Below are 72,089 nucleotides of genomic sequence, written 5' to 3'. Positions count from 1 at the left end.
TGTTGGAGGAGATGGTGGAGCTCAGACCCTGAATAGAGCCACGATGAGCACCTCTGATATCATCATCATCATAAGCAGTCCCTCGAAAGAGGATGACTTACTTCCACATGAGTTCACAGATGTTTCAATGAAGGACCCAATATTCCAGTTCTGAACTCCAGTTGAAGGGGTGGAAGATGCCTGTGCGTGGATTCTTTTAACGTGTGATGACTGTTACACATGAGCCACCACACGGGCTTGACAGAGCTAGACCTTTATCCAATGGCAAGGATTAACCAGGACGACTGGAGACCAGCTCTGCTGATATATACTACTACTGGTGACTCCTGTAGGGATGGCCCAGTTACACCATCCATTGAGGTCACCACATGCTCATGGTTGACTGAACTCCATACAAGTTGATAGTGGATTCCTCCACAATTTTTGACATATAGGGCGTGAGTTTGCCCTCCAATGGGTTGTTTCCTGGGCTGTCCTTTCCACTGCAGATGATCCTGTCCCTGAATCAATAAATCACCCAGTTCAGATCCTTCGAACTCGCTATCTATTCTGATATATGTGCTGGTGCTTGGAAGGGTCAGAGAAAGTTCTCTCTCTCAGTCTGCATGGCTGCAAAGTCCAAGTCATCTGAATGAACTAGAAAAAGGGGAGCGGGACAAGGGTTAGCAAATAAGGACAAAGGCAAGGAGTAGCAGATAAGTGGCCATGCAATGCACCAACATGCTATCATACTACGTGCGTGAGTAAGTGAATGAAATAATTAAGTTGAAAGAGAAAAGGATGGTAAGATGCCCGAACACACCACTGTGTGTGTCCGGGGGACGGGGGAGAGGGGGTGTCCCCTTACGGCTAAAGGGATCAAGGGGTATGGAGAGAAAGCAGGAAAGGGGTACTAAGGTGAATGATCTGCCATGATTTTATTGAATGGTGGTGCAGACTCGAAGGGCTGAAAGGCCTACTCCTGCATCTATTTTCTATGTTTTCTATGACACACATCCTGCCCCCTCACCCCGGACACTCTCCTCATCCTTCCCTCCTCCCCTCCCGCCACCCCCCTCTCCACCCCCGCACCAGCACTCACACATCCCCCCCAAACACTCGCACGCCCCCCTCCCCCCAGATACACTCCTCCTCCTATTCCCCCCCCCAGTACTCCCCCTGCCCCTGAACCCTCACATTCCCTCCCCCCCCCAATACTCTCCTCCTCTTATTCCCTCCGCCCTCCCACCCCCACACCGCACTCACTTTCCCCCGAACAGTCACACATCACCTCCCACTCCGGACACATCCCTCCAGACACTCGCTCCGCCCCTGAACGCCCCCCTCCCCCCCGGACACTCTCACCACCCCGCTCCCCCCAAACACTAGCCCCGCCCCGCCTCAGGACACTCACCCGCCCGCCTTGCCTCCAGACACTCACCCTTGCTATTTGAACACAGGTAGACCATCTTCAGAAATTACTTCTCTTCCCATCGAGATACCATTATCCCTTTGAGTTAGTCAAGCATCTATCCCTATCCCTATCCCACTCTTCTTCTCCATCTAATTCCTACTCCTCTGTAACATAATGTGCATACATGGGCCAGCTTCCATACGTATGCTGATGAAATCCAACTCTCTCTTCCATTGATCACACAATCTCTTCCATTCTGTTAGACTGCCTGTCAAATCTGAAGTCATAGATGATTCAAAAGTTCCTCCAATTGACCATTGAGAAGGCCACAGCCATTATCTTCAGTGCCCACCATGAATTATTCTCCCTTGCAATTGACTCCATTCTATTTCTCATATAGCCTGAACCAGGCTATGTGAAACCTTAGCATCCTGCTTGACCCAGTGCTGAACTTCAAACTTCACATTTCTTTCCTTTACTAAGACCACTTAATTCCATCCCTGCAACATTGCCCATCTCTGCCCCTAACCCAGCCCGTCTACTGTTGAAATCCTCATTTGTATTTTTGTTACCTCTAGATTTGTTTTCTCTATTGTCCTCTTTGCTGGCCTCCCATCCTCCACCCTCTATAAACTTCAACTTGTCCAAAACACAGGCACTCATATCCTATCTCACAATAAGTCCGACATGGCCACCCCCCCATTCTCACTGATCTACACTGGCCCTCTGTTCGGAATCATCATAAATTTAAGATCTTGACCTTACCTTCAAATCCCTCCATGGCCTCACTCCACTGCCCGCTGCAACTTCTTCCAGCCTTAAATCACCTCCTGAACCTTTTGGTCTTGTAATGCGGGACTTTTATGAATCCTTTCCTCCCTTCTCCAATTTAAGGTGGCAGCAACTTCCTGGTGGCACAGCAGATAAATTGGATGTTTTCTCCGCCAACTATTGTCAGAATGTTCATCTGTAGTGATTTCTTACCAAAGCATTCTCTTGTGACTTCATTGTGGCTCACGATTTCATTGTGGCTTCAACTTTACATATTGAAGGCTTGTAAGGAATGATTCAGTCTGGTGATGCTACAAGGAAAGGTGTCCAGAATTTTTGGGACACTGACTTACAGATCCTCCTGGACAAGACCTGTCAGAGGGGAGATCGCCTACTGGGCTCGCAGGGAAGGAGGCTATCAAAACAGCACAGATTCAGCAGAATGATACCAGGGTTTAAAGATTAAATTCTGAGGATAGGTTGCATAAACTTGGTTTGTATTCACTTGAGTTTAGAGGATTGAGGGGTGAACTAGTCGAGGTGTTTCAAATGATAAAGGGATTCGCCAGAATACCTGCAGAGAAACGATTTCCTCTGGTGAAGAATCCAGAAAAAGAATGCATGATTTAAAAATATTAGAGCCATTTAGGGGTGAAATCAGGAAGCACCTTTTTGCACAAAGTTTACTGGAAATCTGGAACTTGCTCCCCCAAAAGGCTATGAATGCTGGGTCCAATGAACCTTTCAACAATGAGATTGATTGATGTTTGTTAGGTAAGGGTACAAGGTATATGCAGTAAAGATGGGTAAGCCAGATTGAGGTACAGATCAGCCATGATCTAATTGAATAGGCTGCATAGCCTACTCCTGTTCCTAAGTTCCTAATTCTGTTGAGTTGTATTTTGTGTCTTTTAATGCCCTCGTTACAATTTTTAAATTTTTAACTTTAACTCAACTCTCTCAAAAGCTTGATCCTTTTTACAGGCCTGTAACTCTGTGACCTGAATTTAAATTGTACAATCTAAGCATGAGCAATGTATCTAATTTTCCAAGATACATCAGTATCATTTAGTCAGCTATACTGATACAATATTTTTCCTCAGGTCCTAGCATTTTTTGTCTGCTAACTTTTCTTTAAATAATCTTGAAAAATGAAGATAATTTTGAAAAGCTTTACTGGGGTAAAATTTATATTTAGGGGCCAAAATTGTCCCTCCCGATAAGGCCTCTGGCCGCCTGAAAGCAGTGGCCAATGGGCGGTGTGGAATGGCCGCCGATTTGTGGCGGACTGGCCGACGTACCTAGAATTTCCCTCAGTGCTTTTTGCTCCACTTCCGCCCCACTCCTGCAGATGCATCCTTAACGACGTCATCAGAGCGCCAACGGCAGCAGCTCCACCCCGGAAGGAAAATTCTTCTGGCATCCTGTCGGTGCCTCTGACAGTTTTTTGGGCGGGTGCACAGTTCCGGCTCAAGACCGCCAGCGGCCTTTAAAGGCGTGTTGCGCGTATCTCCATTTTTTTTGGCCAAGAATTTTTCGGACTTCTCACAAGTTTGTCAGTTGCCCTTTTCAGAGCAGCATTGAGTGCTAGTGGGCTAGGGTCCTCAATCTGTACTACACAGAGGTCTCATTGTGGAGGTTGTGCTTGCGGAGGCAATGGGCTCAGTGCTGGCAGCAGAACGCCTCCTGCACATTGTGCGCGACAGGGAGGCACGCAGGGGAAGGCGGCGCCATCGTTAATGACTCCAGGGGCAGCGGGCAAGTGACGCAGCAGTCATGGCTGCCGAACATGTAGAAGGCCATGGAAATGGTGGCAGACCTCAACTCAGAGGTGGCCCAGGAAGGACCTGCCGTCTGACCCCCCCGCACCAGCTTGTGGGTAAAATCAAAAGAAGGCAGGATGCACATGAGGCAGATGCTTGCCAGTAGCAGGCTGCAGAGGGCGAGGAGCAGCAAGAGCATGAGGGAGAAAGCAATGATGCATCTGCCATCGGAAGACCCGACCATAGACGTGGGGGAGAGAAGGCCCTATCGTGCAAGGGTCGACAGGCAGTAGTTTTCATTCATGGACCTGACAGATGACCAATATCTCCATAGACTTCGATTCCGGAAGGACATCTTCAAGGAGCTGTGCAATCTCTTGCAGCCAAACCTCCAGCTTCAGACAAGGCTGAGCACAGCTCTGAGCATCGCAAGCAAAGTGACCATAGCACTCAATTTCTACGTCATTGGCTCGTTCAGATCTGCTACAGCAGACATAGCGAACATTTCTCAGTTCGCCGTGCATCGCTCCATCCATCAAGTGACAGATGCTCTCTATAAGAGAAGGAGTGACTACATTTCCTTCCTGATGAGCAGGGAGTACAGTTGGAATGGCAGACCGGATTCATCTGCGTTGCAGGCTTCCCCAGGGTTCAGGACACCACAGACTGCACCCATGTCGCATTGAGGACTCAACAAAACATCCTGAGATGTTCAGAAACCGAAAGGGATTCCACTCACTCAAGGTCCAGCTAGTGTGCGACCACCACCGCAAACTCATGGCAGTTGATGCCCGTTATCCTGACGGTAGCCACGATGCTTTCATCCTGCGCCAGACCAGTGTGCCCGGCATGTTTGCTGGGCCAAACTAAGATTGCGGCTGGCTCCATGGAGACAAGGGCTACCCACTGTGCACTTGGCTGCTGACTCCCCTTCGCAACCCCAGGACTGCTGTGCAGCAAGCCGGCAATGATTCACTCAGCCACCAGCTACTTAATTGAGCAGTGGATCAGCATCCTTAAGCAGAAGTTCCGTTGCCTGGATTGCTCTGGTGGAGTGTTGCAGTACTCTTCCAAGCGGATCTCCCTATTCATGGACATTTGCTGCATGCATCACAACCTGGCAATCATGAGGGCACAACCATTGGAAGACGAACTACCAGTACCACCTGAGGAGGAGGAGGCGGAGGTGCAGGAGGAAGACCAGATGTGAGTCGCCGGCCATGCAGGAGGCGGCGCCGCCATCCAAACCCTGCAAGGGAAGTGCAAAACTGGCTCATTGCTAATCATTTCTGATGAGTTCATGCCAACTTCACCCTTCATCTTTCCATCTCCATGGCCATCCCAAAGAGCCCTTTCACACATAGAAACATATAAAATAGGTGCAGGAGTAGGCCATTCAGCCATTCGAGCCTGCACCACCATTCAATAAGATCATGGCTGATCATTCACCTCAGTACCCCTTTCCTGCTTTCTCTCCATACCCCTTGATCCCTTTAGCTGTAAGGGCCATATCTAACTCCCTCTTGAATATATCCAATGAACTGGCATCAACAACTCTCTGCGGTACGGAATTCCACAGGTTAACAACTCTGAGTGAAGAATTTTCTCCTCATCTCAGTCCTAAATGGCTTACCCCTTATCCTTAGACTGTGTCCCCTGGTTCTGGACTTCCCCAATATTGGGAACATTCTTCCTGCATCTAACCTGTCCAGTCCCGTCAGAATTTTATATGTTTCTATGAGATCCCCTCATCCTTCTAAACTCCAGTGAATACAGGCCCAGTCGATCCAGTCTCTCCTCATATGTCAGTCCTGCCATCCCGGGAATCACTCTGGTAAACCTTTGCTGCACTCCCTCAATAGCAAAAATATCCTTCCTCAGATTAGGAGACTAAAACTAAACAGCATATTCCAGGTGAGGCCTCACTAAGGCCCTGTACAACTGCAGTAAGAACTCCCTGCTCCTATACTCAAATCCCCTAGCTATGAAGGCCAACATTCCATTTGCCTTCTTCACCTCTGCTGTACCTGCATGCCAACTTTCAATGACTGATGTACCATGACACCCAGGTCTCGTTGCACCTCCCCTTTTCCTAATCTGCCGCCATTCAGATAATATTCTACCTTCGTGTTTTTGCCACCAAAGTGGATAACCTCACATTTATCGACATTATACTGCATCTGCCATGCATTTGCCCACTCACCTAACCTGTCCAAGTCACCCTGCAGCCTCTTAGCGTCCTCCTCACAGCTCACATCGCCACCCAGCTTAGTGTCATCTGCAAACTTGGAGATATTACACTCAATTCCTTCATCTAAATCATTAATGTATATTGTAAATAGCTGGAGTCCCAGCATTGAGCCCTGCGGCACCCCACTAGTCACTGCCTGCCATTCTGAAAAGGACCCATTTATCCTGACTCTCTGCTTCCTGTCTGCCAACCAATTCTCAATCCACATCAGTACATGACCCCCAATAACATGTGCTTTAATTTTGCACACCAATCTTTTGTGTGGGACCTTGTTAAAAGCTTTTTGAAAGTCCAAATATACCACATCCACTGGTTCTCCCTTGTCCACTCTACTAGTTACATCCTCAAAAAATTCCAGAAGATTTGTCAAGCATGATTTCCTTTGCATAAATCCATGCTGAATTGGACTGATCCTGTCACTGCTTTCCAAATGCGCTGCTATTTCATCTTTAATAATTGATTCCAACATTTTTCCCTTTACTGATGTCAGGCTAACCAGTCTATAATTAGCCATTTTCTCTCCCTACTTTTTTAAAAAGTGGTGTTACATTAGCTACCCTCCAGTCTATAGGAACTGATCCAGAGTCGATAGACTGTTGGAAAATGATCACCAATGCATCCACTATTTCTAGGGCCACTCCCTTAAATACTCTGGGATGCAGACTATCAGGCCCGGGGATTTATCAGCCTTCAATCCCATCAATTTCCCTAACACAATGTCCCGCCTAATAAGGATTTCCTTCAGTTCCTCCTTCTCACTAGACCCTCGGTCCCATATTATTTCCGGAAGGTTATTTGTGTCTTCCTTCGTGAAGACAGAACCAAAGTATTTGTTCAACTGGTCTGCCATTTCTTTGTTCCCCATTATAAATTCACCTGATTCTGACTGCAAGGGACCTACGTTTCTCTTCATTAATCTTTTTCTCTTCACATATCTGTAGAAGCTTTTGCAATCTGATTTTATGTTCCCAGCAAGCTTCCTCTCATACTCTTATTTCCCCCCTCCTAATTAAACCCTTTGTCCTCCTCTGCTGAATTTTAAATTTCTCCGAGTCCTCAGGTTTGCTGCTTTTTCTGACCAATTTATATGTGTCTTCCTTGGATTTAACACTATCCTTAATTTCCATCATTAGCCACGGTTGAGCCACCTTTCCCATTTTATTTTTACTCCAGACAGGTATGTATAACTGTTGAAGTTCATCCATGTGATCTTTAAATGTTTGCCGTTGCCTATCCACCGTCAACCCTTTAAGTATCATTTGCCAGTCTATTCTAGTCTTATACCATCGAAGTTACCTTTCCTTAAGTTCAGGACCCTAGTCTCTGAATTAACTGTGTCACTCTCCATCTTAATAAAGAATTCTACCATATGATCACTCTTCCCCAAGGGGCCTCGCACAACAAGATTGCTTATTAGTCCTTTCTCATTACACATCACCCAGTCTAGGATGGCCAGCCCTCTAGTTGGTTCCTCGACATATTGGTCTAGAAAACTATCCTTAATATACTCCAGGAAATCCTCCTCCACCGTATTGCTACCATTTTGGTGAGCTCAATCTATATGTAGATTAAAGTCGCCCATGATAACTGTTGTACCTTTATTGCAGGAATCCCTAATTTCTTGTTTGATGCTGTCCCCAACCTCACTACTACTGTTTGGTGGTCTGTACACAACTCCCACTAGCATTTTCTGCCCTTTGGTATTCCTTAGCTCCACCCATACCGATTCCACATCTTCCAAGCTAATGACCTTCCTTACTATTGTGTTAATTTCCTCTTTAACCAGCAATGCTACCGCACCTCCTTTTCCTTTCTGTCTATCCTTCCTGAATATTGAATACACTTGGATGTTGAGTTCCCAGTCTTGGTCACCCTGGAGCCATGTCTCCGTGCTGCCAATTATATCATATTAATTCTTTGCTGCCTGTGCAGTTAATTCATCCACATCATTGCCCACAGTGAAATAGAAACATAGAAACATAGAAAATAGGTGCAGGAGCAGGCCATTCAGCCCTTCTAGCCTGCACCGCCATTCAATGAGTTCATGGCTGAACATGAAACTTCAGTACCCACTTCCTGCTTTCTCGCCATAACCCTTGATCCCCCGAGTAGTAAGGACTTCATCTAACTCCCTTTTGAATATATTTAGTGAATTGGCCTCAACTACTTTCTGTGGTAGAGAATTCCACAGGTTCACCACTCTCTGGGTGAAGAAGTTTCTCCTCATCTCGGTCCTAAATGGCTTACCCCTTATCCTCAGACTGTGACCCCTGGTTCTGGACTTCCCCAACATTGGGAACATTCTTTCTGCATCTAACCTGTCTAAACCCGTCAGAATTTTAAACGTTTCTATGAGGTCCCCTCTCATTCTTCTGAACTCCAGTGAATACAATCCCAATTGATCCAATCTTTCTTGATAGGTCAGTCCCGCCATCCCGGGAATCAGTCTGGTGAACCTTCGCTGCACTCCCTCAATAGCAAGAATGTCCTTCCTCAAGTTAGGAGACCAAAACTGTACACAATACTCCAGGTGTGGCCTCACCAAGGCCCTGTACAACTGTAGCAACACCTCCCTGCCCCTGTATTCAAATCCCCTCGCTATGAAGGCCAACATGCCATTTGCTTTCTTAACCGCCTGCTGTACCTGCATGCCAACCTTCAATGACTGATGTACCATGACACCCAGGTCTCGTTGCACCTTCCCTTTTCCTAATCTGTCACCATTCAGATAATAGTCTGTCTCTCTGTTTTTACCTCCAAAGTGGATAACCTCACATTTATCCACATTATACTTCATCTGCCATGCATTTGCCCACTCACCTAACCTATCCAAGTCACTCTGCAGCCTAATAGCATCCTCCTCGCAGCTCACACTGCCACCCAACTTAGTATCATCCGCAAATTTGGAGATACTGCATTTAATCCCCTCGTCTAAATCATTAATGTACAATGTAAACAGCTGGGGCCCCAGCACAGAACCTTGCGGCACTCCACTAGTCACTGCCTGCCATTCTGAAAAGTACCCGTTTACTCCTACTCTTTGCTTCCTGTCTGACAACCAGTTCTCAATCCACGTCAGCACACTACCCCCAATCCCATGTGCTTTAACTTTGCACATTAATCTCTTGTGTGGGACCTTGTCGAAAGCCTTCTGAAAGTCCAAATATACCACATCAACTGGTTCTCCCTTGTCCACTTTACTGGAAACATCCTCAAAAAATTCCAGAAGATTTGTCAAGCATGATTTCCCTTTCACAAATCCATGCTGACTTGGACCTATCATGTCACCATTTTCCAGATGCACTGCTATGACATCCTTAATAATTGATTCCATCACTTTACCCACTACTGAGGTCAGGCTGACCGGTCTATAATTCCCTGTTTTCTCTCTCCCTCCTTTTTTAAAAAGTGGGGTTACATTGGCTACCCTCCACTCCATAGGAACTGATCCAGAGTCAATGGAATGTTGGAAAATGACTGTCAATGCATCCGCTATTTCCAAGGCCACCTCCTTAAGTACTCTAGGATGCAGTCCATCAGGCCCTGGGGATTTATCGGCCTTCAATCCCATCAATTTCCCCAACACAATTTCCCGACTAATAAAGATTTCCCTCAGTTCCTCTTCCTTACTAGACCCTCTGACCCCTTTTATATCCGGAAGGTTGTTTGTATCCTCCTTAGTGAATACCGAACCAAAGTACTTGTTCAATTGATCCGCCATTTCTTTGTTCCCCGTTATGACTTCCCCTGATTCTGACTGCAGGGGACCTACGTTTGTCTTCACCAACCTTTTTCTCTTTACATACCTATAGAAACTTTTGCAATCCGCCTTAATGTTCCCTGCAAGCTTCTTCTCGTACTCCATTTTCCCTGTCCTAATCAAACCCTTTGTCCTCCTCTGCTGAGTTCTAAATTTCTCCCAGTCCCCAGGTTCGCTGCTATTTCTGGCAAATTTGTATGCCACTTCCTTGGCTTTAATACTATCCCTGATTTCCCTAGATAGCCACGGTTGAGCCACCTTCCCCTTTTTATTTTTACGCCAGACAGGAATGTACAATTGTTGTACTTCATCCATGCGGTCTCTAAATGTCTGCCATTGCCCATCCACAGTCAACCCCCTAAGTATCATTCGCCAATCTATCCGAGCCAATTCACGCCTCATACCTTCAAAGTTACCCTTCTTTAAGTTCTGGACCATGGTCTCTGAAATTACTGTTTCATTCTCCATCCTAATGCAGAATTCCACCATATTATGGTCACTCTTCCCCAAGGGGCCTCGCACAATGAGATTGCTAATTAATCCTCTCTCATTACTCAACACCCAGTCTAAGATGGCCTCCCCCCTAGTTGGTTCCTCAACATATTGGTCTAGAAAACCATCCCTTATGCACTCCAGGAAATCCTCCTCCACCGTATTGCTTCCAGTTTGGCTAGCCCAATCTATGTGCATATTAAAGTCACCCATTATAACTGCTGCACCTTTATTGCATGCACCCCTAATTTCCTGTTTGATGCCCTCCCCAACATCCCTATTACTGTTTGGAGGTCTGTACACAACTCCTACTAACGTTTTTTGCCCTTTGGTGTTCTGCAGCTCTACCCATATAGATTCCACATCATCCAAGCTAATGTCTTTCCTAACTATTGCATTAATCTCCTCTTTAACCAGCAATGCTACCCCACCTCCTTTTCCTTTTATTCTATCCTTCCTGAATGTTGAATACCCCTGAATGTTGAGTTCCCAGCCCTGATCATCCTGGAGCCACGTCTCCGTAATCCCAATCACATCATATTTGTTAACATCTATTTGCACAATTAATTCATCCACCTTATTGCGGATACTCCTTGCATTAAGACACAAAGCCTTCAGGCTTGTTTTATTAACACCCTTTGTCCTTTTAGAATTTTGCTGTACAGTGGCCCTTTTTGTTCTTTGCCTTGGGTTTCTCTGCCCTCCACTTTTCCTCATCTCCTTTCTGTCTTTTGCTTTTGGCTCCTTTTTGTTTCCCTCTGTCTCCCTGCATTGGTTCCCATCCCCCTGCCATATTAGTTTAAATCCTCCCCAACAGCACTAGCAAACACTCCCCCTAGGACATTGGTTCCAGTCCTGCCCAGGTGCAGACCGTCCGGTTTGTACTGGTCCCACCTCCCCCAGAACCGGTCCCAATGCCCCAGGAATTTGAATCCCTCCCTGCTGCACCACTGCTCAAGCCACGTATTCATCTGCGCTATCCTGCGATTCCTACTCTGACTATCACGTGGTACTGGTAGCAATCCCGAGATTACTACTTTTGAGGTCCTACTTTTTAATTTAGCTCCTAGCTCCTTAAATTCGTTTCGTAGGACCTCATCCCTTTTTTTGCCTATGTCGTTGGTACCAATGTGCACCACGACAACTGGCTGTTCTCCCTCCCATTTCAGAATGTCCTGCACCCGCTCCGAGACATCCTTGACCCTTGCACCAGGGAGGCAACATACCATCCTGGAGTCTCGGTTGCGGCCGCAGAAACGCCTATCTATTCCCCTCACAATTGAATCCCCTATCACTATCGCTCTCCCACTCTTTTTCTTGCTCTCCTGTGCAACAGAGCCAGCCACGGTGCCATGAACTTGGCTGCTGCTGCCCTCCCCTGATGAGTCATCTCCCACAACAGTACTCAAAGCAGTGTATCTGTTTTGCAGGGGGATGACCGCAGGGGACCCCTGCACTACCTTCCTTGCTCTACTCTTCCTGCTGGTCTTCCATTCCCTATCTGGCTGTGGACCCTTTCCCTGCGGTAAGACCAACTCGCTACACGTGCTACTCACGTCATTCTCAGCATCGTGGATGCTCCAGAGTAAATCCACCCTCAGCTCCAATTCCGTAACGCGGACCGTCAGGAGCTGGAGGCGGATACACTTCCCGCACACGTAGTCGTCAGGGACACCGGAAGTGTCCCCGAGTTCCCACATGGTACAGGAGGAGCATAACACCCGACCGAGCTGTCCTGCCATGTCTTAACCCTTAGATACACTTAAACTGGTAATAACAATGTTAAAAGTTACTGACCAATATAAGAAGAAAAAGAAAAACTACTCACCAATCACCAGCCAATCACTTACCCCCTAGGCTGTGACGTCACCTTTGTTTTTTTGCCTTCTCCCTGTAGCTGCACCGGTGCGCCTCTCGCCGACCCCGGACTCACGCTGCTCCGAGCTCCCGCCTCCTCGACTGACTGCTCGAACTGCCCGACTCCCGCTGGCCTTTATAGGCCTCTCGCCGACCCCGGACTCGCGCTGCTCCGAGCTCCCGCCTCCTCGACTGACTGCTCGACTCCCGCTGGCCTTTATAGGCCTCTCGCCGACCCCGGACTCGCGCTGCTCCGAGCTCCCGCCTCCTCGACTGACTGACCTGCGCAGATATGGGTACACAAAATAAAGATTTATTACACAAGAAATAAAGGTGTAAAAAAACATACACATAATAATTTATCACTGTTGTGCATCTCCTTATCACTCCTCTTGGCTGCATCATGAGTCTGGGAAGGCTGCTGTGTTTCACGTGTCAAAACTACAGATGTCCTTCTAGGACTTCCTTGACCAGCTTTAGCCTTGCAATGCAGCCGCCTGCAGACTGGGCAGCACCCACCTCAATGCGTTCAGTTGGCCTTGGCTCGGGTGAGTCCATGCTTGTCAGTAATGGTAGAGTGACAGGTCTTGGGTCAGGAACAGTGTGATGCTAAGGGAGCACATCATCACCCTGGTCCAAGGAGCCTGCACCACTCCCCGCGAGCAGCACCTCAACACCACCAACAATCTGAAGGAGCACAGATCGGTAGTGTGGTGCGACACTGGAAGGTCCCCCGTGAACATGATGGACCCAGTCGTGATGGCAACAGTCAGCTCTCGCGAGGGATCCAGCTGAGACTGCGTGACAGCAGACACAGTCTCGATGCCACCAGAGGACAGCAGTAAGACGCGCCGTGGCCCATTGGCCAGAGTGTATAAGAACATTCTGAGCTTCCAGGGTCGTGGCCATCCTATCCAATCCAGCACTGAGACATTCATTCCCTTGCACCTGTGCTGTAATGGCAGCTGCCACATTACCAACGAGTCATGGCATCACAGCTGGATCCGCACGGTCATGCTGGGAGTTCACCATCGTCTGCACACTGGCAATGATGGGCTCCATGGTGTACGCAGAACTAACCACAAGGCGGGAGGTGGATTCCTCCAAGCTCCTGACCACTTGCAACAGATTCTCCGGCACCCTTGCCATTGCCCCCAATATCTAGGAATGCATGGCCTCCATCCTTTCATAAGCCCCAACATCGATGGGCTCCTCTAAATCCCCTTCAGCAGAACTCATGTACGAGTGGAAAGAGCTTACAGTATGGTAGGGAAAGAAGCTTTGGCCTGTGTGTATGGGGACCAGCCATGATCCTATTTTATCGGTTGTGAAATGGTGTGTACTCAATGGTGATTGGTCTGCCATACCTATGGAGCTGCGTGAGGAGACTAAACCTTACAACCGTCGCAAGGATGAGCTGTCCATTCAGTCAGACTGTTTACTGTGGGGTAATTGTGTAATCATGTCTAAGAAAGGTCGAGAAAAATTTGTACATGAACTTCATAAAACTCATTCTCGTATTGTCATGATGAAGTCCATTGCTAGGTCTCATGTATGGTGACCTGGAATTGACTCTGATCTGAAATCATGTGTGCATCAGTGCAATACTTGCATGCAGCTAAGTAAAGAACCAGCGGAATCTCCGCTGAGTCTTTGTTCATGGCCATCCAAACCATGGTCGAGGATCTACATTGATTTTGCGGGCCCGTTCCTAGGAAAGATGTTTTTTGTTGTAGTAGATGCATATTCTAAGTGGATAGAATGTGTTATTATGTCATCCAGCACATCTACACCTAACATTGAGAACCTTCGTATCATGTTTGCTATTCATGGTTTGCCTGAGATTATTGTGAGCGACAACGGATCTTGCTTCATAAGTCTTGAGTTCCAGGAGTTCATGAAACTCAGTGGCATCAGACATGTGAGATCAGCTCCGTTCAAGCCTGCTTCTAATGGTCAAGCAGAGTGTGGCGTTCAAACGATTAAGCAAAGTATGAAACATGTAACTCAGGGCTCACTGCAGAGACGGTTGTCATGTATATTGCTCAGTTACAGGTCAAGACCTCATACGCTTACTGGGGTTCCTCCTGCTGAACTACTGATGAAGAGAAATCTCAAGACCAGGCTTTCTCTTGTTCATCCTGATTTGAATGATCATGTTGAAAACAGATGTCAAAGTCAACAATGGTGTCATGAGATCATGTTGCCATGTCACGTCACATCTCGGTCAATAATCCGGTTTATGTACTGAACTACGGTCAAAGTGGATCGCCAGTACTGTTACAGCCAAGGAGGGTAACAGAGTGTTTATTGTCGTGCTCAAGAATGGGCAAGCATGCAGGAAACACCTTGACCAGGTTAAACTGTGGAACACGGGTGAACTGGAACCGAGTGAGGAAGATGCAGTCAGTGACCAACCAACCATTGTTCACTCATCAGAGGACTCTGCTGACATTACTGATTCTGAACCTTCAGTCACTGATGTGGTCATGACCACTCCCATCAGATCGGCTACTCAGCCCTCAGTCTCAACGGACTCCGAATGCTTGCCCAGAGCCAAAGTTGAACTGAGACGATCAACTCGTGAGAGGAAAGCCCCAGACCGTCTTAATTTGTAAAAAGACTGTTGTTAAGATTTTAAAAGGAGGATTTTATGTATTAATGCTTGGGGTCACCAGACACCAGAGGGCGCCGTGGCCAGAGATCATCGGGCTGTAGGCATGTGGCATGTGTGCTTGGTCACCTGTATATAAGCTGGGTGTCTTTGTCACGCTGGCAATCTTGGGCTGGAATAAAGATGGATCAGGTTGCACCTGAGTGAGTTTATAGTAACCAGACTTTTGAGTCATTACAGAGAGCTATCTGCATTTCATTCTCTCTTGCCAGAGACAAGCAGGTTGAGTGAGCATGAGTGTTTGCTGGACTTCCCCATGGTGTAGGGTGCCATTGACTGCATGCACATTGCTCTGCAGACGCCACGTGTCAGCACTGTCATGTACCCGAACCAAAAGGGATTCCACCTGGTGTGTGACCACTGGCAGCTCATCATGCAAGCCAATGCCCGGTACCCTGGCAGCAGTCATGATGTCTTAATATGCAGCAGTATGCTGTGCCAGCTGCATTTTAACCACCACGGCAAAGAAAGATTGGCTACTGTACGACAAAGGTTATCCGCTGACGACATGGCTTATCACTCCGGTTCGCAAACCAAGCACATGTGCACGGCATGCATACAATGAAAGCCATGCTGCCACAAGAAATGTGATAAAGCAGACCATTGGTGTGCTGAAACAAAAATTCTGCTGCCTGGACTGGTCTGGAAGAGCCCTGCAGTACTCGGCTGAGCAATCGCAAGATTCATGATAGTCTACTGCATGCTGCACAACATCACCATCATGAGGGGACAGTCCTTGCTACCAGCTATCAGGCCAGTAGCTGAAGAGGAGGAGGAGCATGAGGAGGAGGAGGAAGAGAGTTGCCAAGCTAGACAGCCCCTTTCTGCTTAGGCTGTCCATGAACAACTAATTCAACTGTGATACCAGTAACCGTAACCCTAATTCCCCATTCACCAGCAATCCCACTGCCTTACCTTTCTTCTGTTACTGACCAATACATTGACCTCTTAGCCACAATGCAAAAATAAAAGCCACCACAAAATAAACATTGCAATTACATTTATAATTCAAATCACACCTTATTCCTTGCACAATTAAACTAATTACCCTTGTGCCTTCCCTTAGTGCCTGTACCTTTGCTTGATTTACTGTTCCTTCTTCTCTTAGGCAGTCACTCGAATCGAGGATGACTTGCTTCCACACCAAAAAGGGATACGTTCAATGAGTTCACAGGTGTTTCAATGAAGGACCTAATATTCTATGTCCAGAACTGCATATTTAAGGGTGGAAGATATCTGTGCGTGGATTTTTTTAACGTGGGGTGGCCGTTGCACACCAGCCACAACACTGGCTTGACAGAGCTTGGTCTTGGTCCAGTGGCAAGGGTTAACCAAGAAGACTGGAGACCAGCTCTGCTGCAAGGACCTAGTGTGCCTACATATCATAGTGTGGGCTGGCCCCTGCTGTCCCTGGGCCTATGCCACCTCTGGGCCCCGAACTCACACCTCTCTTGGGCCCTGATCACATCACTCTGCAATCTCTCACTACTCCTTCGCCCGACCTCGCCACTCCTGCTGTACCTGCCCACACTCTAATCACCGACCTGGGTTATAGTGACATCCACTCCAGTCGTCTGTTTCACAGCAGTCGCTCTCCTGCATCAGCTCGTGCTGTATCTTGCAGTGGTGCTTTTAAGGCCCCACCATAAAAAAAGCGGCAAGCAGCAACCTGGCAGCAGTGTGGTGGCTCTGACCTGCGTGGGAACAGCAGCGGCAGATCGGGGCCTTAAAAGGAGCAGCGAGTGGTGGCCTGGGAGCAGCATGGCGGCCCCAAACTGCATGGGAACATCAGCGGCAGGTCGGGGCCTTAAAAGCACCACTGCAGCGCACTGCTCCTATCCCAGTGGCTGTAGCATAGCTAGTGGAATGCTACTGACTTTCAGTGGAGGAGACTGCAGATATCCTTAGAGGACAGCGTCGAGCAGCTCTGGGCCTAGAAGATCCGGCTTTAGACTGCACCACATCGGCATGGGCAGCAGCAGTCTGGGCTGGCTGGCTGACAGGCAACAGCAAGGGCACTGGCAGAGTGGCAGGATGGGAGCACAAATTCTGTCTTCCGGAGAGAGGACAGCCAGTTTGTGCTCCATGGAGCCACTGCTACTCCCCCCCGGTCGGTCTCTCAGCAATCCTGGTAATCTGTTGGAGGACTGATTGCTGGATTGCTGCAACACACTACAAACCCATTTGAACACTGGTACCCGCAGCCGTGATGGCAGTAAGCTGACCTTGCATGACTGCAGTCTGAGCTGCCACTGCGGCATTCAGACTTTTGGTGGAGCTGCTTGAGCTGCTCACTGTGAAACTGAGATATCGGTCACTGTGTCAGGGTTGGGTCCACAAGTGTGCTTATGGAGTTCATCACTACTTCCATGCTGGAAAGAATGGACTCTAAGCTACAACAACAACTTATATTTATATTGCACCTTATATAGTATAATAAAACGGCCCAGGCGCTTCACAGGAGTTTTTTTTAAGACAAAACAAATAAATTTGACACCGAGCCATGTGAAATTACAGCAGATGAACAAAAGCTTGGTCAAAGAGATAGGTTTTAAGGAGTGTCTCAAAGGAGGAAAGAGAGGCGGAGAGGTTTAGGGACGGAGTTCCAGAGCTTGGGGCCTAGGCAGCTGAAGGCACAGCGACCAATAGTTGAGCAGTTTTAATCAGAGATGCTCAAGAGGGCAGAATTTGAGGAGCGCAAACATCTCGGGGGTTGTGAGGCTGAAGGAGATTACAGAGATGGGGAGAGGCATGGCCCTAGAGGGATTTGAAGTATAATGTGGATAAATGTGAGGTTATCCACTTTGGTGGTAAAAACAGAGAGACAGACTATTATCTGAATGGTGACAGATTAGGAAAAGGGAAGGTGCAACGAGACCTGGGTGTCATGGTACATCAGTCATTGAAGGTTGGCATGCAGGTACAGCAGGCGGTTAAGAAAGCAAATGGCATGTTGGCCTTCATAGCGAGGGGATTTGAATACAGGGGCAGGGAGGTGTTGCTACAGTTGTACAGGGCCTTGGTGAGGCCACACCTGGAGTATTGTGTACAGTTTTGGTCTCCTAACTTGAGGAAGGACATTCTTGCTATTGAGGGAGTGCAGCGAAGGTTCACCAGACTGATTCCCGGGATGGTGGGACTGACCTATCAAGAAAGATTGGATCAACTGGGCTTGTATTCACTGGAGTTCAGAAGAATGAGAGGGGACCTCATAGAAACGTTTAAAATTCTGACGGGTTTAGACAGGTTAGATGCAGAAAGAATGTTCCCAATGTTGGGGAAGTCCAGAACCAGGGGTCACAGTCTGAGGATAAGGGGTAAGCCATTTAGGACCGAGATGAGGAGAAACTTCTTCACCCAGAGAGTGGTGAACCTGTGGAATTCTCTACCACAGAAAGTAGTTGAGGCCAATTCACTAAATATATTCAAAAGGGAGTTAGATGAAGTCCTTACTACTCGGGGGATCAAGGGTTATGGCGAGAAAGCAGGAAGGGGGTACTGAAGTTTCATGTTCAGCCATGAACTCATTGAATGGCGGTGCAGGCTAGAAGGGCTGAATGGCCTGCTCCTGCACCTATTTTCTATGTTTCTATGATTTGTAAACAAGGATGAGAGTTTTGAAATTGAGGCATTGCTTAACCAATGTAGGTCGGCGAGCACAGGGGTGATGGGTGAGTGGGACTTGGTGCGAGTTAGGACACGGGCAGCCGAGGTTTGGATGACCTCAAGTTTACATAGGGTAGAATGTGGGAGGGCAGCCAGGAGTGCATTGGAGTTGTTAAGTCTAGAGGTAACAAAGGCATGGATGAGGGTTTCAGCAGCCGATGAGCTGAGGTAGGGGCGGAGGCAGGCAATGTTATAGAGGTTGAAATAGGCGATTTTAGTTATGCCGTAGCTATGTGGCCGGAAGCTCATTTCAGGGTCAAATATGACACCTAGGTGGCGAACATTCTGGATCAGCTTCAGACAGATGCTAGGGAGATGGATAGAGTTGGTGGCTAGGGAACGCAGTTTAATTTTTAATTGGAGAACATTTCTGCTCTTCCTGTACTGGGTGTCAGACAAGCAGACTGACAATTTGTTATGCGCAAAGTTGGTGCTGGACTCCTCCAGGCTCCTTGACATTGAATGCAGACTTTCTGGCAGCCTTCCCAATGCACCGAGCATTTCATTGTGTTTGCCCTTCAGCCTTCTTCTGTTGGCTACCTCATCAAAGTCCTCATCTGAGTCCTCTGCAGCATAGCGTATGTGCGACCTCTCCTTCCGGCGAGCTGGCACCTGTGATATCCTGCGCTTACACAATCTGCAGCTTGCAAGTCAGCAGCAATTATGGGATGAGAGGGAAGTGGGATGTGAGAAGGAGGATTAAGCATGGGGATACTGCATAGTGCAGCGTCAGAAAACCCTGGAACCTTCGCTCTCCCATATTGAGCCATTTTTCACGATTACCCAGGTCAGATTCTCCTCCTGCATGACTCCCAGCACTTGCTCCAACCACAATGCACCTTCCCTTTACGGGTGCAGGCTAGCTTTAAGAAATGTTCGGAAGTTATGATTTTGGGCCCACTGCTGATGCGATTTTTAAAATTTGTTTCTGGAATGTGGTCGTCGCTGGCAAGGCCAGCATTTATTGGCCGTCCCTAATTGCCCGTGAGCTGCCTTCTTAAACTGCTGCGGTTCTTGTGGTGAAGGTACTGCCACAGTGTCTTTAGGGAGGGAGTTCCAGGATTTTGACCCAGCGACGATAAAGGAACAGTGATACATTTCCAAGTCAGGATAGTGTGTAACCTGGAGGGGAACTCGGAGGTGATGGTGTTCCCATGCGCCTTGCTGCCCTTGTCGTTCTAGGTGGTAGAGGTCACGGGTTTGGGAGGTGCTGCCAAAGAAGCCTGGATGAGTTGCTGCAGTGCATCTTGTAGCTTGTACACACTGCAGCCATGGTGCATGGGTGGTGGAGGGAGTGAATGTTTAAGGTGGTGGATGGGGTGCCAACCGAGTGGGCTGCTTTGTCCTGGATGGTGTTCAGCTTCATGAGTGTTGTTGGAGCTGCCCTCATCCAGGCAAGTGGAGAGTATTCCAGTACAGCGTGCAGCCAATAAACAGCACCATGATGGCATGTAGCCTGCATTTCAAACAGCGGGCGTGAGTTAATTGTGCAAAACAATCCCTGCACCCGTTTTCCAGGGCTATATAATTTGGACCCCTTGAAGTTTTAACATCTCATCTGACCCCTACCCATCCGATTTTGGGAATTCAGCCCTTTGATTCTGCACCACTTGGCTTCCTGTTAATTTTTGTGTTAATTTTTTCAAATACATTTTCAGTATTTTTAATAAAAATTTTAACTTCCCCTTTTAATTTAAGACTTAAATTGCAATTATTCCCTAATCGTTTTATGAGCCTGCCTATCTCTGCTCATTGCTTTCTAATTTTCTGTCAATTCAGTGGCCCTTTAAGTAATAAAAAATGGAAATGCCTGCCACATAATGCAGTTGGAAATAGTACAGATTTTCACCGTCAGATCCCTGGTCTCAGTGCCCCAAGGTTAGGGCTTCTCGTGACCACATGCTTCCCCCTCAGTCGCAGCAATGTAATCTCAGTCGATGGAGATAAGTTGCATAAACATAGTGTAAACAGAAGATAAGTCTCGGCTACATGGTACTCATATGTCAAGCACTGTAGTCGTATTTAATGAAATGGAGGATGAGCATTTTGTTCCATTTAGCTTCTATAATAGAATGGAAAACTTCTTCGATAAAACAGCAGCTAATTCTTCCTTGCATACCAATCTGTAATTCCAGTAGTTGCCTCCAAAACCAGCTTCTCCCCTTCCCGCCAAGCTGTATTTCTAGTAAACTCAACCCTTTCCCGCTAGTCATTATTTCTAGTAAACCCCCCTCTCCTTTTAGCCTCATTTCTAGTGTTTCAACCCCCTCTGCACCAAGCATAATTTCCATTAGGCTGACACCTACTCCCCGCACTAAGCATCATTTCCAGAAACTGCCTTCCCAAAATAAGCATTGTTCCCAGGACCCGAACCCACCCTCAGTGAGTCCAACATCCTGCCCACATCCAGAACTCAAGTGATTGGGCTAAAGGTTTTCCAAATCTTTGCTGAAGGAAGGCATTGTAATGGTTTAATAGAGGAGCTACAGATGTTTAATGATTTTGAATATGTGACATGAATGCAGTTCCCCGGTGAGGGAAATGAAGAGAGGGAAAGGGGGAGGAAGGAGGATGGGGAGGGGAAGGAATGACAGGAGAGTTGTAAAGGAAGAGGGAAGAAGAGGTAAAAGGAGGAGAGGTGGGTAGAGAGGGGGAGCGAGCAGACGAAGGAGGAGTTTGAGGGAGGTGGGGTAGGAGCAGGCGAAGTGGTGGAGGAAATGGGGAAGGAGGAGGGAAGGGAGGGAGGAGTGGGAGTGGGAGTGGGGAATACTAAAATTACCCTATTTCTTGTTTCCCTTTGAACCACCCATTAAAACTGTATCTGTGGTATATTCTTTACGACATCACGAACAACACACTACACATGATGGCTCCAATACATTATGGGATAGAAATTCACCTCCGCCGGAAACAGATTGCACCTACCATTTATCCTGTGTTTTCACCACTGCGGCAGATGCAGTGGCCTAGAATAACTGTTATGTATGTTAACTGGTTTTTATCTGCCACCGGAGGGCGTGACTGTCGGAGTCCTAATGGTCACTGGCAGACACGTGCAAGCCGTGTATATAGTGTTGGTAGCCATGTTGAATCCTCACTTTGAGAATAAATAAACTGGAGTAAGGTCATGCCTGAACTAGCTCACCGTACTTAGCCTCGTGGAGTTATTCGATACTTAACAATAACCGCCGCACAGCCATGTCACATACATTTCGAACATAGTGCACCGACAGAAAAAGCTGTCAGGGGCACCGCGCGACAGCCCGAAGATTTTTCCAGGTGAATTTCGATGGAGGTGCGGGAGATCGGCGGTGCACACTTTGATGACATACTTAGAAGGGTTCGGCGACAGCGGGACGCAAGTGGGGACTGCTGGAAAAACCACCGAGGAGAATTTCGCGAGCAGAGGCCTTTCAACTAAAAGTCGGCAGCCAATCGACACTACCACGTGGCTGCCGCTTTCCGGCAGTAACAGGCCTTATCGGGAGGCTGAATTCCGGCCCCTTGTGTCTTTTATTGTATTTACAGCAGCAGTTGCATTACCACAGTAGTCCACTAGGTGGAGCAGTAGTCCACTAGGGACAGCTCTATATTTATTTCTTCATTAAGGAGAGAGAAGTGTATCATAAAAAAATAATCATCGTACATAACTTGCATGGTGTACATAACAAAAGATATGTGGGGCTAAAATTCAGGGTCCTGATAAGGACTGCTACTGCCAGTTCACAGCGGCCATACGTCGGAATCCAATGGCCGCTGCTTTGCCGTCAACAGGCCGCCGCGACCGAAATTTGCTGGAGGTTTGGCGGCGGTGTCCACTTCCACCCCGATCGGCTGATTTCCGTGGCGGTATGGGGCTTGCAGCAGTGATGACACAATCAAAGTACGCACCGCTATCGCTTCGCCCCCAGACCTATTTTCACCATAAAAAAGCCTGACTGGTTAGTGACTGTGCCCCCGCTAGCTTTTTGCGTCAATGCACTGTTGGAGATCGCCAGCTGCTGTGTTGCAATCAGGTTTTTCTTCATCAGAATCTTTTGGGGAACTTTTGAAAAACGGCAGCAGCCTTGTGATAACTTTTGCTGAGTGATCAAACCTTTTACCCCCTCTCTCATTAGTCGTGGCTGGTGGGAGTCATTCTCTGCTCCACAGAGGCCACCAAGTGAGAATTGAGCCTGTAGCCAGAATGGGCTCAGTTTTGGCAGGGGAACGCCTGCTGCACATTGCACAGGGAGGCACACAGGACGAGGCGTCGCCGTCACCAACGAGTCCTCAGACAACAGGCAAGGAGGCAGTAGTCATGGCTGCCCAACATGTAGAAGGGCCTGCAGATGTCCGCAGATGTCAAAGTCTAAAGTCTGGACAGCAGGGAACTGGCGTGAGAAGGGTGAGGTATGCTGATCCCCTCACCAGATAGTGGGCAAGGAGCCTTGGCAGCAGCAGCCTGCAGAAGCTCCACAACATGATGAGGAAGAGGGAGAAGGCACCCATGCAGCTGGTATGTGAGGGGCCCAACACATACCTCTGGCAAGGAGGCCCTACCGTCCAAGGATCTACCAGCGTCAGTTCTCCTTCCTACAGCTCAGCAACAAGCAATGTGGGTGGAGGCTGCGATCTACGAAGGCTCTGCAATGTCATGCGGCCAGATCTGGAGTCTCACACAAGGCTGAGGACAGCTCTCAATATTGAGACAAAAGTGACGATAGCTCTGAACTTTTACGCTACGGGCTCATTCCAGTCTGTAAGTGCAGACATCTCTAATATCTTCCAATTCTCCGCCCATCACTCCATCCAGCAGGTCACCAATGCGCTATACAAGGTAAGACTCCAATATATCTCCTTCCTCATGATCAGGGAGAAACAGGTGGAGCGCCAGGCCAGATTTGTCGGGATTGCAGGGTTCCCCAGGGTGAAGAGGGCCATTGGCTGTACACACGTCAGGATGAGGGTGCCACAACACCATCCAGAAATATTCATCAACAGAAAGGGGTACCACTCCCTGAATGTTCAGTTTGTGTACGACCACCAGCGAAGGATCCTGGAAGTTGATGACAGGTATCCAGGCAGCAGCCATGATGCCTTCATCCTGTGCCAGAGCAGTGTGCCTGCCATCTTCACAGGGCCAAACCAGGATTGTGGGTGGCTGCTTTGGGACAAGGGATATCCCCTGTCCACTTGGCTGCTCACTCCACTTCACAACCCCAGGACTGCAGCTGAACATGCCTATAATGACGCTCATTCTGGGACCGGGTACATCATTGAGCACTGCATTGACATGCTGAAACAAATGTTCCATTGCCTGGACCGCTCTGGTGGTGCATTGCGGTACTCGCCTCTTTGTGGTCATCTACTGCATGCTGCATAACCTGGCTGTCATGAGTGGACAGCAGCTAGAGGCCGATCCAGCAGTAGCACCACAGGAGGAGGAGGTGGAGGACCAGGATGCATATCCTGAGCCACCCAGGAGATGTCATCACCATCCCAACCCTGCAAGGGAAGTCCAGACACGTCTGATTGCTGCTCGATTCCGATAATTTCATCCCCACATGACCCCTCAGCTCCATGGCTATCCCAATGAGTGCCTTGATACATCATTGGCCACCGTCACATTATGCACCTGGCCAGATATAGCTGCAAAAAATAATGATTTAATACATCATCAATATCACTCCAAACAACTAACACAACAATAAGTGCAGAAAAGTAACAGGTATACATCATTTGCCGCACTTGTACATTTCCATATAACCCCTCTTACGTGTGCCTACCCTACTACTGCACCTCAATGTCTCCCCTGTGGCTGCCTCATGGATATGGAAGGCTGCTGTGTTCCCTGTGTGGAAGCTGTAGATGTCCTTCTAGGATGCCCTCAACCAGCTTTGGGCCTGGAAGGCCCGGCTGCAGACTGGTCAGCACCTCCTGGGAGGGTTCAGTCTGGCTTGGCTCGGGCAAGGCCATGTGTGGAGCCACTGGTGGAGTGACAGGTCTGGGGCCAGGAATGCTGCGATCCTGAGGGAGCACATTATTCTTATTCTAGTCTGAGGAGCCTGAGTCACTTGCCGGGGACGGCACGATACCACCACCACCAATCTGAGGGAGGTCAGGTCGGGGCTGTGGCGCCACACCAGAAGGTTCCCCGTGACCCATGGTGGACCCAGCCGCGAAGGCAACACTGAGGTGTCGAGTGGCATCAAGCTGAAACTGCATGAGAGCAGCCACATTCTCAAAGCCACCAGATATGACAGCACTTAGATGCTCTGCGGCCTGTTGCACAGAGTGCATAAGAGCATTCTGAGCTTCCAGGTCCGCAGCCATTCTCTCCAAACCAGCACCGATGAGCTCGTTCCCTTGCGCCTGTGCTGAAAGTGCAACTGCCACATCACCTGCGAGTTGCGGCCTCACAGCTGGATCCGTACGGTCTCTCTGGGAGTCCACCATCGCCTGCACACTGGCAATGATGGGCTCCATGGTGTGCGCAGAGCTGTCGAAGACGCTGGAGGTGGACTCCTCCACACTCCTGACCACTTCTGCCAACCTCTCTGGCACCCTTGCCAGTGTCCTCAACATCTGGGAATGCATGGCCTCCATCCTTCTTTCATATGCCGCAACATCAATGGGCTCGTCTGAGTCCTCCTCAGCAGAACTCCAGTGCGGACTCTCTCCCTGGAGAGATGACACCTTATGCTGCCTAGCACCATCACCATGCTGCAGCCTGCTACTCCCTGGTGCAACACCCAGTGCAGACCCATCTGCTATCTGAACTAGATCTGACCGCGTACTCCCAGTATCTGAGCTGGCGCATGTGGGTGGAAGCAGTGACACGATGCTGCCAGTGTCCTCATCTTCCTCTTCCTTATGGGACAGGTCCCCAAAAGATGGAGTGAGATCCAGGGTGTCAGCAAGGCTAGATCCCTCAATGTCCTCAATGGTGTCAGAATGCTCATCTGTCTCATTGTCATCAAGGATCTCCTCCAGGCCTCGCGACGCTATTTCTGGAGGATCGTCTCCCTTGCCTCGGCTGCCACTGCTCACTATGCTGTCCTCCAGGCCTGGCGACAGTGTTTCAGGAGGATCCTCTCCCTCGCCTCGGCTGACACTCGGCCTCTCATCTACAAGCATCAATGGGAGAAGGGCTGCCGTGAGGGGGAGGTAGGGGATTGACGCATGGAGCCTGCAAATAGCAGACTTTCAGAAGGAAAGGCCCAGTGTGTTCTGTCGCTTTCATGGAGAGATACCATTAAAGGAAGGCGTTCACTTACCCATGCTGCCCACATCGGCATCACCAGTACCGGAGTACCATGGGGGGCGGGGAGGTGGTTGCTCATCTGCAAGCTTAAATGGGAGAAAGGCTGCCGTGAGGGGGAGGTGGGGAATTAACACATGGAACCTGCAAGTAGCATACTTTTAGAGGCAAAGGCACAGTAGGTGCTGCAGCATTCAGGGAGAGATAGCATTAAAGAAGGGCCTTCACACTCTCATCAGCATTACCAGTGTCCTGGGCCACAAGAAAGGCACCATGTCTGCCGATGAGCGCCTCGACTCTCACCTCCAAGGGTGTGAGGATTTGAAAGTCGGTCTCGCCACCATCAGTCCTCCTTTGCTCCATGCGATTATGAGCAACATTGGCCTGGAAAACAAAGAATGTTTGGTTTGGAGCACTGTGATGATGCAAAAGAAATTAGAGCACAAATGTGTGTCCCTAACATGTAGCTGTAATTGTGAGATGAGAGGGAGCTTCCATTGCGAACACACACACACACACACACACACACACACACATCTATATAGAGGCCTCAGCAATGAAATGCTGCATTAGTGACTAAAGAGTGAAGGTGGGAAATAAGAGAAGGATGAAGGAGAGGCTTGCAGATGGAAGGTCAGCATTTGGTGGAACAGGTACTCACTTTCATCAAATGAATGATGTCGTTCAGCCTTTTCCTACTTTGGGTCTCCGTCCGATTATAGATGGAGGTCCCCGACACCTTTTCAGCTATCTCCCTCCAGGCATTACTGAAGACTTGGTGAGTTGGTTTCCCTGCATCTGGATACAGGGCTTGCCCCCTTCCCTCGACACCCTGCATGAGGGTCTCCAGCTCCCCGTCCGAAAATCAGGTTGCCCCCCACCTTCCCACAGCAGCACCAGCCATGACCTTCCCTACAAGGCCTTCCCTCAGGGCCTAGCTACAAACACTGGCCTTTAAGAAGATCAGGGAGCAGCTGGCTCATTGGCTGGAAATCACCAGTGTGAATAGTGCCCCAATCAACCCACCCACACCGCTGCAAAGTACCAATTCTGAAGGGCAATTAGCCTGGAGGACATTTTTCTTTTTAAGAAGGTGAAAATTGGTCCATTGCGACCCGTTTTGGATGGACCTGAATTTCTACCCCTCTGACTCATCAAAAATAATCAAATCATTCCAACTTTCAACTCCTTCCACATCTGTAGGTAAAATATGATCTGTGTGAACAAACCTAACCTTTCCATGATCAAACATCTTGACCAAATATGTGCGAGGGCCACATATCTTCATTATTCTTCCTGGTTACCACTTTAACCATTTATGGTGATGGTTCTTCACTCTCACCTTCTGATTTAATTTCACACTTCTCTCTCTTACTCTACCTCTATCATGATTCTCTTTCTGTCTTAATCGTTTCTCTTCTACTGACTGTGCCAAGTTTGGCTTTAACAATGAGAGTGTGGTTCATGGCTGTCACTTGAGAAACAACTCTGCTGGTTTTCTACCAGTCATTGTATGAGGAGTATTATGATAAGTAATTAGACAGTTTGTTAGTTTGTGATCCAATGACAACTGCCATTTCTTTGAATTTGGATCCAACATTTGTTTGATGAGGACACGTTTTACAATTTATACTCTGCTGCACCATTTGAAGCAGGGTGGTACGGTGGAACCTTGGTATGTTTCACACCATTTCTGTTCGTGAACTGTGCAAATTCTTCTGAACAAAATTGCGGCCCATTATCAGAAATAATTTCTCCTGGGTGGCCATATGAAGAAAACAATCTTCGCAAATTGTCGAATATTTTACTTGTTATTTTCCACATCGGAAACACCTCTACCCACTTCGAATGGCTATCAATCACAATGAACAATTGTTGTCCTTCTAACTCAGCAAAATCTGCATGTAACCTTTGCCATACCCTGGGAGGCCCTTTCCATGCCTGGTTTTGTGCTTACCGATTGACATGACTGTGGTTCTCATATTGGACTGTACAGCCACCTAAGAACTCATGTTAAGAGTGGAAGCTTGTCTTCCTCGATTCCGAGCGATTGCCTATGTTGATGTACACTGATGAATGATGTACTCTATATCTTTATCTAGACCTGACCACCATAAGTAACTGCATGCAAAACTCTTGGTTAAGCACATTCCCAGGTGATGGTCATGAAGATCTCCTAACAAGTTGGACCTGAACTTATTTGGAATAACTACTCTTGCACCCCACATGATACAGTCTTTATCCACTGATAATTCATTTCTATGAGCGAAGTATGGATGAATACCTTTCTCCGATACATGGTTTGGCCTGCCATTTGCTATGTAATCACACACCTTTGACATAACTGGATCACGTTTGGTTGCTCTACCAATCTCTTCAATGGTGACTGGCAGCTCATCAATGTATGAAAAATAGAACACTTCTTCTACCTTAGAGATAGTGTTCTCAGTCTCTAGTCTTTTGAGTTCTTGCTCTACCTTCTCCTTGAGTGCATATGGTATGGTACGTGGCTTGCAGTAAACTGGTCTAGCATCCTTCTGTACCCTGACACTCGCCTTGAAACCTTGGATCAGACTGCCTGTTTCGCGGAACAACTTGGGATACTGTTTGATGACGTCCTCTTTCGATGTAAATTTCATTTCAACACAAAAAAATCTCACTCCAATCCAACTTCAGTGATCCCAACCAATTTATACCTATTAAGGTAGGCTTGTCTCCAGCCACTACTAAGGGAGGCAAGCTCTGAAACTAATCCTTGTATTTTACCGGTATGATGATACATCCTACCACAGGGATTTGTTCTCCTCAGTAGCCTCGCAGCTCTATCTTCGACTTTTCCAGTGGAAAACCACTCAACTTGTCGAGATATAGTGATTCTGGTACTACGCTCATGGATGCACCAATGTCGATTTCCATGGGTATCCTGGTTCCTGCAATGTCTACTTGGATGACTTGGATACTTCACGAATCATTGTTAAATACCCTTGTGCTCCTGATGACGTGTATCTCCAGAACCTCTTCATCCTTCAATGCTATATAAACATAGAAACATAGAAAATAGGTGCAGGAGTAGGCCATTCGGCCCTTCTAGCCTGCACCCCATTCAATGAGTTCATGGCTGAACATGCAACTTCAGTATCCCATTCCTGCTTTCTCTCCATACCCCTTGATCCCCTTAGTAGTAAGGACTTCATCTAACTCCTTTTTGAATATATTTAGTGAATTGGCCTCAACAACTTTCTGTGGTAGAGAATTCCACAGGTTCACCACTCTCTGGGTGAAGAAGTTTCTCCTCATCTCGGTCCTAAATGGCTTACCCCTTATCCTTAGACTGTGACCCCTGGTTCTGGACTTCCCCAACATTGGGAACATTCTTCCTGCATCTAACCTGTCTAAACCCATCAGAATTTTAAATGTTTCTATGAGGTCCCCTCTCATTCTTCTGAACTCCAGTGAGTACAAGCCCAGTTGATCCAGTCTTTCTTGATAGGTCAGTCCCGCCATCCCGGGAATCAGTCTGGTGAACCTTCGCTGCACTCCCTCAATAGCAAGAATGTCCTTCCTTCGGTTAGGAGACCAAAACTGTTCACAATACTCCAGGTGTGGCCTCACCAAGGCCCTGTACAACTGTACAACTGTAGCAACACCTCCCTGCCCCTGCACTCAAATCTCTGGCGATTTCTACTTACAGCCTTGAAAGTTAGTTTACCCTTCAGTTGGCATGCCTTCGCAAGATGCCCAGTTTTCTTGCAGAAGAAACACTCTGCCTTCACATATGGACAGCTTTGAGCAATGTGTTGTCCCAGACACCGATAGCACGACTTCAATGCACTGTTTCCTTGGCCAGTTACTGAGGCCTTGGGGCCCAACTGTCTTTTACTTTTAACCTGCAGGCGATTCACCTTGGTTGTCTGATGACTGGAAATGGCACGAAACTCTCGGGTGTGTTGGTCGGCCATATCAATTGAGATAGCTGTCTGACAAGATAAATCATAACTCAAGTTAGGGGTTGTCAATAACTTTCTTCTGATTGCTTCATTTTTCATTCCACAAACAAAGTCGTCACGCAATGCTCGATACTGAAAATAACCTTGAATGGATAGCTTTTTTAAAGCTACAATATACTCACTGACACTCTCATCAAATGAATTGATCTCGTGTTCCAAAATGATAACTTCCAGCAATTTCCAGGGGCTCAGGATTGTAGTGCTGTTCTAACTTGGTTAGAATCTCCGTCATTAATGTGTCCTTTGGCTTGACAGGAACAAGCAAATTTTTTAGGATTACATACTTCTCGGGGCCTATTTCAGTCAAGAAAATAGCCCATTTTCTTTCTAAAACCACCCGGTTACCGTTTTCATCATCAGGGACTTCAACAATACTATTCGTGGTGAAAAACATTTCTAACTGCTCCACATACGCTCCAAAGGTCTCTCGATCACGATGGAACTCACCCAAGTGCCCTATTATTTCCATAGGCATGGCCATCTGGACTCCTGAGTTCAGCCAAGTGTGCTTGAAATTTACATCTCAAAATCTCTCTGTCGTTTGGCTGGTCTCTCTGTTTGGCTGGATCATCCACCAACAAAAATTTCAGCAAGGGAATCTGATTATCCTATCCTCATCGCCAATGTGATATATTCTTTATGACATCACTAACAACACACGACACAAGATGGCTCCAATACATCATGTGTCTTTTATTGTATTTGCAGCAACAGTTGCATTACCACAGTAGTCCACTAGATGGTGCAGTATTCCATTAGGTGAAGCTCTATATTACAGTATCCACATCCTCTCCACTTTCAGCTGCCCCTCCTTGCTTCCCTACATCCCTCCCCTTCACTTTTCCCCTCCTCTTTTTGTCTCCCCTTTTCCCTTCCTCTTTCCTCCTCCCTCTTCCTTCATCTCCACCCCAGCTCTCCCGATCTGTTATCAGCTCCCCGTCCTTCCTCTTCCTTCAGCTTCTTCCTTATACTGAACCCTGCACCGCTGCTCTCTCCACTCCTTCAGAACACGAGTGCCACTTCTTATTGGTCAAGCTTCTCTGCTTCCTTTTCCAACCCCCTTGCTGAGATAAGCTCCAATGTTACTCCTTATGAGCTGTATTTATTTTGATTTTCTAAGAAAATGCCTGACAAATAACTAAAATGTATAAAAATGAAAAAGAGCTAGGGGTTGAGTTTCTGCTAGATGTATCAGCGCAATCTGGCCAAAATCAGCCAATCAGCACAAACGTGAGTTACGAATTAGGCACCACTCACAAAACTGGCCACACCCCGGGTCAAAATTATGAGATTCCAATGATTATGCTGGTTAGGACAGGCTCTTCAAATTGTGCTCATTACCTAAGGTGTACAAGTTTTTTCATATCAAAAAATATTGAACTTACTAAGAAATTGACAAATGTATGCCAACCAAACTATTAAATGGTTCAACATAGTTTTTAAAGTCACCTTCAGTGATTTTAAAATTAGGTTACTCACAGTTGAAGGACTGGACACTCATATTAAAAATGCTTATTTTTTGGTGATAAACCTATTTCAGCTGTATTAATAAAACTGCCCCAGGTTACTAATTTTAAATACATCAATGAATACTTTTTACTGGAAGAAAAGAAATGATTACTTTTTCATTATGCTGCCCAATTGCACTGGTTCATTGAAGATTTTATGTTTGTGATTATGCAAATGAATTTTAGTGGAAACTTGAAGCCCTAACCTAACCAGCGCAATTTAAAGCAATTTCCCGATTACACCCAAAATGGAAACTCTATCCCATAATACTTAACAATCCAGAGCAGCAAGACAACTACAAGAGACTTTATACAATAACCTATGGTATATTTGGAATAATATCCAGTATACAAATCAAGGTTACTTCTGTCTGATTGCAAAAATTGTATTAATCTTCAAATTGCATTCTTAGCAGAATCATAAAGTATCATTTACATGCTGCTAGCCAGCCTCCCCCGCACTCCAGCTCGCCAGATGCAATTCTTTGTTAATTGTTTCTTTCTGACCACTTAAAAATGACTCTTTTGTTATTAGTTCCAAAGCTGAGGTAAACTGGATTGCCAGATAGGGCAAGAACACAATTTCTTTTCATTTTCTGAGTATTCAGAAAATAGTTACATTTTTAATACATCAATTTTATGCAATTAAAAAAAAAAGCACAAAGTAAAGTCTATAATACAACACATAGGTTTTGTGCATTTGTTCTACAAATATATGGAATAGATTACAGAAGGCAGAAGGGGTAATTTTAAAATTGGGTTATAGTGTAAAACGGGTGATATGAATTATGCCACCCATTATACATCTCTCCCGATTCTCATTTCCATTGAATTAAAGGTCATACCAAAATTAGGTCTCATCTACATCTTTGGGGCGAGCTGCTGGTCTCTGCTGTGCCTCCATAAGCAACTCACCCCATGAGAAAGATGAATAAAGGTGATACTAAGGCAGCAGAGAGGTCTAGCAATGAACATAGTAAGAGGAATTATAAGGAGAACCAAACTATTTTGGCTCATACAGCAACATGTGAATCAGTAAGTTATTTGCTTGATATATGACAGAAAACCTCACCACTTTTAAGAGATGGTTGGATGGGCACTTAAAGTGCAGTAACCTGCAGGGTTATGGACCTAGAGCTGGAAATTGGGATTAGACTGGATGACCTTTTGTTGGACGGTGCAGATATAATGGTAAGTACTGCAGGGAATAGAATAAGGCCAAGGTGATCTCCTGGACTAGTTTCGATCGCCTGGATGGGTCGGAGAGGAATTTTCCCAGATCTTTTCTCTTTAAATTGGCCTGGGTTTTTATCTGGTTTTTGCCTCTCCCCGGAGATCACATGACTCCAGTTGGGGTAGAGTGTATAATGTTTCAGTATAAGGGGTGTCGCAGTTGTGTGAGGCGGATTGGTTGGGCTGGGTGCTCTTTGCCTTTCCATCATTGTTCATAGGCTTATAGGTAACCTTTAGGGCTGCTGACCAAGGGCCATGCGGCTCTTTGTTGGCCGCCGTGGATACGATGGGCCGAAATGGCCTTCTTCTACGCTGTAAATTTCTATGTTTCTATGTTTTAATCCGCTGGGTCTGTACTCCATGGATGAGAGCATGGACTTCGAAGAACCTGCACGCCACGCTCCAGAAGCCATTCCACCCCAAGGTCATTTCTGTAGATTTCTATGTTTCTATGTTTACACCACTGTGAAACCCTACATGCTTAGTAATGAACATATAATAAAGAACATGCAATTGGCATGAACTCCGCAAGCAGTCGTTTGACATGCTGAAACAATGCAGATAATTTCAACCTCTCCCGTCCCCCATGGGAGGGAGTTCAAAATTTAAAACTCGCATAACGCGACTCCAACCTGCCGTGTATGCGTGCCTGCCATCATTTTTATGGCAGCGGGTTGCATGACATGTCTGTGTCCCACTCTCGAGGTGGGACACCTCATTATAATATTTAAATTAGGCTCCCACAGAGCAGTTGTGGGAGTTGCTAGGCTACCCCAGGAATTCCTCCACTACCATATGATAAAGTTGGGTTATATTTCCTAGCAATGTGGAAATTAAGGGATGATCTGGGTGAGATGTTTAAATAACGAATTGAATTGACAGGTATATAGATTAAGATTCTTCCCTTTAGTAGGGAAATCCAGAACAAGGAGATCTGATTTTAGGCTCCTTATTTCTAGGGGATGGAGAGCGGGCCAGAATTTGGGGTAAAACCCAGATGTGCCACGTTGCCAACTTTATCCCTGTATAACTAGTGCCCTGAATTCTGGCTGAGGCAGGAGTGGGTGTGTCAACTGCCTTCTCCCTCCTCCCCGCGCCCCCTTGTTAAAAAGTTGTATCTGGTGGAGTTGCTAGGCTACCCCAGGAATTCCTCCACTGACACCCCCATTAGGTCGAACATTACTCTTGCCAGCTAAGAGCTGGTGTGACTTCTATTCAGGGCTTAGTAAAGGTCTCAAAAATGATGAAGACATGAGAATTGATCCTGGACGGGACACTGATTCTTTTTAAAATAATGGCTCTGAGCTCTCTTACGAGATGAAGATAAATTTATTCAACATTCCCTTTGTACCTTCCTGAACGATAGCAGAGTAGCCGAGTTGCTCTGACTTATACTGACAGAACAGCGTTGGCGCATCTCAAGTGGCCTTACAAGTGAAGGCCATCCACCCCTAATTATTCAATTATCCTGTCCACATAATTTGGGAGGGATCCCATGAAGATCTTCATGGGCAGATGATAGTTGTACTCCACTGAATTCAAACAAAGTTTGTTAAAAGTGAATTCAGAAAACAATTCTTCACACAAATGGTTGAGAATCTGAATTACACAGCCCTGAAAATCATAGGTGCAGCACCAATGGAGATGTTTAAAAGGAGGATAGATAATTACTTGGGAATTAAGGTAAAGGCCTTGGTGAGGGTGCAGAGGAGATTGACCAGAATGGAAACAAGGAAGGGACTTCAGTTTTGTGGGGAGACTACAGCAGCAGAGATTGTTCTCCTTAGAGTACAGAAGATTAAGAGGAGATTTAATAGAGGTGTTCAAAATAATGAGAGGTTTTGATAGAGTTGAAGTAGGAGGGTCATTAAATAGAGGATACAAGATAATTAGCAAAAAATCCGGGGAGGATATGTGGAACATTTTTTTATGCACTGAGTTACTACAATATGGAATGCACCACCTGAAATGGTGGTGGAAGCAGATTTGATAGTAACTTTCAGAAGGGAATTGGATATATACTTGAAAAGGAGACATTTGCAGAGCTAAGGGTTAGGGTTATCTAGGAGGCCAGAGTTGGAGGACTGAATGGCCTGTGCTGAGTTCAGCAACTGAAAGATTTTTTAAATTTGGTGCTCTGGGGATAGGGAGCCAATGGAGATCGGCAAAACTGGGGATGATGGACAATACAGGATGAGATGTGAGTGGCAGAGTTTTGAATGAGTTGAAGTTTATGTAAAATGGAACTTAGAATGTCGGTGAGGAGGATGTTTAAAAAGTCATGTCTAGATGTAACAGCTATGTGGATAATTGGAATTGGCTAACAAAATAGTGGAACCAGCTCAATTGGCCAAATGGACTATTTATGTTCCTACATTTCACAGAAATGGAGATCAAGAGCAGAGGGGGAGGGCAATCAGGAGGGGGAGGGTGATCAGGAGGGGGCAGGCGATCAGGAGGGGGCGAATATAAGAGGTGGGCAATCGGGAGAGCAAGGGGATTGGGAGGGGCGTGGGGGGTGGGGGGTCAAGGTGACAATCGACGATTCTGTCCTTTATCATATCACTCTCCTCTGTTTAGTAACCTCATAAATTGCCTTAGAAGATACTATACATCTATATCAGAATTCTTTGTCATGGAGGAGTTTGTTTCAGCATAAGATTGTGTTTGTTTTGGTGGGTGTGAGTTAGAATCATAGAATCACAAACATTTATGACACGGAGGCCACTCAACCCATCGGCCGGAATCTTCCCAGCCCTGCGAGTGCGGGTATGGAGGTGGGCCCGCTGTCAAAATGTCTTTGATTGACAGCGGATCGGGATCCCACTCTGAAACCGTCCTCATGGGAGTTCCTCAGCTGTCAGGCCGGCGTTCGAATAGCCGACCTGACAACAAGAGGCAGAACAGATAATTAACATAATTAAAAAGTACTTAATTGCTAGTTAAGAGGCTTAAAGCAGGCACTTACAATTTTACCAACCTTTTGATGGCTTTGCCATCCCTGGGGTTTCATGCCAGGTAAGCGGAGTCGGGTTCTCAGTGACTCTCTATTGCTTTGACTAGTTGACAGCTGCAGAAGTGATATAACAGCTACCATTTCACAGCTGTTCACTTTCCAATGTCGGAAGCTGAAGCCTTCAGGTTTTGGAAAAGATTTGTGAGCTGTATGCAGGTTGGAAGTGTTCGCAGTGAACTCTCCATTCATTGTCACTTCCTTGGAGCAACCTCTCTCACCATTGACAGGGTGCATCTGTCATCTCAGCTTCACCTGCCATCTATTCCAGCATCATCGGTGCTCTTGAAAAAATCTCACCTAGGTCCTCAGAATCCCACCACGATCAGCCCCAACACCAACATCACTAAACACACCAACATCACTACCAACAACAACAACCTTCTCTGCAATCATCTCATGCTGCACAGTACACAGGGCATCAACACCCGACCAAAATGCTAACCGGGAGGCCAGTGATGGCTTCACCATGGCCACTTTTACTTCGCTTCATGCTGTACACTCTGACGCACATGTTGTGCCAGGTTGGCACCACCCCACACCAACTCCATAATGCATCCCTGCAATGTCCATTACACACTCATCACCATTGTGGGGGTACCATTATGTCTCACTAAGCCACTTCCAAAGGTGCTGACAAATCTGAATGATGATTAATACTGTTCGTCAGAATTTTTTCCAACAATTTACCACCACTGAGGTTAGGCTGACTGACCTCTACTTTACTCGTTCTATCCCTTTCTCCCTTTTTAAACAACGGTACAAAAATAGCAGTCCTCCAGCCCTCTGGCACCACACCTGTAGCCAGAGTTACTTATTTTTGCTGCCCAATATTCTACAAATATAACTCATTGCTGTTTTATTTCATATTTTGCCACTTCTTTATCAAAGATTGTGGTATTTATAAAGTCATCCCCATCTGCTGCATTAGGTTGAATCTAACATCACATCATTATGACATTTTGTCTTCTTTAGTTTTTGGTTGACTAAACCTCCATTTGATTGAAGCTACTTTGAAGATCCCCTTCAGTAATAAGAACATAAGAAATAGGAACAGGAATAGGCCATTTGGCCCCTCGAGCCTGCTCCGCCATTCAATAAGATCATGACTAATCTGATCATGGACTCAGCTCCACTTCCCCGCCCACTCCCCATAACCCCTTATCCCCTTATCGTCTAAAATAATGCCACAGATTTTTTTTAAATTAAAGATCGTACATAAGATACTAATTTTATTTATATATCACCTATTTCTGTCTTAAATTTATTCAATGTCCCAGCTTCCACAGCTCTCTGAGGCAGAGAATTCCACAGATTTACAATCCTCTGAGAGAAGAAATTTCTCTTCATCTCTGTTTTAAATGGGCGGCCCCTTATCCAAAGAATATGCCTTATAGTTCTAGTCTCTCCCATCAGTGAAAACATCCTCTCTGCATCCACCTTGTCAAGCCCCCTCATAATCTTATACGTTTCGATAAGATCACCTGAATTCCAATGAGTAGAGGCCCAGCCTACTCAACCTTTCCTCATAAGTTAACTCCCTCATACCCAGAATCAACCTAGTGAACCTTCTCTGAATTGCCTCCAAAGCAAGTCTATCCTTTCGTAAATATGGAAACCAAAACTGCACGCAGTATTCCAGGTGTGGTCTCACTAATATCTTATATAGCTGTAGCAAGACTTCATGCTTTTATACTCCATCCCCTTTGCAATAAAGGCCAAGTTACCATTGGCCTTCCTGATCAATTACTGTACCTGCATACTATCCTTTTGCTTTTCATGCACAAGTACCCCCAGGTCCTGCTGTACTGCAGCATTTTGCAATCTTTCTCCATTTAAATAATAACTTGCTCTTTGATTTTTTTCTGCCAAAGTGCATGACCTCACACTTTCCGACATTATACTCCATCTGCCAAATTCTTGCCCACTCACTTAGCCTGTCTATATCCTCTTGCAGAATTTTTGTGTCCTCCTCACACATTGCTTTTCCTCCCATCTTTGTATCATCAGCAAACTTGGCTACGTTACACTCAGTCCTTTCATATTTACATTTTTAAATAAGATTGAAATTGATAGAATGACTAACCACTTAACTTTTAAACTATTGGCAGCAGGAAATTCTATCACTTCTAACTTTAATGAAGTTGATCTCCCCAACAGTTCTCCTCAATTCTATTCTGAACAAGTACGAGTGGTGGACAGTATCAGTTTGGTGGGACAGACGATGAGTCGGGGTCAGAAGCAGACAGATTCCACAGCCTGTTGTGGATGTATTTGCTTGTTCAGAGCTAGCATAAAAAGCTCAGTAATTTGAAATGTGTAGGGTCACAGAATTAATGGAACTGAATAGGCCAATTTCTGTTTTAATTCATTAGAATTCAGGTATTTTACTGATGTATTTTATGGGGAACTTCATTTCATAATTTTAGATTAGGACCACTGGATTAAGAACATAAGAACATAAGAAATAGAAGCAGGAGCACCACTTAATAAGATCATGGCTGATCTGATCATGGACTCAGCTCCACTTCCCTCCCCATAACCCTTTACTCCCTTATAGCTCAAAAATCTGTTTATCTCCGCCTTAAATATATTCAATGCCCCAGCCTCCACAGTTCTCTGAGGCAGATAATTCCATAGATTTACAACCCTCTGAGAGAAGAAATTCCTCCTCATCTCAGTTTTAAATGGGCAGCCCCTTATTCTGAGACTATGTCCCCTAGTTTTAGTTTCCCCTATGAGTGGAACTATCCTCTCTCTATCCATATTGTCGAGCCCCCTCATTATCTTATATATTTCGATAAGATCACCACTCATTCTTCTGAACTCCAATGCCTATAGGCCCAACCTACGCAACCTATCTTCATAAGTCAACCCCTTCATCTCCAGAATCAACTTAGTGAACCTTCTTTGAACAGCCTCCAATGCAAGTGTATCCTTCCGTAAATACGGAGACCCAAACTGTACGTAGTACTCTAGGTGTGGCCTCACCAATACCCTGTACAGTTTTCGCAGGACTAACCTGCTTTTATACTCTATCCGCCTTGCAATAAAGGCCGACATTCCATTTGCCTTCCTAATTGCTTGCTGTACCTGCATACTAACTTTTTGTGTTTCATGCACAAGGATCCCAGGTCTCTGCACTGCAGCACTTTGCAATTTTTCTCCATTTAAATTATAATTTGCATTTCTACTTTTTATGTCAAAGTGGATGACCTCACATTTTCCCACATTATCCTCCATCTGCCAAATTTTTGCCCACTCACTTAGCATGACTATATCCCTTTGCAGATTTTTTGTGTCCTCCTCACAATTTGCTTTACCACCCATCTTTGTATCATCAGCAAACTTGGCTACATTACACTCGGTCCCCTCATTCAAGTCATTAATATAGATTGTAACCAGTTGAGGCCCCAGCACTGATCCTTACGGCATCTCACTAGTTACTGTTTGCCAATCGGAAAATGACCCATTTATCCTGATTCTCTGTTTTCTGTTAGTTAGCCAATCCTTTATCCATTCTAATATATTACCCCAACCCCGTGAACTTTTATCTTGTGCAGTAACTTTTTATGTGGCCCCTTATCGAATGTCTTTTGGAAATCCAAATACACCTCATCCAATGGTTCCCCTTTATCCACTTTGCTCGTTACATCCTCAAAGAACTCCAGCAAAATTTGTCAAACATGATTTCCCTTTCATAAAACCATGCTGACTCTGCTTGATTGAATTATGCTTTTCCAAATGTCCTGCTACTGCTTCCTTAATAATGGACTCCAGCATTTTCCCAATAACAAATGTTAGGCTAACTGGTCTATAGTTTCCTGCTTTTTGTCTGCCTCCTTTTTTAAATAGTGGTGTTACATTTGCATTTTTTCAATCCACTGGGACCACCCCAGAATCCAGGGAATTTTGGTAGATTATAACTAATGCATCCACTATCTCTGCAGCCACTACTTTTAAGACCCTAGGATGTAAGCCATCAGGTTCAGGGGACTTGTCCGCCTTTAGTCCCATTATTTTACTGAGTACTACTTCTTTAGTCATCGTGATTGTATTCAATTCCTCCTTCCCTATTGCCCCTTGATTATCCACTGTTGGGATGTTTTTAGTGTTGTCTACCGTGAAGAACAACACAAAATATTTGTTCAACATGTCTGCCATTTCCCTGTTCCCCATTATTAATTCCCCAGTCTCATCCTCCAGGGGACCAACATTTACTTTAGCTACTCTTTTCCTTTTTATGTACCAGTAGCAACTCTTACTGTCTGTTTTTATATTTCGTGCTAGTTTACTTTCATAATCTATCTTCTCTCTCTTTATCATTTTTATGTCGTTCTTTGCTGGCTTTTAAAAGTTTCCCAATCCTCTGGTCTCCCACTAGAGTGCGCGGTCCTTGTGGAGGTGAAGCAAGCGAGAGCAGGGAGAGCAAGATGTGGCCACACGGTTCCCTTTTATATCCCCAGGTCGTTTGCCTTTTCTGGCGAAATAAAGTTTTTCCTTGTTTCAAGGCTTCCTGTTTGTGTGTCTTCTTCTGGCCCAATAAAGTTTTTTCCTTGTTTCGAGGCCAGCTGTTTTGAGTCCAGTGATGGTGTTTCGCTTCCAACCGGTCTGGGGCTTAATGGCTTTCTATTGTTCTGGTTTCCTGCCTCTCGGGGTTATCTCATTCAGGTAATGACGATCACTGACCAGCTTACATTGCTGATCGAGCTGATGAGTTCACATTGCTTAACAATGGACCCCCTTTGCCCATTACCTGTGATGAGTTGCCTTATCCTGGCTATTGTAACTTTCCAGACCACCTCCACCCATCAGGTGTGGATTTTGAGTACAACATGGAAAAGTACCTGGGCCCCTCCCACAACAGGCTTCCAGCTTTTTTCTGCAGTGAGCAATATTAAAACGCAATGTCCAGATAATGTCCAACAAGACTTAGGGAGCTGGTGCCTACACCCCCCCACTTGAATGGCCCCCTGTACCATGGTGTTGTGGTCAGTTTGCTCATCCTCCCTGCAGTCCCTGCTCTCGTTCACACAGGGAGTAAGAGCCTCGAATCTGTTGGACAAGAGCAAGGGCTGAGGCTCCTCCATCATTCTATCCTGAGTCCCCATACCTTCCTCACTCGTAGTCACACCCTCCTGTCCCTGACCACGGATCGAGTTTGTATTAATTAATTTAATTGGTATGACTAGCTCCTGAATCGCGGTGTCGAGGTAACTCTCCCCCTCTCTGATGTGTCGCAGTGTCTGCAGCTAGGATTCCAGCTCATCAACATGGAGCCGAAGTTCCTCGAACTGCAGACACTTGCTGCAGATGTAATCGCCGTGGACCTCAATGGTGTCCACCAGCTCCCACATATTGAAGCAGTAACACATTGCCTGCCCTGCCATCTATAATGTATTTAATTAATTAGATTTAGTTTTTAGTTATTAATCCCAGCCCCTAATTTAAGGCCTTTAATTTAAAGCAAGAAAAGAGAGAGAAAAACTCACCAACCAATCATTTCCCTGCCTTCCTGTGACGTTGAATGTAGTCGACCTGTTTGCCTTTGTCGCCCTCTCTTTCCTGCTCGTGCTGCTCCCTGCAGTGGCTGGCTGCTCGCTGCTGCTCCTCTGTTCCCACCCTGGTCGGGTCGGGACTACTGCTCTGTGTCCTGGGGCGCTGGGCTTTTATCCCTGGTGGCTGGCTGTGTAAGTGGTTTTGCCCTTGGTGGTTTCGAATCACCCCCCTTACAACAGTTCTAGACACTGGAATTATAGTGGTGAACAGAAATACACAATTATAGCCAGATCTTCAAGCATTGGTCGGACGTCCCTACCCTGCCCCTAATCCTTGCTACATTCTCCTCCCTCTTCCCAGTCCACCCGAGCTTCACCCAGGGCCATCAAGCAAACAATGCCCTTGGCTTTGGCTAGAGCTTGAGTCAAGCTTTGGATTTTTTCTTGGCAGGGCCCATGATTCCCCCTTCTGCTAGCTACCCTATAAGCTGTCTTAATATCTCTCAGTTGCCCCTCCAGCTCGTCAACTTTACCCGTTAAGCGGATGTTGTCCTCCCGTACAGCCTGCTCGTTGAGCTTGGTGACCTGGCATTGCAGGTACTCCCCGGTGTTACGGGAGGTTTCCTCCTGAGTACGCCTTTTCTGCCTCTCCTCGCGTAACTCATCCACTAAACTGTTCCCCACTATGGCCCTTGCGGCTGACTGCTTCTTTGACTCTTGGAGCTCTGCCTTAAGTTTACCAACCTGCTCCCTGAGCAGCTGGACTTGCTTCTGCAAACACAGGAGCCAAATGGCCTTTTCTTTTGCCTTTTAGTGCTCCTTACTCCCCATCCACTCAGCAGCTTTGTCCTCAGGACTCTCAGCCCGCAACAGGTCCAACACCCACTGCTGTGCTACATTAAATTTACCTAATACGTTCGAGGAAATCCTATCTCCCATTGCCGATCTTTTGACCTTGAGATCTTCCATAACTGTCTGCTCACTCAAATACCAATGTCCTGCCACAGTACCAGATTCTGTAAGTGGTTTTGCCCTTGGTGGTTTTGAATCACCCCCTTACAACAGTTGCAGACACCGGAATTATAGTGGTGAACAGAAATACACAGTTATAGCCAGATGTTTCGGTCTCAACCGTCACAATGCTTTTATTCAAGTTAAAGCACACACCTGCACCCAGTAAAACATACCATGGTGGTGTAAAACAAACAAACATAGTACAACACACAACTGTGCCCGTCTGAACGGGCCCTTAACATGAAGTACCCACGACTAAAATACCCTTGCTCGGATTCAAAAATTCACCACCAAATCTGCCCAACAGAATTGTGCGTACGCTTATGATCCGTGCAAGGACCTCCCCACTAAACCCCAAAGGCATGGTTGGGACACATGACACCCCTTCACACTATGCGTTGGTCTTAAAGATTTGTGGGCTGGGATAAATGCTCACCAATGATCCCACTGGCTTACTCGCTGCTTCTCCCGCTGAGGCGTATCTTTTGATTCTGTACCAATCTGTGGTATTCAAGTCCAGTCTCAAGGTCAACTTCCCAGACAAAATAGCGAGGCTCTCTTTGCTCGCAGATAGTGTTTCTTCTCTCCGTCCCAGATGGACTGCTCAGCCCTTGTGCGTTGAACAAAGTGAATAGGCATAAAAGAGGGGAGAGAGATGGCAGCCAAAACTTGCCACTCTTATACCTGCAAAATGCTTCTTCTCGCGCCAAAAGTTCAACTGTCCTTCGCCTGAGGCAGTGGAACTTGTTATGTAATGATGTGTGTATCGTCCCAGTACCGTAAATGTAATGTAAGCACTATGGCACACCACAGAGGGCGCTGTGGTGGGAAACTTGGTAGTACCTGCAACAAGGGCTATATAAGGCTGACCACCACACCTGAGAGGCACTCTGGAGCTGAACGATAAAGGACGAAGGTCACAGCAGTTAGATTTACACCAGACCGTGTGGAGTCAGTGATTTGTGTGCTACATACACCACAGAACTGAAAGAGCAAAATCATGTCTTCGGCCTGTTCCTTTGTTACTGGACTGTTTGCTCGGTAAGACTCCGACAAGTCTGTTTGGTCGAAAAGCTTCCTTTGTGTCTTGAGCACCGACTAATCTTCTTGATGTTTTGCTGATTACATGACAAAAGGCCCCGTCTCAACCATCTTCCTGCCATTTCAGCCATTCCTGCCCACCTGATGCGTATTCCTGTGGGACATGTTTGGACCTGTCCCACATCAGGCTGTCTGTCCTTGTGCAGTAATAGCCAAGTTCCAAAACTTAAAGTTCAAAAGTTTAAGTCCAAAAGTTTATGCTTTTGCTGTCGATGATTTCGCCGAATTCTTACAGCTGCTCGCTGCTCCTCCTCTGTTCCCACCCAGGTTGGGTTGGGACTGTCGCTCTGTGTCCTGCTGCACTGGGCTTTTATCCCCGGTGGCTGGCTGCTGCTGCTCCTCTGTTTATGGTGACTGTTCCCGGATTATGGTGACTACATGGCATTAGAGAATTTTCACTCTTGTTTTGTGGATTAAATTTCAAAATTCCATCCATTTTTTCATAAAACCTTGGAAAGTCCCGCTCACCCATCATCCCTGTGCTCGCTGACATACATTGGCTCCTGGTTCAGCAATGCCTCAATTTAAAAATTCTCATCCTTGTTCTCCATTGCCTTGCCCCTCCATAGCTCTGTAATCTCCAGCCCCACAAGCCCCCGAGATGTCTGTGCTCCTCCAATTCTGCCCTCATGAGCATCTCTGATTATAATCGCTCAACCATTGGTGGCTGTGCCTTCTGTTGCCTCGGCCCTAAGCCCTGGAACTCCCTGCTTAAACCTCTCCGTCTTTCTACCTCTCACTCCTTTAAGATACTCCTTAAATCCTACCACTTTGACCAAGCTTTTGGTCACCTGTCCTAATTTCTCCTTATGTGGCTCGGTGGCAAACATTTTGTCTCATAATTCTCCTGTGAAGCGCCTTGGGATGTTTCACTACGTTAAAGACACTATTTCGATACAAATTGTTGCTGTTGTTGTACAAAGAAGCACTAGGACAGACAAAGGCATAGAGAAGGCAGGCACTAAAGAAATCTACAAGGGTGATTAGTTTACATTTGTGTGCAATAGGGCATGATCTAATTTAGAAATTTGGTTTAGAATGTTTATTTTGTGTTGGTTCTTATCTTTGCATTGTGGCCAAGTGGATGCTGTGATGGTCAGTGATGGTAAGGTGTGGGATTGTTGGTGAATGTGGAAATGGGGTTGCATTTACTGATATGGCAGCCTGATAATTCAGCCACAGACAGCCTGGCCAGAAAGGGGCTTTCTGCGTTGTTCCCACTCTTCCTTTTCATCCTCCTCCTGTTCCTCCTCATCGTTCTCCTCCTGATCTTCTTCCTCCACCTCCTCCTGCTGCTCCTTCTCCTGCTCCTCAGCTGGTTGCTGTATGGCTGGTGGCAAAGGCTGTGTCCTTGATGGCGAGACTGTGCAGCATACAGCACACCACCACGAATCTCGACACCCACTCTGATGAGTACTGCAGGGCTCCTCCAGAGCAGTCCAGCCAGTAGAAGCATTGCTTCAGAATGCCAATGGTCTGCAAGGTGATTTTTTTTTTGGCAACATGGCTTTCCTTGTTTGAATGCTGCCCACATGTGTGTAGGTTGCTGTTGTGTATCTGTAAAGCATGCACTCCCATGTTCCGCCACCAGGGAGCACATCTCCTGAAGTCCCAAGGGATCCCAGCATCCCTTGGGAGCACTGTATATAAGCCGGCCCCTTAGGCCTGTTGCTCACTCTGGAGTGTCTCAATAAAGACTGAGGTCACACTGTTAATTTAACCTCCCTGTGTGCAGTCTTATTTGTGTTAGGAACATAAAAGTTGTACACTGAAGTCTTGAGTCTTGTTGTTGCCCAGTAGTCACCCTTTGGTTTCTTGTGGCTCAAATGCATATGGGACAGTGGACTGCCGCATAATGAAGGTGTAATGTATTTCCTTCATAGGTTCTTTGCTTAAGCATTCATAGCAACACATTGCTATTAAGAACTAGTTGGTTTATTAACAAAGGTTTAACAATCACACTACACATTACCAGTTCATCCACGAGGCTCACAACCACATGCCTCATCGTGGATGACCTAGACCCAACTGACTGGGGTTTTATTGAGTCTTGTGAACATCACGTGACTGGTTAAGCCACTCACAATGTAACAATTCTACAACTCTTTTTTGGGGGTACAAAATAAACATTAGATTGAGTGCCCCCCGATCTGGGGAACACTCCAGACACTTATAACTGCCCTCTTTTTTTTGTGTGTGGTTTCCAACAGCTCTACAACTCTTTTGGGGAGTACAAAATAAACATTAGATCGAGTGCCCCCCGATCTGGGGGACACTCCAGACACTGAAAACTGCCCTCTTTTTTTGTGGTTTCCAACAGCTCTACAACTCTTTTTGGGAGAAAAAGTAAACATTAAATCAAGTGCCCCACGATCTGGGGGACTCTCCAAACATTTTTCAAGGGTGTAACAATTCTACAAAAAATTGTGAGCATACTCACAGGTGCATACATTACAGAAGGCATCATGACTGCTGCCAGGATACTGGGCATGCACCTGCATGATTTGCTGAGTATGGTCGCACACCAGCTGGGAATTGAGGGAGTGGAACCGTTTCAGCTGCAGTACATCTCAGAGCTTACGTGCAGCACCTGTAAAGTAATGTGTGTGCAGTCAGTAGCACAATCCACCATGGGGAAGCCTGCAATCCTTGCAAAGCCACGTGCTTGCTTCATCTGCTGCTCTCTGGCCAGAGAGAAGGAAATGTATTTAGCTCTCTTGGAGTACAGAGCCTCAGTTATCTCCTTCATGGAGCAGTAAATGACAAACTGGGTGATGTTTCAAATATCTCCTGTTCCAGTCTGGAAGGAGCCCATAAAAGTTCACGGGCGAGATTTTACACTTTTGTGCCGATCATCCAAAAATGGGCGGTATTTACGGCATGGGCGGTAAAAATGGGTTTTCAGATTGCCGGCTTATTGCCCATTCTCAAAGCCCCGAGTCTACATTTTAAAAATTGGGCATTATCACGAGCGATATGAAATGGGCATTAGCGTTAAATCTCTCTGACCTTCTGCCGTAAAGTGTCGCCTTCCTTAGCAACAGCATGGCAACGCTCTTTTACCGCGATTCAGGAGGTCGGGGATCATCATTACATGTGCAGAAGAGGAGACAGAGAGAGAGTGAGCAGAGAAGAACTGAAAGCATGTCTGGGTGTGGTGTGTGCTTGTTTGGCTGTTGTGGGAGGTACGAGGAAGATTCACTAGTAGCAAAAAGCCTACTAAGCACCCAGAAAGTAGTTGGCACCGAGTTTGGGTCCAACAAATAATATATAACATGGAAGTGATGAAGGAAGCCCTGCAGCTGGTAGCCAGGAACACTGGTGGCAGAGGGCTCCCAGTGGTCCCGGAGCCCAGCACTACACGCCAAGGTGCCGCACCCCCATTGCCAACGACACATGAGAGCCAGGAGCAACATCTTGCTTCTGCCTCGGGGCATGTTCCTATCTCAGGACCATCCTCTCCCGTATCTGTCCAAGCAGCAGTTTGGCCGTCATCCCCACCGACCCCGCCCAATGAAGCAGTGCCTGAGGAACTCCTCGGCCAGGCAGCTTGGAGTCAGGAGGGGAAGGGGAAGGGTAGAGGTGGGGATGAGAAGGGGCGGGGGAAAGGGTTGGTTTTTACAGATATACTTATGATTTAGAAACATAGAAACATAGAAAATAGGTGCAGGAGTAGGCCATTCAGCCCTTCTAGCCTGCACCGCCATTCAATGAGTTCATGGCTGAACATGCAACTTCAGTACCCCATTCCTGCTTTCTCGCCATACCCCTTGATCCCCCTAGTAGTAAGGACTTCATCTAACTCCTTTTTGAATATATTTAGTGAATTGGCCTCAACAACTTTCTGTGGTAGAGAATTCCACAGATTCACCACTCTCTGGGTGAAGAAGTTTCTCCTCATCTCATTCCTAAATGGCTTACCCCTTATCCTTAGACTGTGACCCCTGGTTCTGGACTTCCCCAACATTGGGAACATTCTTCCTGCATCTAACCTGTCGAAACGCATCAGAATTTTAAACGTTTCTATGAGGTCCCCTTTCATTCTTCTGAACTCCAGTTAATACAAGCCCAGTTGATCCAGTCTTTATTGATAGGTCAGTCCCGCCATCCCGGGAATCAGTCTGGTGAACCTTCGCTGCACTCCCTCAATAGCAAGAATGTCCTTCCTTTGGTTAGGAGACCAAAACTGTACACAATACTCCAGGTGTGGCCTCACCAAGGCCCTGTACAACTGTAGCAACACCTCCCTGCCCCTGTACTCAAATCCCCTCGCTATGAAGGCCAACATGCCATTTTCTTTCTTAACCGCCTGCTGTACCTGAATGCCAACCTTCAATGACTGATGTACCATGACACCCAGGTCTCGTTGCACCTTCCCTTTTCCTAATCTGTCACCATTCAGATAATAGTCTGTCTCTTTTTACCACCAAAGTAGATAACCTCATACTTATCCACATTATACTTCATCTGCCATGCATTTGCCCACTCACCTAACCTATCCAAGTCGCTCTGCAGCCTTATAGCATCCTCCTCGCAGCTCACACTGCCACCCAACTTAGCGTCATCCGCAAATTTGGAGACACTACATTTAATCCCCTCGTCTAAATCATTAATGTACAGTGTAAACAGCTGGGGCCCCAGCACAGAACCTTGCGGTACCCCACTAGTCACTGCCTGCCATTCTGAAAAGTCCCCATTTACTCCTACTCTTTGCTTCCTGTCTGACAACCAGTTCTCAATCCATGTCAGCACACTACCCCCAATCCCATGTGCTTTAACTTTGCACATTAATCTCTTGCGTGGGACCTTGTCGAAAGCCTTCTGAAAGTTCAAATATACCACATCAACTGGTTCTCCCTTGTCCACTCTACTGGAAACATCCTCAAAAAATTCCAGAAGATTTGTCAAGCATGATTTCCCTTTCACAAATCCATGCTGACTTGGACCTATCATGTCACCTCTTTCCAAATGCGCTGCTATGATATCCTTAATAATTGATTCCATCATTTTACCCACTACCGATGTCAGGCTGACTGGTCTATAATTCCCTGTTTTCTCTCTCCCTCCTTTTTTAAAAAGTGGGGTTACATTGGCTCGATAGGAACTGATCCAGAGTCAATGGAATGTTGGAAAATGACTGTCAATGCATCCGCTATTTCCAAGGCCACCTCCTTAAGTACTCTGGGATGCAGTCCATCTGGCCCTGGGGATTTATCGGCCTTCAATCCCATCAATTTCCCCAACACAATTTCCCGACTAATAAGGATTTCCCTCAGTTCCTCCTCCTTACTAGACCCTCTGACCCCTTTTATATCCGGAAGGTTGTTTGCGTCCTCCTTAGTGAATACCGAACCAAAGTACTTGTTCAATTGGTCCGCCATTTCTTTGTTCCCCGTTATGACTTCCCCTGATTCTGACTGCAGGGGACCTATGTTTGTCTTTACTAACCTTTTTCTCTTTGCATATCTATAGAAACTTTTGCAATCCGTCTTAATGTTCCCTGCAAGCTTCTTCTCGTACTTCATTTTCCCTGCCCTAATCAAACCCTTTCAGACAAATGTTTGGTTTAAATGTTTTTTATTTAACATAACCTTGATGTGCATTGGCTCAGATAGCTGCACCGTTACACACTGGTGATTCCTTAACATCAAAGGTTGTAATCACACTTAACTTCAATCAACTTAAACTTTAACTGTCACAAGGTGATGCCCACCATTGGTGTATGATCTGCACACCCAGCAGTGTGTCAGCCTTGTAAATGTCACAAACATTCTTTCTGGCAAAGCGCTCATTTATGAGCTCCTGACTGAAGAGTCTTGCAGCTATGATGCCACCACGTGCCCTTTCATGCGGTCTACAGGGGGGTGGGGCCACGGCTTGAGCGTCAGCCTGATTGTGTGGCCCGAGGTGAGCGTCCACCTCCTCATTCTCCTCTTCCTCTCCTGAGGTGGACCATCATACCCTTCTGGCAATTCTTGTCCCCTCCTGATAGCCAAGTTGTGCAGCATGGAGCACACCACCATAAATTGAGCTACCTGCTCAGGGTGGTATTGGAGCTCGTCTCCTGAGTGGTCCAGGCATCTAAAGCACTGCTTAAGTACTCTAATGATTTTCTCCACGATATTGCGAGTAGCTCTGTGGCTCTCGTTGTATCGTTTCTCGACTTCGGTGTGGGTGTCAGGCAGGGGGCTCATCAGCCAGGTGGCGAGGACACATCCTTTGTCACCAAGCATTCAGCATTGACCTTGTGGCAGGATGTGAGCATCATGGATGCTGCCCGGAAATTTAGCCATAATAATTTGCTGGTGGTCGACAATGAGTTGCACATTCAGGGAGTGGAATCCCTTGCGATTCCTGAAAATCTATGCATCCTGAAAAGGTGCCCGCATCGCGATGTGTGTGCAGACTATTGCTCCCTGCACCTTGGGGAAGTTTGCAATTCTGGAGAATCCTCGAACCCTCTCACTCTGTGCCTCCCTGGTCATAGGGAAGCTGATAAAGTCCATCCTGCGTGCGTACAGGGCTTCAGTTACCTGTCTAATGCAGCAACGTGTGGCATGCTGAGACATACCGCAAACGTCGCCAACTGAGGCCTGAAAAGAACTCAACGCGTAGACTTTGACCTTGACAGACCTCCCCTTATGAGCGGGCATATCTCAGTGATAACCTCTTTGTGGAAGCGCAGTCTCCGAAGGCAGGTGGTGTCGGGCAAGTTGATGTAAGACCGCTTGTCCCTGTATTTGCGGGGCTTGTAACGTCTGGTCCTCCTCATCAGTCTGGCACGTCTTACACTGGGCACATGATGCTGTGGAGCATACCTTCTGCCATCTCGAGTCTGCAGCATGTAATTGGTCATCAAGAGAGGGTGAGACAGGACTGGCCCCATTCCAATAGCTATCTATTTTCCACCGATTGGTCACAAAGAATGAATGTCCCGACGAAGACACCTATAAAATTCCAATCGTCCACAGTATGATAAAGATGTTTGTTCAGATGTTCACATCTCCTCCAAACACCTCCAGGGTACATCCGAACTTCCCCGAGGTTGAAGCAGAGCAACCTTTTAAATGATGCGACATGTGATTTAGAACATGGCGTCCATACCGCTGTGAGTAGTTGTGGATAGTTCCACTTTTTCCCGGCGGTTTTTTGGGTGAGATGTGTGTGAGGCGGTGAAAGTGATACTGGGCGATCTCCTGGGCGTTAGTTTCGGCAAATGTGATCTTTACGACAAAATAAAGTGGGCAGATAGTATTAATGAATCGTGGTGTTAATTACATGCCGAAAGTAACTCTGGCCAATTCTGATGATTCTGCCCAAAAAAGGTGGGCGGGCGGTATTATTTTTTCCTGGTGTTATGTACATGGCAAAAGTAACACTCGGCGATAAGTGTCCGAAAAATGGGCATCAGTTTCCATTTTGTGGCTAAATGGGTGATATCTGGGCATTCTACTTCATTTTAGCATTAAAATGGACATTAAGTGGGCATTATGCATGCAAAAAAAGTGTAAAATCTAGCCCCATGACCTGCACAGCCATTTGCAATGCGATCTTCGCCCAGCTCTGTGGTTGCAGTTGTGTCTGCAGCAATTGGCAGAATTCAGTTAGGACATCCTTGGTGAAGCACAGATATCTTACTGAGGTTCCTCGCTGAGGTTCAGGTAGGAGTATTGCTCTGAATATCCTGGCTGGATAAGACCTCCTGCTGAGAGCTCTTGTTCCCCACCCTCCTCGTCCCTTTTCCCACAGCTTGTCCTGCTCTGTGTCACATTTGTTTATTCTCCCTGTCATGCTGTCGGCCAAGTGGAATGCCTACTGCTGCACTCAAGTCTGAGAGCAAGTGGTCTAATGAATAACTAGGGCCGTAGAGAGGACTTTAAACTAATTAGTGGGGAGCAGGGTTCAGGTGAGCGGAAATTTAAAACGTCAAAGAGCAAGGAGAAGGCAATCGAGCAGGGTAGCATGGGGGAAAATGAAAACCAGAGCATGACAGAAAGGGACAGAATGTATAAACATAAAAGTGTATCAGAAAGTGGGGTCAAAGCAGTAAAAAAAGGTTAAAAAACTGTTTTAAGCTCTTTATCTGAATGCACGCAGCATTTGTAACAAAATAGATGAGTTGAGGCACAAATAGGTATGATCTGATAGCCATTACAGAGATGTGGTTGCAAGGTGACCAAGGCTGGGAGCTAAATATTCAGGGGTATTTGACAATTCGGAAGGACAGACAGAAATGAGAAGGAGGTGGGGTAGCTCTGTTAATAAAGAATGAAAGCAGTGCGTTAGTGAGAAACGATACTGGCTCAGAAGATCAAGATGTTGAATCAGTTTGGGTGGAGATAAGAAATAATAAGAGGAAAAAGTCATTGGTGGGCATAGTCCATAGGCACCCTAACAGTAGCTACACTGTTGGACGGAGTATAAATCAAGAAATAATGGAGGCTTGTAAAAAAAGAACGGCAATAATCATGGGTGATTTTAACCTTTGATATTGATTGGACAAAGCAACTTGGCCAGGGTAGCCTTGAGGAAGAGTTCATAGAATGTGTGCTGGATAGTTTCCTTGAACAATACGTTGCGGAATCAACCAGGGAGCAGGCTATCTTAGATCTGGCACTGTGTAATGAGACAGGATTAATAAACAATCTCCTGGTAAAGGATCCTCTAGGAATGACTGACCATAGCATGGTTGAATTTCAAATTCAGTTGGAGGATGAGAAAGTTGGATCTCAAACCAGTGTCCTAAGCTTAAATAAAGGAGACTACAAAGGTATGAGGGCAGAGTTGGCTAAAGTGGACTGGGAATTGGCTAAAGTGTGGGATGGTTGATGAGCAGTGGCAGACATTTAAAGAGAGATTTCATAATTCTCAACAAAAATATATCCCAATGAGAAGGAAAGACTGTAAGAGAAGAGATAACCATCCGTGGTGAAAGAAAGATATAAGGAATGGTATCTGTCATGTATTCAACCAGCATTGTAACCCATGTATAAACTGACCTAAGTTGTACACCGTGAGAACACTGACCACAAGATGGGAGACACTCCTAACCTGGACCTTCAGGTATAAAAGGGGAAGCTCCACCCACCTTCATCACTTGAGTGCTAAGGAATAAAGAACAGGTCACAGACTGACCTTCTCTCAAGCATGGGCCTCGTGTACATTTATACTGTGTAGTAAGGACGTATCAATGGCGACAAGAAACTGGGATTTAAACCACGCGAGCATGGCCACTAACAGAACAGACGAGAGGTACTGTGTTAAGGAATGGTTGGGATAGAGATTCAACATTGTTAAAGCAGCACACAGTTCTCCAGGCAGGCAAGGGCAGTCAGGCATGCCCCAACAATTAGTCGAACCCAGAGGGGGAGTTCGACAGAGACAATGGCAAGCTGAACCGTGATTCACGCCATTGCAAGGGACAATGCGGCCAGTAATGGGGCCATCAACACCTGTTAATGGTGCACTCAAGGACAATAACAGGGGCAGTCAGGAACGATCGACTGGCAAGGGACCTTTTGTTTCAAACCGCAACTCATGCTGGAGGCGTGGAGGCATACATTCAGCTGGAGTTTGCAGAGATGAGCAAAATACCTGCAGAAATTGCAGAAATGGACACTGGGGGAAATCGCTGGAAGCTGAAGTTCAGCGAGTTCATGTGGAGCACGTATACAGTTCATACACCAGGACGCCACCGATAATGTTGAAAGTGCTCCTCAATGGCATCCCAGTATCAATGGAGTTAGACACGGGTGTCAGCCAGTCCCTGATGGGTATCAAACAGTTCGAAAAGTTGTGGGCATCCAAGGCCAGGAGGCCAAAATTATCGTCGATTGACGCACAGCTACGGACTTACACAAAGCAGATCATTCCGGTGCTAGGCAGCGCCACAGTAGTCGTGACCCACAAAGATTCGGAGAACAGGTTGCCACTCTGGATTGTCCCAAGGGACGGTCCCGCACTACTGGGGAGGAGTTGGCTTGCTGTCATGAACTGGAAATGGGGCGATGTCAATGCAATTTTCTCTGTGGAGCGAGTATCATGCTCACAGGTCCTGGACAAATTTGACTCATTATTTCAACCCGGCATTGGCACTTTCATGGGGGCCAAGGTAGTGATTCACATAAACCCGGACACCAGACCAGTACACCACAAGGCCAGAGCGGTGCCGTACGTGATGCGGGAAAAGATAGAAGGCAAATTGGACCGCCTGTTGAGGGAAGGCATCATCTCGCCAGTCGAATTCAGTAACTGGGCGAGCCCGATTGTGCCGGTGCTCAAGGCGGATGGGTCGGTCAGGATATGTGGCGATTACAAGGCCACCATCAATCGGGTGTCACTCCAAGACCAGTACCCGCTACCGAGAGCGGAGGACCTCTTTGCGACGCTATCCGGTGGCAAACTTTTTTCAAAATTGGACCTGACCTCAGCTTACATGACCCAGGAGCTGGCGAGTGAGTCGAAGAAGCTGACCACCATCACGACACACAAGGGGTTGTTTGAGTACAACAGATGTCCGTTCGGGATTCGCTCGGCCGCCGCGATCTTCCAACGAAATATGAAAAGCCTCCTCAAGTCGATTCCAGGGACGGTGGTTTTTCAGGACGACATCCTCATTACGGGTTACGATACTGAAGAACACCTCCACAACCTGGAGGAGGTGCTACGCAGACTGGACTGGGTAGGTCTGCGACTGAAAAAGGCGAAGTGCATCTTCCTAGCTCCAGAGGTAGAATTCCTGGAGATGAGGGTAGCAGCAGACGGGATCAGCCCTACTGCATCCAAGACGGAAGCGATCCAGAGAGCACCCAGACCCCATAGCATGACGGAACTGCGTTCGTTCCTGGGGCTCCTGAACTATTTTGGTAACTTTCTTCAAAATTGAGCACGCTGCTAGATCCGCTACACGTGCTCCTATGCAAAGGTCGCGAATGGGTCTGGGGGGACAGCCAGGAAAGGGCTTTTAATAGAGCACGCAATTTGTTATGTTCCAACAATCTGTTAACGCTATATGACCCATGTAAGAAACTTGTGTTAACGTGCGATGCGTCGTCCTATGGTGTCGGGTGTGTGTTGCAGCATGTCAATGCTAAGGGTCAGTTACAGCCGGTAGCTTATGCCTCCAGGAGTCTGTCCCAGGCAGAAAGGGGCTACCGGATGGTAGAAAAGGAGGCACTCGCATGTGTATATGCGGTAAAGAAAATGCACCAGTACCTGTTTGGCAGGAAATTTGAGCTGGAGACAGATCACAAACCCCTAACGTCCCTTTTGGCCGACAACAAGACCATAAATGCAAACGCATCGGCCCGCATACAGAGGTGGGCACTCACGTTAGCTGCCTATGACTACACAATTCGGCACAGACCGGGCACCGAAAACTGCGCCGATGCACTCAACAGGCTCCCACTAGCCACCACTGAGGGGGCTACCGAGCATGGTGCTGAGATGGTCATGGCTGTTGAAGCTTTCGGAAGCGAAGGCTCACCCATGACAGCCCGTCAGATTAAAGTCTGGACAAATAGAGACCCGCTATTGTCTCTAGTCAAGAAATGTGTCCTGAATGGGGACTGAGCAGCCACGTACAGGGCATTCCCTGAGAAATTTAAACCATTTTACAGGCGCAAGGATGAACTCTCGATTCAGGCCGATTGTCTACTGTGGGGAAACCGTGTAGTCATGCCCCAGATGGGCAGAGAGGTGTTCATCAGAGAACTCCACAATGGGCACCCGGGCATTGTCACGATGAAGGCAATTGCCAGGTCACACGTTTGGTGGCCAGGGATAGACGCAGATCTGGAACTTTGTGTTCGCAGGTGCAACACATGTGCCCAGCTGGGCCATGCGCCCAGGGAAGCCCCCCTTAGCCCCTGGCCATGGCCCGCCAAGCCTTGGTCATGCATCCATGTGGACTACGCAGGTCCTTTCATGGGGAAAATGTTTTTGGTTGTAGTCGACTCCTACTCCAAATGGATCGAGGGTGACATTTTAAATTCAAGCACATCCTCTGCCATGGTAGAAAGTCTACGGGCAATGTTCGCCGCCCACGGTCTACCGGACATCTTGGTCAGCGACAATGGCCCGTGCTTCACAAGCACTGAATTCCAGGACTTCATGGCAGGCAATGGAATTAACCATGTTAGAACGGCACCGTTCAAGCCGGCCTCAAACGGCCAGGCAGAACGAGCAGTGCAGATAATCAAACAGGGGATGTTCAGATTCCAAGGGGTTCCCTACAAACCCGCTTATCACGCCTCCTGTTGGCCTATAGATCCCGACCACAGTCGCTCACAGGGGTTCCACCCGTAGAGCTACTAATGAAAAGGACGCTCAAAACCCGATTGTCCCTTATACACCCCACCATGAAAGAAATTGCCGAGAGCAGGCACCAGCCACAATATGACTACCATGACAGGAATGCGAGGGCGCGATGTATTGATGTAAATGATCCTGTTTTTGTCCTCAACTACGCTGCAGGGCCCAAATGGCTCGCAGGCACTGTGGTTGCCAAAGAGGGAAATAGGATTCTGGTAGTTAAACTTACCAATGGACAAATCTGCCGCAAACATGTGGATCAAACAAAAAGGAGGTTCAGCAACCCCATAGAAGAAGCAGAGGAAGAACACGATACAGAGTTCACTCCACCACAGGTGACCGGACACCGGAACCAAAGGGAGGAGAGCCCAGTCACTGTGGGCAGTCCGGACAGGCCTGAGGCACTGCAAACAGCAGACACTCAGGCCAGCGCCCAACAACCGGAGCCCCAACTCAGGTGCTCTACAAGAGAGCGTAAACCACCAGAGAGACTCAACCTGTGATCCCAATAAGACTTTGCGGGGGGAGGTGATGTCATGTATTCAACCAGGATTGTAACCCATGTATAAACTGACCTAAGTTGTGCACCATGGGAGACACTCCTAACCTGGACCTTCAGGTATAAAAGGGGAAGCTCCACCCACCTTCATCACTTGAGTGCTAAGGAATAAAGGACAGGTCACAGACTGACCTTCTCTCAAGCATGGGCCTCGTGTGCATTTATATTGTGTAGTAAGGACGTATCAGTATCAAATTGAAAATAAGGGCATACAAGGTAGCCAAGACTAGTGGGAGGCCAGAGGATTGGGAAACATTTAAAGGCAGCAAAGAACGACTAAAAAAATAAAGAGAGGGAAGATAGATTATCAAAGCAGACTAGCACAAAATATAAAAATAAATAATAAGAGTTCCTACAGGTACACAAAAAGGAAAAGAGTGGCTAAGTAAATGTTGGTCCCCTCGAGGATGAGACTGGGGAATTAATAATGTGGAACAGGGAAATGGCAGAAGCTTTGAACAAATATTTTGTATTGGTCTTAATGGTAGACGACACAAAAAACATCCCAATAGTGCATAATCAAGGGGCAATAGGAAGGGAAGAACTGAATACAATCACTATCATTAAGAAGTAGTACTCGGTACAATAATGATACTAAAGACAGACAAGTCCCCTGGACCTGATGGCTTACATCCCATGCTCTTAAAAGAAGTGGCTACAGAGATAGTGGATGCATTTGTTGTAATCTACCTAAATTCCCTGGATTCTGGGGATGTCCCAGCAGATTGGAAAACCGCAAATGTAACGTCCCTATTTAAAAAAGGAAGTAGACAGGAAGCAGGAAACTATAGACCAGTTAGCCTAACATCTGTTATTGGGAAAATGCTGGAGTCCATTAATAAGGAAGCAATAGCAGGACATTTGCAAAAGCATGATTCAATCAAGCAGAGTCAACATGGTTTTATGAAAGGGAAATCATGTTTGACAAATTTGCTGGAGTTCTTTGAGGATGTAACAAGCAGGGTGGATAAGGGGGAAACATAGAAACATAGAAAATAAGTGCAGGAGTAGGCCATTCAGCCCTTCTAGCCTGCACCGCCATTCAATGAGTTCATGGCTGAACATGCAACTTCATGTTCAGTGGAAACCAGTGGATGTGGTGTATTTGGATTTCTAGAAGGCATTCGGTAAGGTGACACATAAAAGGTTACTGTACAAGATAAAAGTTCACGGGGTTGGGGTAATATATTAGAATGGATTGAGGATTGGCTAACTAACAGAAAACAGAGAGTCGGGATAAATGGGTCATTTTCCGGTTGGCAAACAGTAACTAGTGGAGTGCCACAGGGATCAGTGCTGGGGCCTCAATTACTTACAATCTATATAAATGACTTGGATAAAGGGACCGAGTGCAATGTAGCCAAGTTTTGCTGATGATAAAAAGATGGGTGGGAAAGCAAATTGTGAGATGGACACAAAAAATCAGAAAAGGGATATAGACAGGCTAAGTGAGTGGGTAAAAATTTGGCAGATGGAGTATAATGTGTGAAAATGTGAGGTTATCCACTTTGGCAGAAAAAATAGAAAAGCAAATTATAATTTAAATGGAGAAAAATTGCAAAGTACTGCAGTGCAAAGGGACCTGGGGGACCTTGTACATGAAACACAAAAAGTTAGTATGTAGGTACAGCAAATAATTAAGAAGGCAAATGCAATGTTGGCCTTTATTGCAAGGCGGATAGAGTATAAAAGCAGAGTAGTCCTGGTACAAGTGTACAGAGTATTGGTGAGGCCACACCAAGAGAATTGCATACAGTTTTGGTCTCCTTATTTAAGAAAGGTGTAGGGGAGGACGAAAACCCCCTCATTTTACCCAGAAGGAAAAGGGCTGTGGGATCAGTCTGTGCTGTGAATTGAAACCGATGGAAGGAAAACTTTGGGACACAAATGAATTTTATAGGGGCAGACGAGGTCTGCAGGGGATAAAAGGGGGTGCATTCATGGAGACCCCCCCCCCCCCCCCAGTGTTTGGACTCATAGGAAAGGGAATTTAATTTGGAACTATCTACCAGAAAGTTTGAAATCCTAAAGTGCACATGGAAGAAACTACGAACTTTAATCGAATTTGGGATTTTTAAAAGGTGTATGTTGGGTCTGCAAGAAAAGGGGTGGGGTCAATATCAAAAGGGCCAGTTTCGACATTGGAACTAATCAAATTGTCTGGGAACTGTATACCCTCGAAACTTGCCCCTTGAAAACATTAGCATTTAAACAATGCCACATACATATTCCAACACCTTTTTCATCAGGCATAGAAATATCTGGCTCAGGCCAGACTAGCACAATGGCTGCAGGAAGCCAATGCAATCAACACCCACTCAAACCTTGAGTAGGTTAACATCAATGGAAAAAAAAAACAATCTAAAACTGCTGCATTTTTCAAAATCAAAAAGTCCACCAATGAGAAGAATCGACTTCAGCAGGAGAGGCAGACTGGATAATCTGGCTATAAAAAAGGGGTTTCTGACGTAGTGAAAAAGAAGTGATGATTTTCCCTGCCCTCGTCATCCAACAACCACAACCAGCAAGCCTCTCGACACTGAAGGAAAACCAGTGTCCGAAGACACCGAAGATAGAAGAAACAAACCACCAGACTGCGGAAGGCACAGTAGTGAGTATAACCTCTGGTCCCCAGAACTCCCAACTCAGTTAGGCCAGGAAAGGAGGGAGCTTGGGCATTGTACTGCTAAACTGGTGTAAAGATTTTCATTGGGTCCGTTTTAGTGGGATTTAGGGGGATTGTTTTGTTGGTGTATTGCTGTTTGTTGAGTTACACCTTGTCAAATAAATTGGAAGCCTAAAGTTCCTCTTGGAATCACCTTGTCTCAGTTCTATTGTATTACATCTCCTGATCGTGAGTCTTATGTCAGAACCGTGTAAAGGAAGCTAGGAACGCCTCGAAAACGCTCAACTGTGTGTCACAGGCTAGGGAAGAAGGGGTTAGGAGTGTTTGACACTCACAGGTGCCTCACAGGCTAGGCATAAGCTGTGGGGACGCACGAGTCTCAAAACCCCCTTCATAAGCTATGGACACAGTCTCTCCAGGGGTGCTCTTGCAGCACTCAGGGTACCTCACAGGCCAGGCATAAGCTGTGAGGGCAGAAGCCCAGAGAGAGATACCCAAGGCACAACAACCCTGTGAAAACCCCTTACAAAGGATATACTTGCATTGGAGGCTGTTCAGAGAAGGTTCAAGAGGTTTATTCCGGAGATGAGGGGGTTGACTTATGAAGATAGGTTGAGTAGGTTGGGCCTATATGCATTGGAATGAGAGAATGATCTTAGCGAAACATGTAAGATAATGAGATAGCTCGACAGGTGGAAGAAAAGAGGATATTTCCACTCATAGAGGAATCTAAAACTAGGGGGCAAAGTCTCAGAATAAGAGATCGCCCATTTACAACTGAGATGAGGAGGAATTTCTTCTCTCAGAGAGTTGTAATTCTGTGGAATTCTCTGCCCCAGAGAGCTGTGGAGGCTGGGTCATTGAATATATTTAAGACGGAGATAGACAGATTTTTGAGTGATAAGGGAGTAAAGGGTTATGGGAAATGAGCAGGGAAATGGAGCTGAGTCCATTGACATTTCAGCCATGATCTTATTGAATGGCGGAGCAGGCTCGAGGGGCAAAATGGCCTACTCCTGCTCCTATTTATTATGTTCGTATGTCTGTGCAGAATCCTTGAAGTCAGTACAAAGTCCTTCAGCATCAGCCACACTGCTCCCTGTAGACTTTAGCCACTTTAAATATCTGTACAAACCATAAAATACTTCTACAAACTCAACAACAGCCAATAGAAATCAACCAGCACCTAACCTGTAAGTTGATGATCCCTTTAAATAGCGCTGGTGGAGTGTCACTTCCTGCTGCTGAATACATGTTCACCTATGTGAGCTTAAAAGAGATTGTTAGCTGGAGTGTTGAGATCAAAAATGTCAGCATTGGTGTCAAATCAGCATTACATGCTGATTGCCTACACGATCTGCCTACTCTGCATACTTCCGCCACAAGGTTCCAGTACCCTCACTAACAACCTACCCACGATGGCGCCATGCACCACGGATGCTATTTTGGAACCAAAACAGCACCAAACAACGAGCACTATGGAGTCAAATTTTGTGGCCAGTGTGTCTGTGCTAGATGCCATCTACATGCAGATACATATTTTATAAACTAGTTTAATATCCTTTCAGGGACAGTGATATGAAAATCAAAGACGGTACACAATAGCTATTTTAAGTAAGTTGAATTGCTTATAGTATAACTGGAAACCTTGGAATCTCAAAATACAATGTTATATTTCATCTACATTGCTGCCTAAAAATGTTACTTATACCTGTCCAAAGGTCATATAACAACCTAATGAAGTGTTAGCTTGGTGCAGTTGCTAGTCTCTGAATCAGAGTGTGTTTGAATGGGTTTGAGTCCCATTCAATGAATTGAACACATAATCTAAGATGGAACTCCAGGGCAATATTGAAGCTGTGCTGCATAGATGGAGGTGCAGTTTAGATGTCATGCTAAACTGAGGCTCCATCCATCTATTTCAGTGGTTCGGGTGGAAATTAAAGATTTTATGAATGTTAAAAAATGAGCAGTGTGTCCAAGCCAATGTTGTTCCCTCAACTATCTTGTTGCTGTTTCTAGGACCTTGTTCAGAAAATACTAACTATGTCTGCAAAATAGTCAATGTAAATAATAATAACTTTTATTTATATAGCACCTTTAACATAATAAAACATCTCAAGGCGCTTCAACAGCAGTGTTACAAGACAAAACAGATAAATTTGACACCGAGCCACAAAAGAAGAAATTATGGCAGATGACCAAAAGCTTGGTTAAAGAGGTAGGTTTAAAGGAGCGTCAAAGGAGGAAAGAGAGGTGGAGAGATTTAGGGAGGGAGTTCCAGAATTTAGGGCCCAAACAGCTGAAGGCATGGCCACCGATGTTTGAGCATTTATAATGAGGGATGCTCAAGAGGGCAGAATTTGAGGAGTGCAGATATCTTGTGGGGTTGTGAGGCTGAAAAAGATTACAGAGATAGGAAGGGGCAAGGCCATGGAGTAATTTGTAAACAAGGATGAGAATTTTGAAATCGAAGCGTTAACTGGGAGCCAATGTCAGAAAGCACAGGGATGATGGGTGATCGTGACTTGATGCAAGTTAGGATACGGGCTGCTGAGTTTTGGATGACCTCAAGTTTACATAGTGTAGAATGTGGGAGGCCAGCCAGGAGTGAGTTGGAGTAGTCAAGTCTAGAGGTAACAAAGGCATAAATGAGGGTTTCAGCAGCAGAAGAGCTGAGGCAAGGGTGGAGGCAGGTAATATTACGGTGGTAGAAAAAGGCGGTTTTAGTTATGCCACCAATATGTGGCTGGAAACTCATTTCAGAGTCAAATATGACACCTAGGTTGCAAACAGTCTTGGTCACCCTAAGATTGATGCTAGAGAGAGGGATGAAGTCAATGGTTAGGGAACGTAGTTTGTGGTGGGGACCAAAGATAATGGCTTCAGTTTTCCCAATATTTAATTGAAGAAAGTTCTGCTCATCCAGTACTGGATATCGGACAAGCTATCTGACAATTTAGAGACCCCAAGCAGGGGTCGAGAGAAGTGGTGGAGAGGTAGAGCTGGGTGTCGTCAGTGTACATGTGGAAACTGACTCTGTTTTCGGATGATATCGTCAAAGGGCAACATATAGATGAGAAATAATAGGGGACCAAGGACAGATCCTTGGGGGACACCAGAGGTGAGTGGGAAGAGAAGCCATTGCAGGAAATTTTCTGGCTACAATTAGATAGATAAGAATGGAACCAGGCGAGTGCAGTCCCACTTACCTGGACGGTGGTGGAGAGGCGTTGGAGGAGGATGGTCTGGTCAGCTGTGTCAAAGGTTACAGACAGGTCCAGAAGGACGAGTCGGAATAGTTTATCTTTGTCGCACTCACAAAAGATGTCATTTGTGACTTTGATGAGAGCAGTTTCGGTACTGTGGCAGGGGCGAAAACCAGATTGAAAGATTCAAACATTGAATTCATGGAAAGATGGTCACGGATTTGGGAGGCGACAACACGTTCAAGTATGTTGGACAGGAAAGGGAGGTTGGAGATGGGGTAATAGTTAGCAAGCAAAGAGGAGTCAAGGGTTTTTTTTTTGAGGAGAGGGGTGCTGATAGCCGATTTGAAGGAGAGGGGAACAGTACGTAAAGAGAGAGAACCGTTAATGTTATGTACGCATAAATGATCATTTATCATCACAGGGGGTCCCTTGGAATCAAGGAAGACTTGCTTCCACTCCTGAAATGAGTTCTTTGGTGGCTGAACAGTCCAATACGAGAGCCTTGATTCTGCCAGAGGTGGGACAGACACTCGACGAGCGAAGGGTTGGGTGGGACTGGTTTGCCGCACGCTTCTTCCGCTGCCTGCGCTTGACCTCTTCACGCTCTCGGCGTTGAGATTCTAAGAGCTCAACGTCCTCCTGGATGCACTTTCTCCACCGAGGGCGATCTTCGGCCAGGGACTCCCAGGTGTCAATGGTGATGTCGCACTTTACCAGGGAGGCTTTGAGGGTGTCCTTGTAACATTTCCGCTGCCCACCTTTGGCTCGTTTGCCATGAAGGAGCTCCGCATAGAGCATTTGCTTAGGGAGTCTCGTGTCTGGCATGCGAACCATGTGGCCTGCCCAGCGATGCTGATCGAGTGTGGTCAATGCTTCAATGCTGGGGATGTTAGCCTGGACGAGGACACTCATGTTGGTGCGCCTGTCCTCCCAGGGGATTTGCAGGATCTTGCGGAGACATCATTGGTGATATATCTCCAGTGACTTGAGGTGTCTTCTGTACATCGTCCATGCCTCTGATCCATATAGGAGGGGCGGGTATTACTACAGCCCTGTAGACCATGAGCTTGGTGGTAGATTTGAGGGCCTGGTCTTTGAACACTCTTTTCCTCAGGCGGCCGAAGGCTGCACTGGAGTCAGTGTTGAATCTCCGCATCAATGTTTGCTTTTGTTGACAAGAGGCTCCCGAGGTATGGGAAATGGCCCACGTTGTTGAGGGCCGCCCGTGAATCTTGATGACTGGGGGGCAGTGCTGTGCAGTGAGGACAGGCTGGTGGAGGACCTTTGTCTTACGGATGTTAAGCGTAAGGCCCATGCTTTCATATGCCTCATTGAATACATCGTATAAAGTCTTATCCCCTCAGTACAGATTCACACGAGGCATGTAGTGAAGTCAAGGTCACTCTGGACCTGCACCTTTATTTCATAGCTCTGGAATGCTGCACTTGCCTGAGACCTGTCCTTATATACCTGTCTCTTGCAAGTGCACCCCTGGTGGTAAGGTATGCTGGTGGTTACAGGTCATATCTTATTACAGTCATTCATAGCATGTTAGGATACAGTTATATATAATTATGTAAGATACATGACATCACCCTCCCCCAAGGTCTTATTGTCTTTATAGGTTCAGTCTCTCAGGTGGTCCACGCTCTCGCGTGGAGCGTCTGAGTTGTGGTTCAGTTGTTTGCCTTGGTGTCTGTTTTTCTTTGAGTGTGGTTGCTGGTATCTCGCCTGGGCTGTCTGTTTCGATTGGTGTGATTGTTGTTGACTCGCCTGGGCTGTCTGTTGGGATTGCCCTTTCCTCAGGTTGTTCCCTCTGTCTGTCCACCAGGTGTGATGCGAGTTCCACATTGTAGTCTGCCTCTGGTTCCGCAGTGTTGTTGGTAAATCTGCTTTTGACTTGGTCTACATGCCTCCGGCAGGTTTTGCCATTGTCCATTTGTAATACCAGTAGCCTGTTTCCTTCCTTGCCCGTTACTGTCCCTGCAAGCCATTTGGGACCCCTGCCATAGTTTAGTGCAAACACTTTGTCCCCTATCTCATTCCATTTCCCCCTCGAATTTCTGTCATGGTACTCAGTTAGCTTATGGCGCTTTGCCTCAACGATTTCGTGCATGTCTGGGAGGATTAATGAGAGCCTTCTTTTTAAAGTCCTTTTCATCAACAGTTGTGCGGGGGGATCCCAGTCAGTGAGTGCGGACGAGATCTGTATGCCAACAGCAGTCGCGACAGGCGACCCTGCAGCGTGGGACCTTGGATTTTAAGCATGCCTTGTTTAATGATTTGCACTGCTCTCTCCGCCTGGCCGTTGGAGGTCGGCTTGAACGGTGCCGCCTTGACATGATTTATGCCGTGGTCAATTATAAAGTCTTGGAATTCTGCACTGGTGAAGCACGGACCATTTGTCACTGACCAATATGTCAGGGATTCCGTGCGATGCAAATATGGTTGTGAGGCTCTCCACAGTGGTGGAGGTTGTGCTCGAGTTTAAAATGGTGCATTCGATCCACTTTGAAAATGCATCTACAACTACGAGCAACATTTTGCCCATGAATGGGCCTGCATAGTCTACGTGCACCCGCGACCACGGTTTGGTAGGCCAGGGCCAGGGGCTCAGTGGAGCCTTACTGGGGGCATTGATGAGTTGAGCACAAATGGTGCACCTTCGGACGCAGAGCTCCAAGTCCGCGTCAATACCAGGCCACCAGACGTGGAATCTGGCTATGGCCTTCATGAGAACGATCTCCGGGTGCTCACGGTGGAACTCCCGGACAAATGGCTATCTACCTCGCAGAGGCATGACTACTCGGCTGCCCCACATCAGGCAGTCTGCTTGTAGTGATAGCTCATGCATGCGCCTGTGAAAGGGTTTTAATTCCTCGCGGCAGGCATCGCGAGCCTCTGCCCAGTCACCGGTTAGGACACATCTTTTTACTAAGGATAACGTGGGGTTGCTGGCCATCCAGACTCTGATTTGGCGAGCCGTCATGGGCGAACCTGTGGACTCAAAGGCACTGATTGCCATGACTATCTCACAGTTCTGTTCATCAGACCCTTCCGTGGTCGCCAGGGGTAGTCTGCTGAGCACGTCGGCACAGTTGTTTGTGCCTGGTCTGTGCCTTATGGTATAGTCGTAGGACGCCAGCATGAGTGCCCACCGTTGAATTTGTGCCGAGGCGTTGGCGTTTATTGCCTTGCTCTCGGGTAGAAGGGACGTGAGGGGCTTGTGGTAGGTTTCTAACGTGAACTTGTCCCCGAAAAGGTATTGGTGCATCTTTTTGACACCGTACACGCACGCGAGCGCCTCCTTCTCTACCATTCCGTACCCGCGCTCCGCCCGTGAAAGTGACCTGGAGGCATAAGCTATGGGTTGTAATTTTCCTGCACTATTGACGTGTTGCAAAACACACCCGACCCCATACGCTGATGTATCGCATGTGAGAACTAGCTTTTTACCTGGATCAAAGAAAGTCAAAACACTGTTGGAATACAGAAGGTTGCATGCCTTATTGAAGGTGCGTTCCTGGGCATCCTCCCAAAACCAATCGCACCCCTTCCTGAGTAGCACGTGGAGAGGCTCCAGCAGCGTGCTTAAGTTCTGCATAAAGTTCCCAAAGTAATTGAGTAGCCCGAGAAAGGCGCTCAGTTCTGAAACATTCCGGGGCCTGGGTGCCAGGCGAATTGCTTCTGTTTTGGACTCTGTTGGGCGGATTCCATCAGTGGCAATCCTTTTGCCCAAAAATTCAACCTCGGGTGCGAGAAACAGGCACTTGGATTTCTTGACTCGTAGGCCTACCCGATCCAACCGCTTTAGTACTTCCTCCAAATTACGGAGATGGGAGTCGGTGTCCCTGCCCGTGATAAGTATGTCGTCTTGAAATACAACCGTCCCCGGGATGGACTTGAGTAGACTTTCCATGTTGCACTGGAATATGGCAGCTGCCGACCTGATGCCGAATGGGCATTGATTGTACATGAAAAGGCCTCGATGTGTGTTGATGGTGGTGAGTAGCTTGGATTCCTCGGTCAATTCTTGCATCATATACGCAGATGTGAGGTCTAATTTTGAGAAAAGTTTACCTCCAGCCAATGTGGCAAATAAGTCCTCCGCTCTGGGCAGCGGGTACTGGTCCTGTCGGGAGACTCTGTTTATGGTAGATTTGTAGTCCCCACAGATTCGTATGGATCCATCAGGCTTCATGACTGGGACGATGGAACTTGCCCAGTCGCTAAATTCCACAGGTGATATAATGCCTTCCCGTAGAAGCCTGTCTAGTTCGTGTTCAATCTTTTCCCTCATCACATAGGGTACAGCTCTGGCTTTGTGATGGACCAGTCAAGCATCCTGTGTGATGTAGATTTTGACTTTGGCCCCTTTGAAAGTGCCCACACCTGGCTGAAAGAGATGTTCAAATCACTTTTTAACTGTTGAGCAGGAGGTCCGTTCCTCTCATAACATGGCATGGACATCATCCCATTTCCAGTTTAGTTTTGCCAGCCAGCTTCTCCCCAGCAGTGCTGGGGGGTCTCCGGGGACAATCCAGAGGGGAAGTCAGTTCACTGTCCCTTTGTGTGTGACAGAGAGCATGGCGCTGCCGAGGACTGGTATGATTTTGTTGGTATTGGTCCTTAGTTTGGTGTCGACCCTTGTGAGTTTTGGTCTGTCTCTTTTATGTGGCCACAGTTGTTCAAATTGTTGAGCGCCCATGAGAGATTGACTCGCTCCCGTATCCAGCTCCATGTTGACAGATATTCCGTTGAGTAGGACCCTCATCCTGTTGTAGGAGCAGCGGCCATTGATCGTGTTGACCCGCTGTACATCGGTGTCCTGGGTACTGTCCCCACCATCTTCTGGTCCGCTTTCTGACCCATCCGATTCGTATACCAGCCGAGCTGCTGTTTTTTTGCACATGCGGGCCAAATGCCCTGTATTTTCACAATTTCTGCAAACAGCCTGCTGAAATCGACAACCCCTTGACGAGTGCCCACCCCCACACCTCCAGCACAGACCTGTTCCATTGTTCAAAGTGTTCCCAAAGAATGAGCTGCGTCTGGCTGATCTCTCTTGAGCTTCTCTCAGTTTGGAGTTGATTGCTCGCATTGTGCGTTGATGAGGTGTGAACGGCCATTCCTGTGGCCCTTGATGGCTTCTGCCTGCTGTCGAGAGCCTGTTCTCCCGGTTTTGTCTGTGTGTGGGGGTAGTAGCTTGTTTAGTGCTGTGAACTTCTTGTTCCGATATTTCGTTAGTTGTCGTACCTGCATTGTAAATCAACCTCGTTTCTTCTTCCCCTACCAAGAATGTCTGTGCAACCAGTGCTGCTGCCTCTATGGTTAGGTTCTTGGTCTCTATGAGCTTTCAGAATATGCCTGCGTGGCCTATTCCTTTAATGAAAAAGTCTCTCAGCATTTCTCTCCTCAGTTCATCGGAGAACTCACATAAACTAGCCAACCTCCGAAGTTCCGCCACGAAGTCGGGTATGCTCTGGCCCACACAGCGTCTGTAGTTGTAGAACCTGTGTCTGGCCATGTGTAGGCTGTTCGCTGGCTTCAGGTGGTCTCTTACCAGTGTGCTCAATTCTTCAAACGACTTGTTTGCTGGTTTCTCGGGTGCCAACCGATCCTTCATTAAAGCGTATGTTTTCGAGCCACAGCTGGTCAAGAGATGGCCTCTTCTCTTGTCTGCCTTATCGTCACCTAACCAGTCTTTGGTTACAAAGCTTTGCTGGAGCCTTTCTATAAAGTCCTCTCTCTTGTCTCCCGCATTGTACTTTTCATCTGATCCGTTGTTCGCCATTCTGTGGATTCTGTAATCCCGTAACTCGTCGCCACTGTAAAGTCCTGTCCCCTCAGTACAGATTCACATGTAGAGGCATGTAGTGAAGTCAAGGTCACTCTGGACCTGCACCTTTATTTCACAGCTCTGAAATGCTGCACTTGCCTGAGACCTGTCCTTATATACCTGTCTCTTGCAAGTGCACCCCTGGTGGTAAGGTATGCTGGTGGTTACAGGTCATATTTTATTACAGTCATGCATGGCATGTTAGGATACAGTTATATATAATTATGTAAGATACATGACACATCGATTATATCCTGGAGTTCAGCCTCAGAATGTGCGTGGATACAGGCGTCGTCCGCGTACTGTAGCTCAATGACAGAGGTTGGGGTGATCTTGGACCTGGTCTGGAGGCGGCGTAGGTTAACCAGCTTCCCACTAGCTCTGTAGTTTAGTTCCACTCCAGCGTGGAGCTTGTTGACTGTGAGGTGGAGCATGGCAGTGAGGAAGATTGAGAAGCGGGTTGGAGCGATAATGCAGCCCTGTTTGACCCCAGTCCGGACATGGATTGGGTCTGTAATGGATCCGTTGGTAAGGATCATGGCCTGCATGTCGTCATGGAGCAGACAAAGGATGTTGACAAGCTTTTGAGGGCATCTGAAACAGAGACTCCATGAACCGTCATGGTTGACAGTGTCAAAGGTCTTTGTAAGATCGAAAAAGGCCATGTATAAGGGCTGGCAATGCTCCCTGCATTTTTCCTGCAGCTGTCCACTGCAAAGATCATGTCCATTGTGCCCTGTAGGGGACGAAATCCGCACTGTGATTCCGGGAGGAGCTCCTCGGCCACAGGGAGAAGATGGTTGAGGAGAACTCTAGCAACAACCTTCCCAGTGGCTGATAGCAGGGAGATTCCCCTGTAGTTGCCGTAGTCGGACTTGTCCCCTTTTTTAAAGATGGTTATGATCAGTGCCTCTCTGCGATCTCCCGGCATGCTCTCCTCCTTCCAGATGAGAGAGATGAGGTCATGTATCCGCGCCAACAGCGCCTCCCCGCCATACTTTAGCGCCTCAGCATGGATTCCATCCGCACCCGTAGCCTTGTTGTTTTTAAGCTGTCCTATGGCTTTGCCTACCTCGTGCAACGTTGCGGTTTCACTGAGGTGGTGGCGGGTCACATGCTGCGGGATGGAGTCGAGAACACTCGAGTCAAAGGTAGAGTCTCGATTGAGGAGATCTTCGAAGTGCTCCTTCCAGCGGGCCTGACAGCCTCGGTGTCCTTGATGTTTCCTTGGTTCTACATCCTTACTCTATAACAGACCCAGAAATAACATGAGGATTGGGCCGTCGGGACTTCGGGGTCGCTGTCGGGGCCGGCTCCGAGCTGGCCGAAGGGACTCCATGGCCAACGTTTAACCGGCCGAAGGGACTCTGAGACCGGCGTCTAACCGGCCGAAGGGATTCCGGGGTGGGTCCAGGACAACAGAGGGCTGGCGATGCCCATGGAGCAGTGCCAGGAGAGTAACCTACTACTGACTTACATTTTAAACTTTTAAGCAATTTTTAATCAACTTTTAATCTATTTTTTTAAAGTTTTAATCAACCTGGGTAACTTTTTAAACAATTAGGAAAATGTTTTAAACTTTTAAACTTTTAAACAACTTGGAAACTTTTGGAAAAACTTTTAATAACTTTGGAAACTTTGGAAGAAACTTTTTAAAACAGCCCTCAGAACTCCAGCGGACAGTTAACTTTCCTATTGCCTGCCCCCCAACCAAACCTCGGGTCATCTACCATCAATGGCGCTACTCGGCGCCGAGCCTGCAGCCAACACCTTGCCGTAGGCATTTAGGCTTATACAGCAGTGCCTGGTCTGCAGTCGTCATGGACCCCCTTGCCACTGGACCATGACCTTTGCTCAGCTAAGCCAATGTAGTTGCCGGTGTGCAACAACCACCCCACATTAAAAGAACTCACGCACAGGCATCTTCCACTTCGCTAATATGAAGTTCGGAACCTGGAACATCAGAACCCTCATGGACAGCAACAGGCCGGAATGCCGCATCGCCATAGTTGCCTGGGAACTTAGACGTTTTGACATTGATATTGCCGCCCTAAGCGAGACCTGGCGGGCAAGGCAAGGCCAGCTCAAGGAACAAGGTGGAGGTTACACCTTTTTCTGGAAAGGAAAACCAGAGGAGGAACGCCGCCTTCATGGAGTCGGCTTCACCATCAAAAATGAGCTGGTCGACCGCCTCAAAGACTCCCCCTGCGGGGTTAAAGAATGCCTCATGACTCTTCGTCTTATCCTATCCCGAACCAATGCGTCACAGTCATCAGTGTGTACGGATGAGGCTAAAGAGGGTTTTTATTCCAACCTTGAGACATCCCTGTCCCGCATCCCCACGGGTGACAAATTGATCCTCCCTGTTGACTTTAATGCCAGGGTCGGCAAAGACACAGCCCTCTGGGGAGGCGTGATTGGCAGAGAGGGGGTAGGGAAAACCAACTCCAGCAGTACCCTACTCCTTACAAAATGTCTAGAACATGAACTTCTCATTACCAACACCCTTTTCCGCCAGAGGGATAAGTACAAGGCATTGTGGCAACACCCTCGCTCCAAACACTGGCACCTGCTCGACTATGTCATCGTCCGAGCCAGGGATCACAAGGATGTGCTCATCACCCGTGCCATGACAGGAGCTGACGACTGCTGGACGGACCACCGTCTAATCTGATCCATCATCAACATTAACATAGCCCCAAAGCAGAGGGGACAGCGGGCAGCAGAAGTAGTGCCGCAAAAAAGTCAATGCCGGGGCACTTAAAGATCCAGCTAAGAGAGCCCTATACAGCCAGTGCCTCACAGCTAAAGTGGTGTGCCTTGATGACCCTGAGATGCTGACTGCCCACAATGCTTGGCCTGCCCTCCAGCCCTCTATAAGCAGTGCCTGTGAAGAGATATTTGGTCACTCAACCAGAAAACACCAGGATTAGTTTGATGAAAATGATCAGGAGATCCAAGAACTAATAGATCGCAAGCGCAGAGCATTTCTGAGTCTCAAGCAACAACCCAACTCGGGAGCAGCAAAGCAACATAACAGACGGCTGAAGGCTGAGGTCCAATAAAAAACATAGGACCTAAAGAACAGGTGGTGGTTGGAGAAAGCACAGGAGATACAACAACTGGCCGACAGCCACGATATGAGAGGATTCTTCATTGCAGTCAACCACCTATGGCCCAAACTCCCAAGGCCCCACCCCACTGCTGGCCAAGAATGGGAAAACACTCATCAAGGACATCGAGGCTATCAGGGCCCGCCGGAAGGAGCACTTCGAAGATCTCCTCAATCGCATAAATAACTGACAAACTGAGCCAGGAGAAATGTAACTTAACGTAACTGCTTTTATACAACCCAAAATGGTGTCCCCAAAGCTGCATGAACCAGCATGCATAAAGCAACTGTGAATAGCTCCCGCAGGGTCCCAATGCCTATCCAGTGAGCTGTAACAAATAAATAGACTATGAGCATAACATATTTCCCCCCTTTTTAGAACCACAGTCTATGCACAGACAAAGTCCGTGAGATAGCCAGACCATTTCTGATACGCTGAGACCAGCGTGGAGCTTGCAGTGTTTGATCGAGGTTTTGGTTGGGAAACAGAATGGTGCCTCTGTTCCATCCTGCTTGTCTCTTCATGTTAAGTTTGGCTGGGGGTTTGAGAATGTCCAGTAGCCAGTGAAGATTCCGCTCAATCATGAGCTCAGCGGCAGTCTTCCACATTAGTTTGTGAGTGCTTTGTCGACCGGTATTTGCGGAAAGTGGTCTGAACCGCTTCGTTGAATGTTTGGCCTGCTGTGAGGTTGGCTTTCAAACTCTCTTTGATGACACGGTTAAAATGCTCAACACCTTCGTTGCTTTGAGGATTGTACCGAGCAGTAAGGCGATGCTCGATAGCATGACGAGTGAGGAAATCCGCGAACTGGTCGGACACAAACTCTGGTCCATTGTCAGTGATTATGACCTCTGAGAGGTCCCACTTCATGAACATACGCTGTAGAATAGTGACGATCGTTGATGAGGTCACTGAACTTGTTGTAGCGATTTCGGACCATTTGGAATGCAGGTCATGCTAGTGCAAAAACAAAATACTGCTGATGCTGAACCTGGAATAAAAACAGAAAATGCTGGAAATCTCAGCAGGTCAGGCAGCATCTGTGGAGAGAAAGCAGAGTTAACGTTTCGGGTCGATGACCCTTCGTCAGAACACTGGTGTTGTGGAGCTGCTTCAACTGGACCGAAGATATCCAATTGAATTTGTTGCCATGGTCTTTGTGTTCATGGAATGGGCTTCCTTGG

This window comes from Pristiophorus japonicus, chromosome 1, assembly GCF_044704955.1.
Source record: "Pristiophorus japonicus isolate sPriJap1 chromosome 1, sPriJap1.hap1, whole genome shotgun sequence".
NCBI classification, from domain to species: domain Eukaryota; kingdom Metazoa; phylum Chordata; class Chondrichthyes; family Pristiophoridae; genus Pristiophorus; species Pristiophorus japonicus.
Note: the sequence above shows the minus strand (reverse complement) of the source record.